The sequence below is a fragment of the Chelon labrosus genome, assembly GCF_963514085.1.
Source record: "Chelon labrosus genome assembly, chromosome: 15".
Classification (NCBI taxonomy): Eukaryota; Metazoa; Chordata; class Actinopteri; order Mugiliformes; family Mugilidae; genus Chelon; species Chelon labrosus.
Window position 1 is genome coordinate 25,806,908 of NC_140348.1, and position 72,089 is coordinate 25,878,996.

Sequence of the window (72,089 nt, forward strand, 5' to 3'; positions counted from 1 at the left end):
TCTTTTAGGTGAGGATGCAAAGACCTTTGTTTTACTGCGCTGTCTGTTCTTGAGGGTACAGATAATTATATGCTGCTTGCGCTCATCCACACTTGCACACATACACACCAATGCACCCGTACGCATTTACAGCACGCGCGCAACATTGATACTCTATTAAAAGCCAAGGAAACCCAGTCATAAGGGTTTAAAAGGCGTTGCCTTGTGAAACTAATCGGCTATTTAACAACCTATGAGGCAAGATAAACTAGGATGCTATTATAAAGAAGCATCGAGCGCGCGCACACACACAAAGATACAGTATGTGGTGCAGCGCAAATGTACTTGCCGAGGGCTATATCAAATCATTCCAGGAAATTTGACAGCATGTCTCATAATAACAAACATAAATAGGGAAAGTAGGGGGGAAAAAATCATAGAAAATACATGAATAGCATATCATTCTTGTTGTGTGGAAAACTTTATCTCGGTATGTAAATGCTCTCTATCTGCTGGAAGCGTGTTTTCCTATTCAAGATTTATAGGAATGGAAAAAAAATAAAGTAATTCCATCACTGGCCTTGTGTATTTTTGCCATCCTGCCTTTGCTCAACATACAGATGAGCATGTAGAGCTTTGAATCGAGTATTATTTTTCTTTTTTTTTTTCTGTGTCAGCAGCTTTAAAGACGAAATGAAAAGTTTATTGGCGTCGTCGCCGTCAACTGAAAGGTATTTTGTTGCTGATACAGCTTCGGTGAAATCGATAACCATTTAGTGAATTATGTGTTCATGCCAAATTTGATGAGGCTCTCGCAGACTTAAATTAGCTAGATCCAACCACCGCCCACGCCGAGGAGCCTGCCTTCCCCGGCACAGTGCCAATTAATAATTGCTATGTAATAATGTATATTGCGGTATGCGAGTATGCTTTCTATTCAGATACTGTCATTAAATTGTATTCACTTTGACTATCTGTTGGAGGCAGATGCTGAGTCTGTATTTGATAGATTCATATTTTACTCAGACTAATTAAGCACCATTTGTAGTTGATTAGATTGACTTGCTATTATGAATAAAAAATCATTTACAATTTATACTTTTTTTTGTTTTTTCTTTGAACGGTTGCTTGTTTCAGCATGTCTTCTACCAATGCAACTATAAGCTTTCAATAAAACATTGAATAAAAAATGTTCTGTTGAGAACGTGCAACAATCCATCAATACAACAGAGTTGTCTCTTGCTCACCAGTCTACTGTTGCAAGGAATCCTGTTTTCACCCACTAATTTGTTCCATTAGGTTCAACTTTGTCTTAATCTACTGTCAATGAAATTTAAGATTTTTAACATTTAAAACCTCCAAGAGAAGTGGATTATGTCTCTCGAGTCACTTGAAGGCTTTCAAAGACAATCCTTCATGAACATGGAGGGAATAGTTTGGGTTTAAGAAGTGGATCTGGAAACAGGGATGTATAAATATCATCAAATATATTTGTGTTTTGTAGTGGAGAGTTGGTCTGGAGTCTCAACGAGTTGATGCACACGACACTGACACTTTAGTTTGTAATCTGCTTATGAGTCAAAACCACCAAAGCAAACAAATACACAGTTGCTGTTAGAGAATAAAATGACCATAAAACCAAACCAGAGAATGGTTACACCAATCAGCCACAACATTATGACCATTGACAGGAGAAGTAAATAACACTGACCGTCTTGTGACAGTTCAATGTTCTGCTAAGAAACTTCTGGACCTGGCATTCATTTGTGTGGATGTTACTTAGACATGTAGCACCCACCTAGACCAGACCAGGCACCCCCACCCCATAGCAATGACACTCCTTGATGGCAGCAGCCATCCCCAGCAGGATGCAGCCTGACACAGACACACACACAAAAACACTTTAGGAACAACTAAAAAAAAAAAAAAACATGAAGAACAGCACAAGGTGTTGACCTGGCCTCCAAATTTACTAGATCCCAAACTGATCAAGTATCTGTGGGATGATCCACAGAGGCCCCTCCCCTCAAAGCCACCCCCCATTAACAACATTGTGTTCCCAGACACCACAGGACACCCTCAGAAGGCCCATGTCCATTCTCTGATGAGTCACCACAAGGGAGACCTACACAATATTAGGAAGGTGGTCATAATGTTATGCCTGATCGGTGTATATCTTTGATAGTCCCTTTTTGTACTTGTGCAACCAAAGGCTCGACATTTTGGGCTTTTGATTCCATGACTCCTTGACCTTTCATCTCTGTGGCTTATGATGAAATAAGCGAAAACCTAATGACACACTTCATGTGCCTCTGATACAATATGCGTTTAGTGGTAATTAGCAAATGTGGAGACCTACACAATATTAGACGGGTGGTCATAATGTTATGTCTGATATCTTTAACCGATCTTTTTCTTGTAATAGATGGTGAGAGTGCCCGTTGTTCTTCCATTACTCACGACATACGACGGCGCCCTCACACTTTGCATCGAACATGTGATATCAGTCTGAATTATGGCTTTTTAACGGCCGCTTCCAAACCCTACCTGTGACCTGGGTGAGCTGCAGCATTAGCCCGGCGGGACCATCGCTCGCCTACTTTATTGCTCGGTTCTTCCCTTTTTTTTTTTTTTTCGAGGCATTTGGCCGGCGATCCTGTGGAAGCGACCCAAAATACGCATGCAGTCTTGATTGTGTGGGCGCCACCTCGGTGATTGCCTATTTAGTGAGTAATTATCCCTGTCTTTCTCACTCTCAGCCAACACAAGCACTGATTGAGTTCCTCTCATTGTGGGTAATGTCTTATTTATCATAAGAGCCCAGTGTGAGTTTTGCAGAGGAGAAAAAAAAAAAAAGACGGAGCCGACGTGAAGTGTAGTCATCTGCAGCTATGGAAGATAAGAGCCGCGAAACAAACGGAAAACAGCAGGTCAGTGTACGTCTGGAATGGCTTGGCGTCGGGAAATGAGACTTGCAACTCTTTGCTAACTCCCAAAAACTACTCGCTGCCTTGTTGATTTTGTTGATAATGCAAGAAAACAATCAAGAAACCTTAAAAACTGACGCAAACTCAGATGATTTCCCATTAGACGTGAAGACAGTTTATTCCTGTTCAAGGCGCACAAAAGCCTCCCTCTTTGTCAGTGTTATTTTTAGTGTCACGACACTTTAAATTAGACTACTTTCAACTAAAATCAGATAGGTTTCAGTGAGTGCTGAGGCCTCAGATGGTATTTTTCCTATTCAAGAAACGGTTAAGCTCGCCCGACGCTGCCTCAGCTCTGCAGCTAATCTGTTTCTTTGTGTTTATTAGTAAATCAAAGGTCTAATCAGCTCTAAAGCTGCAGAGGAGAGGAGGAGGAGGAGTAGAAGAGAAGAGAGGAGGAGGAGGAGGAGGAGGAGGAGGTATAGGCTATTTTTCAATCTAATGGCCAATTAAGATGAGGCTAAACGAGGAGGCAGGAGAGCATTGTCTTGTGCAGACCTCATTGAGACTCTAATAAAATGTCAGAATACCACCCCTCTCCCTCTCTCTCTCTCTCTCTTTCTCACGCACACACACTTTCTCAATCTCCTTCATTCAATTTGTTTTTGCCTTTCATGCCCCCTGTCTAATTTCTTGCCTCCCCTTTCTCTTTGTCCTTCTCGGCAAAATACACAAACATCCACAGTCTCGCATGAAAAAGAAGAAGAAGAAGAAAAAAATCCCTCCTTTTTGTTGCTACTCCTCTTGCTGTCGTTCCTCAACTCCCACACACACTGGCTTTCCTCTCATCTCTCTCTCTTTTTTTTTTTATTTAGAAGGGCAAAGACAGAGAGAGAAGGAGGAGAAAAAAAATGGAGCTATAGATTTGAGCTGCATACTGTATCAATTTTGCCCAGTCTAAATGACCTAAATAAGGAATTCAATACTGTGGGGTCTGAATAGGAGAGCTTAGTCCACATATTTATTGAATCCAGCCTTTTTGTCCAGTGCCAGCGCACTCTGTGGTTTTAGACTCCACTCCAATGATCCAATGTGGAATGGAAATCCGATCTCTCCCTCTCTCACCCTCTCTTTTTCTCACTCTTTCATTTTTCTGTTTTTCTTCTTCCACCGAGCTCACGCCTGGCAGCGCGGAGATGGAAGGAGGAGGACAGCGGTGAACAAAACAGAGAAAGAAGAAGTCAAACAAGAAAGAAGTTTATAAGGTTATCTACACAGGTGACGCCACGAGTGCAAGTGTATACGGGGTGGTTTGTGTGTGGGGGGTTTACTACGCAGCGCTCTACTGTAACATGCAATAAATTGACATTGGCTCGTATTGATTTTTATGAAACGTTCTCACTTGTCTGTGTTGACTCAGTCTATGGCATTCATCTTTTACTCTTTCCACTGCAGAATGTGAGGACATCAGAGGAGGGGGAAGCGGTTCATCGTATTAGCATCACGTGATGTTACAGTTATGCACAGAAAGTAGACCTCCTTTACTCGGCCTACCATCGTCTACGCCGCATCTATGTTTTACCAGAAGAGCCTGGGATGCGATATAATGGCAGAAACCCAGACCAACCGGTTCAGAGTTGCTTTGCGAGAAAATAACAGGATCAAGAGAACCAACCTCGGTTAGCTGCATGGGGCGGACGAGGGCTTTTACTGTGTTCACCGCAGCTCATTTGTTGAAACACTTCAGACGACCTGTGTTTAGGTTCTCCTGACAGGGATCTGTTGTGGTTATGTAAATAATGATTGTTACTGACACGGCTGCTGACTTTCAGCGTTGCTTTCTTTTAGCAAAGTTACGGACCAGATCTGCATGGCTAACCGTTCTGTGCAGACGGAACCATCTGTCCATGCTGGAAAACAGAAAAGGGCATGCATTTCAACAGGTGATTAGACAAACCATCTGTCTTTCACCATCTACCAGCCTTCCCATGATCAGGTCAATATATGCTATCACTTAGTAGCATGAGAAAGGGGTTACGCAACGAGCCACAGTCTGAGGAACTTTTGAAGCTGTAGCTAGCTAGGTAGCTTGTAAGATTGCACGAAACACTTGCAAATAAAAGGTACACAACGTAGCATCTCGCTGTCATCACTAGACTGTTCTCACACCTGAAACCCACCCAGAGCTGCACAACGATTGAGCTCATTGAGTCTGGTCTGGCCACCAGCTCAGAGCTCGATGGAATCCTGTGTGATCTCTAAACCACAAAACATCATTCAGTGTCCTCTGCGTATTACTTCGTTTTTGGGTCGTCAATAAATTTGACAGAACTGAATCTCCAAATGCCACCTCACCAAACATCTCCATTGCATTATTTATACATTTCTGTCTGACTGACTTCATTTTCCAGAGTAAAGTACTTTCACACGGCAGATATGTTTAGCCACTTTATTTTTGGTTCTCCTTTTTGGCAGCTCTGGCGCTAGCCGACCGCCATTAAAAACCAAAGAGGAGGAGGCGGAGGAAGAAGATGTGTTCACACTACGGGGACGTGGTTATGGTTTATGGCTGACCTAAAATACATCAGCCCTGCTACCGATTGGGACATCCCCATTTGAAAAGGAACATAGAAGCCACGCAGTTCGTACCGAAAAGTTTGCAGCAAGTGATGTCTGGGCACTATTGCATGGCTTCCAACACTAGAGCCATTTCACTAACAGAGACCAAGCCTGAACTGATGCTAAGAAGTTCATTGGCAGACAGGATGTAAGGGAAATGGATGGAGGGATGAGAGAGGTCAGTGATGGTAGAGGAACCCAAGGAGGGAGACTCAAGGTGGTGAAACATCTCAGGAAGCCCCGACTCCTTGTCCCTTGGATCCTGTGATGAAAAGTGGAAGAGAAAGGAAAGAAAAGAGAGGGATGGGTTTGAGAACTGAGACAAACAGAGAGAGAGAAGGGGGGTTAGGACACACATTTATAGGTAAGTAAGAGACATAGAATGGGCGTGGTCTAGTTCCCAAACTTAAGTTATAATAACTTCCTGTAATATGCAGTCCCGTTTGCCTGCTAGCTGTTAGCAAAAATAAAAATAACTCAAAAAGAAAAAGATTGTCATATAAGCAAGGTTTCTAAATTTTGCTGGCACAAGAGTGCATTTTTTTAGTTGATCCAGTGGGTTTTAAAAGACTTTTCATTGCCCCAATGGGTCATAGATTTTTTTTAAAAAAAACCCATGGACAAGTCATCTAATCCTTAAATTGTAGTCAAATCAGCAAAAATTTGCGGTAGTGTTTTCCCATGGCAGGAGAAATTTTGAGATTTAAAGCAGCGAATTACAGGGAGTTCATGTTGGCCTTTGTAAGTGTATATTATGAGGACAATTTGAATAAACTGCTTGTTTTGGACGTAAGAGAAAACCTTGCAAAGCTACAAAAAATACTACCTGGATAACTGCACAAAGCTCCAGCTAAGCTCCACATGGAAGTGACAAAGGAGGTCATCTTGGCATGTCCTTTTCTTTATGTGGATGTGTGTGTGAGAGAGAGACCGTGTGTGTGTGTGTGTGTGTGTGACCTTTTCAAGATCCAGCCAAACGGCTAAACACACTCCCTCTGTGCCTGTCATTTACAGGTTGGCTATCGACATCTTACAGTCTGAGCTCAGGGGATCAACAGCCAGTCATGCCAGCGTCATACACATGTGGGCTCTGCATCGGGACGCACACATGTTCACGCGGGGCCGAGTCGCTCGAAGCCTAAAGACGAGGGAGAAGAATTTCCTCAGAATCGTTGATGTAAACGCTGTATTTGTGCCACAGCCCGCATGTGGAACCGTTTTCTGCAGTCGGAGATTAGGACGCTGGAATATCCTCCCATTGTGTCTGACGGACATGTGATCAAGAGGAAAGCTCTTTGCTGCATCCACACATCTGCTTTTGGTGATTTTACTTGAGGGAGGAGGTGTTTGGAAAGGCATGCATGCCGCTCAAATCAATGACTGGGTTCGCTTCATCAAACCCTCTTCAATATTATCTCCTGCTTAACTCGTGCAATCAAAAAGCATGCACACAGCTGATCCCTGCTTCGGCTACAGGCTACTACATGTCCCCGTGTATCAGGAAAAAAAACAATGGAAATCCCTGCTGTCATGTCCTCAGGCTTTGGCCTCTCCCCAGCTTTGACTTTTGGCCCAGGTTAACACCCCCTCCCTCTATTGGTCAGCATCTCTGCTTGCCAGCATCACCTCCGCGTGGCAAAGACCATGAGATGTACGCCCACATACGGCTGACTGTTAGAATAGCTTGAAGGGGTCATTTTGCTGGGGAAACCTCACATAAGTCCCTTATCACAACACATTAGGGAGAGATGGGGAGGGGAGAGCCAGTGTCAGCTGTCTGGCCCTGTTGGAGAAGGCGAGCCGGGCTGACTGTGACAGGTCAGTGAACAGCACTAGCCAAAGGCTTGGGAGGGCAAATGGAGGCATGGATGCTGTCTTTGAAATAAATCTGTAGAAATAACTAATAAATCCCACACTTTATGTGGGAGTTATTCCCACACTGAGAGTCTGGGGATGGAGGGCAGTGAGTGGTGTATTCTATGAAGATTACAAATTGTTTTTCCTTTATAAATACAATTGACTTGATCTGTGTACACATGACTTGACTTTTTGCAAAGAAGAGCTGATCAAGCTACTTCAGAAAGGGAACATGCAGTGACACACATTGATATACGCACAACTCTGTTTTTAAATGTACAAACCATAAAACCTAAAACGATATAATAGGGTTTGTACAGACTAGTTAGTCGTCACGTGACGATAACAACATGGACGCCTCCTAGAAGACAGGTGAAGAGCCCAGTGGGTCGTTGGTTCATCAAGTGTGTGGAAATACTTCACTAAAGATGAAGCCCATACTTCCATGATGTCAGTCCTGAAATACAACTAAAGTACTACTGCAATGCATCTGAAAAGGCTAATGCTAATGCTAGCAGAGGAATGGTCCAAATCCTCTGGACAGCAGTCAGTTAACAACTTCACCAAACGTCCTGTGGTAACAGAGAGAAGGAGGCTGCACATCAACTATTTGATAGTTATTATCAGTTGTTGCTATCAATAGTTGCTATTGATGCTATTAAATGCTACCGATGGTGCTGAGGTGCTACCTGTTTTTATACAGGCTATACAGTGGGTTGTTGCAGCAAACTAGCAGCGGTTCATCAAGTGTATGGAAATACTTCACTAATTATGAAGCCTGTTCTACGGTGACATGTCAGTCCTGAAATACAACTAACGTACTACTGCAATGCATCTGAAAAGGCTAACGCTAACGCTAGCAGAGGAACGGTCCAAATCCTCTGGACAGCAGTCAGTTAACAACTTCACCAAATGTCCTGTGGAAACAGAGAGAAAGCGGTTTTATCAAGTAGTTGCTATTGATGCTATTAAATGCTACTGATGGTGCTGAGGTGTAGCCTGTTTTTATACAGTCTATACATATCTGCAGCTCACAGTATGTAGCACATGAGCTGTCTGTTCTCATGTATTCAGGTCAAGAATATAGATTTCATTGTTACTAAGCATGACTTTCTACTGTGTTTCTATCGGTGACGTCATCAGAGACTACTCAGCCAATACTTTTTATAACTATTTAGTTAAAAATATAGATTAATGAACCTGCTTTCCCAAGTTGTGACTCTACTCCCCTTTTTTACAGAAGACATTTTGACTTGACTCCATATAGCTGCTTGAGTTTCATGGCGCGGTGATGTTATGCATATTGGCTCGGGGTCGCTCCGGCTTATTAGCAACACCTGGGCTTTGGGCTCTGCTATGGTGAAGGCATATCCAAACAATGATAGCAAGCAGAAATGTACTTGTTTTTATCACATGAACCACAATAAAATATTATCGGTTAAGTATATCTGATTTATTATCATCTTTAAGGAATTTAAGAATGGAAGCATATTCACAAGTGGGGTAAAATCAGCAGCCGAGCTCGCTGCTCTGTCAGGGCCATGCTTTGGCCTTTGACCCATATGCTAACATCTGCATGCTAATATGCTGAGATGATGAAATATTTACCAGGTTCACCATTTGGCTTGGCCTTGCAGCATGCCAACATTTGCTAATTACCACTAAACACAAACTGTATCTGAGGCACATGAGCATGTCGTTGGGTTTGCGATTATTTCATCATAAGCCACAGAATCAAACCGTAGCAATTTTGACGTAATGATGCTGGAGGTGAAAGGTTGAGGAGTCACGCGCCTAGAATACATGCATCATGTTTAATGGCGGGCCACTGCAGCTGTTGAATATTTTTACCAAAAGTCCAAAATGTCAAGCCCTCAGCAGCACAGGTAGAAAAGGGGACCATCAAAGATATGCACTGATCAGGCATAACCTTATGACCACCTTCCTAATACTGCGTAGGTCTCCAAAGCAGTTGTGACTCATCAGAGAATGGACATGGGCCTTCTGAGGGTGGCCTGTGGTGTCTGGCAACAGGATGTTGTTAGTGGGGGGGGTGGGGGGGGGGGGCTTTGAGGGGAATTAAGTGAACATCAATTTAAATGAAGCCTAACGTACAGCTGTGGTATCATAATATCATATCTAGGTTTCGTAGAAAAGTATTCAGAATTTAGTAGGTATCAAACTTCTTCCATAATCTCCAAATCACATTAGCAGCTGTTGTCAGATCAGCACTAACCTTTGCTTAACGTGAATGATGAATTTGTGTTTGAAAGACCAGAAATTCAGATTTTCACTTCCCCAGCCCCACTTTCAGCGTCATTAACGTGCTCTTAGCTCAGGCTTCTGAAACTTTTCAGTGCTTGGACGTACCAACCTGAACGAACTGTACGCAAATAAACGGGAGAGTTTACTGACAGAAAACAGACGAAGTGAAGATTGAGTTTCCACTGTGCTCTGTTGTGCTTGTGCGTCCACTGGCCCAGTGAAAACACAATAAAGACTTTCTGTCTCTTGTATCCTCGCATCGGCGTTTGGTAGATTTTGGTTGGACAGACATGCGGGGAATGGAAATCAATATCTGATCTTTTATTCTACCCAGGGCAGCCAGTTTCTTACTCATTCTGAAGAGTAAAATGTATCCCTGAAAAAGGCTCACTATGAGCAATAAGTGATTATATAGCCTTACATGTAACTGATATTGTGTATTATAGCCGTTATGTTTCCAGCCTATAATCACACCACAGTGTCACTTAACATTCTCCTAGAGGTGTTAATATAATTCCATTGTGAGAAACTCATTAATTAGGATTCAAGTATGATTTGCCTTCTCAAATTTGCTCCAGGATTACTGCAGTTCTTCCAGAATACTAGACAATCCTCAGCTCCTTCTTTGTCAATACTACGTGAAGCTAATTAACCGGAGTGCAACGGTGGGAATAATGATAAGATTGCAGGTTTTGGGTTAACAAGTCTTATTGTGTCTCCGTGTGCATGGAACTATGCAAATTGTGACTTTTCTTCGGGATGCAGAGCAACGTGCAGGCGGAATATCAGACCGAAAAGAACTGCCTCAGTGGATTTATGCCGTTTGACGTTCACATTCAAATGATTTGATTTCATTCATTCATTCATCTTGTGTAACTGCTTGTCCTGTGAAGGGTTGCAGGGGGGCTGGAGCCTATCCCAGCTGTCATCGGGCGAGAGGCGGGGTACACCCTGGACAGGTTGCCAGTCTATCGCAGGTGCTTCCACTTACTTTGTGCAAAAGTACAAAATGTGCTTCTTTTTAAAGTAGCAGTAGTAGAAGCAGCACTAGTAAAGGTATTGCTTCAAATGATCTCTTTTCCCAAAAAACAACATAACTTGGTCAATTGGAGTTTTTCAACATGATCCCTGCTTTCTACTGTTGCTAGTGTGCTAAGGGTCAAAGGTCAGTATGGAAGCTGGTTGTCACATCACTGCCGACAAAAAAGGCAAAAATAAATAAATAAATAACACACCTCACCTGAGCATTTCCACACACATACAACACCAAGAAGTAGGGTATGACTGTATATATGTATATATTCACTTGTGTGCGTGCCCTGTGTAACAGATATGGTAATATGAGATGAAGGAAAACTCCCTGGGCAAGGGTCCAAGATTACGCTGACATGATGTGGGCAGCATTTCAAGCTACAAGGCTGTGACTGAGTAAAGCTGCGTCCTCCTTGAACAACTGCAGCCAAGGTGCTCTTGAGCAAGACATTAATCGCTCGTTGTTTCATTGGAGGAGCAGCCAAGCACTACAGAGGATAGGTCTGTGTATAAAGGGTCAGTTCAGTCAAACTACAAAGGCAGATTTTGTCCCCGTCCTCTAGTGGACATGGAGTTTGGGTTTTATTCATTATTTTAAGTTATCCAAGATGTTAGTCTCCAGTCATGACAGTGGAAGTAAATGAAATTTCGCTGGTGGAACTCACAGCATTTAAAACATTCAGCAAATACAGTTATTTCCAAAATCAGAGCCTGAAACATTAAGTTAACCTTGGTTCATAGACAGGATGGTGCTTTAAGAGCAGTTTTTTATGCAAGGGCACCCCATGTGCGTAGGACAATAAAGTATGAGTTTTACAAAAATAAAAGAATATACAAACAGACTTCAGATTCCATTCATTCATTCATTATCTATTACCACTTATCATCCAGAGAAGGGGTGTCAAACATACGGCCCGCGTGCCAAAACGGGCCTGCCCTAGGATCCAATCTGGCCCATGGGATGAATTTGCAAAGTGTGAAAATGACATAGAAGACATTAGCTGCAATTGTTTGTTTGTTTTTTCAATAAAAGCAACTGCTAATACTAACTTGTCCACTAGGGGATGTACTGCTTCAGTAAGAGTTGTGGACATGACACTGAGACAAAGAACTAAAGAGCAGATGGCAGCAATGTGCCGAAACTGCACTTTTGCACAATTGCAAAAAAAAAAAAAAAAGATGTTGATAAAATGTTTTGCAAAAGTGTAGTTCATTAACTGAGAATGTTTTTAATGTTCTTGCTCTTATTTGCACTAAAACAAAGGTACTTTAGCCCGTCCCAGCTTTCATTGGGAAAAAGGCGGGTACACCCTGGATGGGTTTCAAATCTACAGGTGCATTTCATCTAGAACTCATTTAAAAAAAAAAAAAAAAAAAAAGATCAGCGAAAAGTGAGAATTTCAGATTAAATGTGACTTTCTTTTTGAAAAACAAAACAAAAAAACAAAAATAGGGTAAATCTGGACTTGCGCAATTGTTCAACCTTACCCAGAAGTTCATTTTCTACTGAATAGATGCAAGGCATACAGCGTTTTTCTTAAGCATACTACATAAATATATGAAAGAAGTCTCTTGTCATCAGCCTAAACTCGCAGTCATCAAGCTTCCACCTGTTATGAATCTCTGTAGCTGTTGCGCAGTGATTCATATCAGAGTCTAGCACACACAGGATCATGTGTACACAAAGTCTGGCTCTTGTTTTGGTTTTCTATTAAGTGCATTGAATATGTAAATTAGAAGGCCGCTAATTATCTGTCCATATACACGTGGTGCACGTGGATCTGTGTCAAATAAAAGGCAAAAACAAAATCATCTCACACCTCATCTGTAGTGTTGCGGGTGCATTTGAGTAAATTATGCGCCATTCATGTGCACTTTAGTTGCAAGTTTGAGTTGCTTTGCTCTTCAATTGCTTGCCACAAATAATGCATTTTATGTCCAGAACACAGAGGCTAATTGAGACGTAAGATTCACACCACAGAGCAGTGGATGGGAATGCATAATGAAACACGGAGCTGGATCGTATGCTAAATATAATGACAGAGGTGAGGCTGCAGATCACATTGAATATGAGGCAAGCATCGTCTTCATCCGCTCGCCTCCCACACACACACACACGCACACACACACACACACACACACCGAACACGGCATATATATACACACACATTCACACACACACAGACGCTGCTGACAGTTTTGCACACAGCGGAAGAGCGAGCGTGCACGGTGTGAACGCATGCAGGAGCAGGCGGAGATTTTCTGTTGCCGAGTTCAGTTGCACACACACGCAATCAAACACACACACACACACACACACACACAAGCGCAGGTCAGAGAGTCCCGGTGGCGTAGAAACTGGCAAGCATCCTTCCACTGTGCTCCAACAATCCAGCAGGCTTTTCTTTACCACACTGCCAACATGCTTTTCCCTTCTCTCTCTCTCTCTCTCTCAAACACACACACACTGAACATTGCTTTTCCTTTCTCCCCTCCAATCATCTATTATTCTGAGCCCTCACAGGCATTGCAGACAATGAGAAGTTGAATGGGAGAAAGTGAAGCTAATTTGTGGACATGTGCTTTGTTATTGTTTCAATAAAAATTCCCTATGAACATGACAATTACATAAGCACAACAAAGAGGCTTTTGGCGAAGCAGCCACCATGTCTCCTCTGTAACAGACGTCCCCTCAGATATTCTGTAATGGACCTAGAATTTCTCCAAATCAAAAAGGAAAAAGTTTCTTCGATTCTTTTTTTTTATCTGTGGCTGAAGAGGAAGAAAAATAATGTTCGAAAGTAAGTTGGCAGAAGTGGACGTGAGATACTGGATGAGGAAAAGCGTCTTTATGTGTTAGCCTAGTTGAGTTGACAGTTTCTAGACAAGAGACTTCGATATGTAGCTCAGTGTCCGGCCATTTCCACATTCACTTCCCCAGAGCTCTCAACATGCTAGTACACTGATCAGCCACATTAATAAAACCACCAACAGGAGAAGCAAATAACATTGACCATCTTGTGACAATTCAGTGTTCTGCTAGGAAACTTTTGGACCTGGTATTCATTCATTCATTGGTGTGGATGTTACTTAGACATGTAGCATCCACCTAGACCAGACCAGGCTCCTTGATGGCAGCAGCCATCCCCAGCAGGATGCAGCCTGACACAGACACACACACAAAAACACTTTAGGAACAACTAAAAAAAAAAACATGAAGAACAGCACAAGGTGTTGACCTAGCCTCCAAATTCACTAGATCCCAAACTGATCAAGTATCTGTGGGATGATCCACAGAGGCCCCTCCCCTCAAAGGCCCCCACTAACAACATTTTGTTGCCAGACACCACAGGACACCCTCAGAAGGCCCATGTCCATTCTCTGATGAGTCACCACAAGGTAGACATGCACAATATTAGTGTAAATGCCAAAGGGAAATTCAAGAAAAAACAACTGAGACTACAGTGATACTCTATAAATATATCAATATATCAGTTCAGTTAATATACACTGTCCAGATCTGTTGCCATAGCAAACTGTAGATCCGTCGTAAACATCCACAACAGTTTACAGCTTCCTGACTGATCTTTGACCTCGCATAATTACTGTAGCTTTCCCGTTCAGCGTGCAATTATTACCGACGCCTTGGGTGCAATTTCTTTCACTTTTCTCTCCAAATTAATCACACGGATTAACGGACCAGGGAATCACAGCGACTGCTGTTCGTCAGGTACGATGCGGCCACAGCTGTCAAATGTTGACAAAAAATAAAAAAAAACTAAGCCTTAACATTAGATCACCCTTTAACTGATAAGTTAGAAAACTAAAGTAACGAGGAAGCAGAAATAAAGTACAAAGTTTACACACATTTGACCCACATTTGCTTGGACTGGGTTGCTCTTCTTCACCCTCCCACTCCCACTCGACACACACACACACAGTGGCACTATTCTGGGCCGGGCAGCTCCTGGCTTCCACTTCAGGGTTTTGGCTTTGTCCCTTGCACTGTGACACACACACACTCTCTCTCTCTCTCTCTCTCTCTCTCTCTCTCTCTCTCTCTCTCTCTCTCTCTCTCTCCTCTCCCATGCTCTAAGATCCTGTTCATCGGCCTTTATTGTCCCAATCAAAGCCTTGCCTCCCTGACCGCCTTTAATATTCAACATTGCAAGATGGTACATGAGCTGTTTGTCTCAGTCTACATAGCCCGCTAAAGGAGGACGTTGTGTGTGTGTGTGTGTGTGTGTGTATAGTGTGTGTGTGTAGTGTGAGCATGCATGCTTCCACACAAAGTGGAGCTAGATAGCTGCAAGTTGCCCCTGACACCAAACTTAATTCTCCGAAGCGAGGCTGGGGATAAATATTTCAAGGTCATTCTGTTTGCTCTCTGTTGTCTTGTTCCGGGAGCGCTGACTATAATAGGAATATATGCATGCCTAACTAGGGGCTTTAGAACAGAATTACACCGCCTGCTGCTCACTCGCTGCCTATAGGCGCAGGCCAAGAGATGAAAGATGACTGACAAAGAAGAAGCTGCAGTGGACAAATGCAACCATGTGTCTTCATCTGTACAGTTTTTTGGGGGAACCACAGTACAGCCATGTATGTGGCTTCTATATTATAATACACTGCCTGGCCAAAAAAACAGATAGGTACAAGCCTCCTATTGGATAATTACTGCATGGGTGATAAACCCCAACTGATGCAATGAGTAGCTTCTCATTTCTTAAACAACCATGTCTAAAGACACATCCTGTGGTCATGGAAAAGATGTTAGTCTGTTTGAGAAGGGTCAAATCATTGGCATGCATCAAGCAGAGAAAACATCTAAGGAGACTGAAGAAACAACTAAAACTGGGTTAAGAACTGTCCAACGCATTATTAGAAACTGGAAGGATAGTGGAGAAGCATCAGGGTAAGAAGAGAGGCAGATGAAGTGATGCACCCATCATGCCTAGTGTCTACTGTACAAGCCTGTGGGGGCAGTGCTATGATCTGGGGTTGCTGCAGTTGCTCAGGTCTAGGTTCAGCAACATTATGTGTCCAAAGAATGAGGTCAGCTGACTACCTGAATATACTGAATGACCAGGTTATTCCATCAATGGATCATATTCCAAGATGACAATGCCAGGATTCATGGGGCTCAGATTGTGAAAGAGTGGTTCAGGGAGCATGAGACATCATTTTCACACATGGATTGGCCACCACAGAGTCCAGACCTTAACCCCATTGAGAATCTTTGGGATGTGCTGGAGAAGGCTATGTGCAGTGGTCAGACTCTCCCATCATCAATACAAGATCTTGGTGCAAAAAATAATGCAACACTGGATTGAAATAAATCTGGTGACACTGAAGAAGATTATTGAAACAATGACGCAGTGAATGTGTGCTGTAATCAAAGCTGAAGGAGGTCCAACGAAGTATTAGAATGTGTGACCTTTGTTTTTCTTTTGGCAAGGCAGTGTATATCAATACTAGTAAAGCTTCTTTTGGGAAAAGACATGCTTTGGTTTGCAGGTATAATTAATCTGGACCTTTAAAAATCTACCACTGTTGGAGTCCTGCATAGTGCCTGCTTTTGTTGGTCACCTAAACAGTTACACTTTAACTGTTTAGGTGACCAACAAAAGCAGGCACTTATGAATTGCATTGGAGCAAACAGGAGGAGGTTGGGGTGGATGGTGGGTCCACAAAGCAAACAAACTAGAGATTCCTGTATGTTGTTCAGGCTTTAAAAGTCATTCGAGTTAGGAAAGGATTGTGGTTTCATTTAAGTCCCTCTGGATTTTCTCTCTATTAAACCAATTTTTTTTTTAATCAAGTGATGTCAGTGCCTACGCAGAATCATAAATAAAAACAAAAATCATGTACTCCTAAGTATGACAGTTCAAAATTGTACTTAAGTAGTTGATAATAAGTTTAATACTATGCAGTCTTTTAGTCTTTATAAGTAGCTGTGTAATTCTCTTAATTTTAAAGGCCGTAGTGTGCTTTAAACCCAGCTTGCTGCATTGTATCTTGTAAATTTCTTTAAAACAGACAAGCCAACAATCGTATGCTCTTTGTGCAGCTACAGGCTCCTCATACAAGGTTGTAAAAGTGAGGGAAAGGTGAACTGCTCTTTCCAGCTTCTCTCTACACAACTATTTTGGTCAGATTTGCCACTAAGGCAGCATGTTTTAAAGAAAAGACAATCCAAATGTGCACGCTGTTATCCTTTTCATCAAGCCTAGACTCAAACGCAGAGAAAGGAGACTACGTAAAACCGTAAAAGCATGTGCTTCTTTGTTTTAACGAACGTCTACTGCAAAGCGACAAAAAATCGACTCTGATACGGAGCTGATTTACAGTTATTTGCAGGTATTGAGTCAGCTCCTCGTACTGAGCTGCGTGGGATCCGCATGGTTTGCTAAAGTACACCTGTACAGCCAAACATGTGCAGCGATGTACAGGCCGTGTGTTTTAGGTGGAGTATTAGCAGCACTCAGAGCTAAAAAGCAGTCAGTGACTCATTCTGAAACGCTGAATGAATAAACACGGCCTATTGCAGCGTCGTTTGGTAACAGCCCGGCCTATCCGCGCACTAAGTAGCCTCATTTGTTTGATTACAACTCCACCACCACCACCCCCACCTCCCACTTCCCCCTCAAACAAAATTATTTCATCAATACAAAAAAAAAAAAAAAATGTTTCGCACTTACTTTTGAGGTTAGGGAAAGGCAAAGGGGGCTGGAGACACTAACGAAGCGTGGTCAAAGTGCGAGCGGCAAGAGACTTTTCATCTTGGCGGGAGATGTAAAGTAATGAAGTTGACACCAGTGTCCACCCCATTAGGCTGGGCCTGCATGGACCATTACAGGCAGGGTGAGAGGACAGCCCAGAGCCAGAGGACCCCACGGAATACAAACACACACACACACAAAGAAGAAAACGAAGGTTTATACACATGAAAGTAATGAAAATGTTTGGTATGGCCACACTTGACATTGTTTCCTCAGGGGTTTGTCTGTACTTACACACAAAGCGCTGTGTGTGTTTGTGTTTGTGGATGTGTGAATTCATATCTGCACAGGAAACCAGAGACGGTTGCACAGAACATCCCAGCATATCCGTTTCCATAATATCTGCGTGCATGTATAATCCCTAAGTGTGTCTTGCATATGTACAGCTCTCCAGAGTTACTGTGTATAGCTGCAGTGCATTGCGTGTGTGGGTGTGTGTGCGTGTGTGTGTGTGTAATGGAACGATATGGTGGCAGCCTCCGTTCTCCCGCTCAGCCTGTCAGGGAAATATAATTTGCGCCTTCAGTGCTTTTCACCTGGCTCATATGCAGCATGCAAATTTATTTCTCTAATAATCCGAGTGCGCGACGGCCCTCCTCCAGGATTAATGACAGCATTCCCAGGGCCTCGCCTCCACCCCGGACCGCCGGAATATTACCACCATACACACCACCACACCCCCCTCCCTCATCCCCACACACACACACACACACACACACACACACCCAATGACATGGAAAAATTGTGTTAGTTCTACACAGAAAAACGCTGGGGTATTTGTCCTGCTAGACAATATAATGGGCTGGTGCATCATCAGATTGCAATGTCATTTCAAAAAACCTTGAATACAAATAATGGGGAGAAGGTGGGGGGGGGGGGGGGAGTTTGGGGGGGAGATGGGAGGGGAGGACTCGCAGGATAGATGGTGCATTTTCTAATCCGGTGGGCTAGTTATCCTTCATTTCAGGTAGAGTGGTGTCGCGATGACACACACACACACACACACACACACACGCGCGCGCAGAGAAGGAAAAACACACCGCTCCGTTATTCAAATGAAGTGTGCCGCATTGTGCAGAGCTTGCTGCTTTCCCGGGACACATCCCTTTTCTTCCCCTCTTCCACCGTTAATTAATCTTAGAGATCTTTTTTAGCATCCCTCCCTCCCTCTCGCTCTCTCTCAACCCTCCCCAGCCCCATCTCTCTGGCTTTTTCTAAGCAAACAGTATGAAATATGGATATGGGAGAAGTATTAATTATAACCCCATGTGTGGGTGTAGATCTGTGTGCATGTGTTAGGAAGAGGGAAAAAGAGAGAGGCGAGAGAGAGAGAGAGAGGAGGAAACAATGTGCCAGCGCCACCACCCACTGCCTGGATCTGTCACAAGAGGCTGGGAAAAGAAAGAGGAAGAAGCAGAGAGGAGGGAGAGATGTACGGAGACAGAGTGAAAGAGGAAGGAGAAGAGGAGTGTGTGTGTGTGTGTGTGTCCTTCTATTAGTGTGTTTAAGTGCCACCCCAGCTTGTGTAGCCCTTCACCTGCGAACAGAGAGCGCCTCCATCACAGGTGAGGCCACACAAAGCCTCGGTCGAGGCTGTCAGCCGCTGCCATCCAGCACAAAGCGGGTTAACTTCAGCTGTGGCTCTGCACTCTGACAGGCCGCGACTGCTGGTCACTTATCTTTTTAATTAGCTTTTCACTCGTCCTCAGACTCCCTGCGCTCACCCTTCTCTCCCTCTGCCTTCGCTCTTTCTCTCCCTGTCACTAATTCTGAGTGGACTTCATGAACATTTTTTTATTTATTTTTTTTTTTGCCTTTGCACACTCATGCTCACGGCGTAATGACACTCACCATCATTGGCTAACAATAAGGATACGCGTACAATGTATTTGCGATATTCTGATTGGATTACTGGACAGGCCTTCTAAACAAACTATGAGTTCAGTATCACTATTTTTAGTTCACCTATAACCATTGCCTCGATATAGTTCATATAACCAGATTTGGAATACTACTGGAAAAGTACTCTCCAAAGTACAGTTGGCTATCCAATTAAATGGAGTTTCAGTTCATGGTGGCCACCCCTGCACGGCAGTCATTGCTGCTGCCACATCCCTGCTCTTAAACGGGAAGACAGAAGGTGATAAGTTCAAACAGTCAGAAGAATTACAAGGCCCTTGTGCAGTCACAGGGACGCAGCCTCCCACTGGCATGTCAATAGGCTGAAGGACTTAATCCTGGGATTGAATGTGTGTCTTTACTAAACTGACCTGCAGCACTATTCAGGAGATTTCTACTTCATATGTACAGCAGAAGCTTCAAGTCCCAACTAATTTTAGAGTAGCAACAGATGCCCCCTACACTTTTGCACCCCAACACAATACCCATCCAGTATCAGCTGATCCAAGTCCTAATCCGATCTTAAATAAACTAAATTCCCTTCCCTGTAGCTTCCTAAAGTCTTTCCTTGTCTTCTCCTAGAGTCGACTGGATTCAGTCCAATAAATCTTTCTCTCTGTGTTAATGTGGTGTGGAGAGGGTAGCTGGTACCTTGTGTTCTCTACTCCAGAAATGTTCTGGTCATCCAACGCTGCCATAAACTCCCTAACCCTCTCTGGAAGATTTTGCTCCTTGTCTGGAAGAAACTTTTCTCTTCTTTTAAAGTCGCCGTTTGGTGCTTGTTGGGTTTTTGTTGCAGCCTTTTCACTGGTGCGAAAGAAGAAGTTGACTTGTTGTTGATTTATTGAACAAAGAAGAATAAGACGTTTTGATACTACTACAGGGATGTGGTTCTGGTTCATGGCAGACCTTAAACAAAGATTTGATCATTTTAAAAATGCCCGAATCTGCCCCGATACTGATCGTGACATTCCTACTTATAACAAAAAAATCCAAGCGGACTCAGTTTCACGTCCATTCTGTCGAGTACAGTGTTTTCTATTTGATTTTTTTGGTCCTCTCACATGTTTCAATAGAATTTTGAATGATTCATTTTGAAACAGGTATTGAAATCGTAAAGCTCTTTTCTCTACTTGCTCCTCAGATAAGTTGGGTTAACAACTGGCATCTATTCATGATATTTTCAGAGTGAAACCTTTAAAAACACCACACAGATCCTCCATTGTGTTTGCTAGTTTCAGAAGGTCCGTTCAAAGTCTTGCAGTCTCCAAAGACAGGATGAAGGTTTCATAGTTTTATTCAAATTCAGACTAATTTTGTCTATGTTCTTTGTTCTTGGAAATGTTTTTTTTTTTTCTTTTTTCTCGCTCTTTCTCTTTCTGAAGCCATTGTGGCTATGACCCACGGTTCTTATGTTGTACTACATTCAGTCCTTGCCACTGAATGAGGGTCTACAACACTACACAGCCAACTTTATTCACCACTAGGAAGTCTGTCCCTTTCAGAAAATGTGCATTTATGAGCATAAAGGCACACACACAGTGAATACAAAGAAGGCGGCATACAATGGGAGCACCTTCGATCAATTCTGCAAAATGAAAGAGGAGCGGGGGACGGCACATATACATGGCCTTGCAAGTTTATAGGGCCCAAATGTGAACTGGCTCGTCCAGAGTTTGGAGAGCCCTGCTGCATGAAATTGCAAACCACGCAGGAAAGCAAACCAGTATTTGTCATGTGAATCATAATTTTGCTGCCACCATTGAGGATTTGCAAAAACCTACATTTGATTTGTTACTATGATGTGTCATTCCTGGCACTCGGAGATTGTTTATATGTGTAATGGTCTTGAAAGAGTGATTGAAATTGCAGACAGACAGAAGGGATATTCACATTTAAGTGATCCAAAGCAAACAGAAAACACACAGGCAGGGAGACATTGCAGCTCGGACCAGACTAACTCTTATAATGATTTACTTATGCATTGAGCTGCTATTGGCTTTTCAATAAAAACAGGAAATCAAGCCGCCGTTGTTGTCTCCCTTTAAAGATCCAATAAAATGAGCACTTGAACTCCTCAGGGAACTGTTGCCTCGTGGAAAACTTGTTTAAGTCGGTGTCTCCTCTACCAGATCAAACTACCGTGCTCTCCACGTCTAAGATAGGTCTTAACTTGGTTTATGGTTAAGACTCGTCATCCCGTGCCCCGTTTGGGAAGCCAGTTTATGGGACCTATGACATTATAAGACGATTGTGGTCATTACGCCTGGACACTAATTGCAATGTCATGTGTGTTATAATAAAAATAGGACGTCTGTTCCAGAAGGTTCCTGCCTGCAACACGGTTTAATAAATGCATTTGAACAACAACTGCTTCATTTAGGTATTTTAATTTTTTTACTTCCTGACTTCACCAGAAGTAAGACTTTGTTTATTTAGACTGTAGAAAAAAACTGATGATGCATCTCCACTTCCTCCCATTGGCCAAACAAAAAAAAACACACAAAAAAAATGTGTTTGACGTGTATTTTAGTGTTTTAGTTTGGCCCAAGTCCCACCCACTAACATGGAGGGAGTGGGGCTTATGACCTATACTGCAGCCAGCCACCAGGGGGAGCTCCACATGCTTTGGCTACATTTTTGAGGCGCTGTCATGGTGTCCAGTTTTATACAGCCTATGCAGCAGCTTGACAAACAGTGTTCAATGCATAGATTACATTATTTAAACCAATACTTGGATAACGTGCATAAATCAGTTTCAGACCCATGAATTAGGTGCAGTCCTTGTTTGTGACAAAAGCAAATAATGTTAATTAGTGAGTTATAAATAACTTGCATCACGGTATTGACAAGTAAAACATGTTGTTTCATCTCAAGTTGGCTGCAACACACGGTTAGCTGGTTAAGTTAGTTGCAGGACGTAGAACACTCTAAGTAACACTGGGTCAAAGATAATATATTTTTTTTCAAATCTGATAAGCACACAGAGGATCACACCGCCAAATACAGAAAACAAAATGTACCTTATTCAACACAGGATATTGGTTGGGCTTACGTTAACATGCTTTGCTTGTATGCAGAAGGTTTGTTCCTGATTACCATTTACCAGCCAGTTACCAACCTAGCTATCTAGACACATAACTGAGTACTGTTAGGTATGGGCTAATAATGGGCTATGTTACTGCAATTCTTGTATAGTAAATGTAATTGTTAAATTGTAATGTTTGCATTCATTGCACATTATTAACTTCAGCGCTGCAGCTAAAATTAAATGTATGTGAGTCAGATTATTGCGAGGCAACCCATCTCTTCACGATCAATAACGGATGTCTAGTCATTGTAGTGAACTTATTACGGACATCAAGGACACCAATATTGCATAGTGTGTATTTAAGGAGAGCCATACGTGCTAGGTTGCCATCTAGTAGTTACTTATGACTTTGCTACTTCCGCTAAACAGCATATTTCAGGTACAACACAAAGCATTCAGAGTTATGTCTCTGTGTGTAACTCATGGAAATAAATCCAAGATTCTGTTTATTTTTTGGGTTTGGTTTTCCCTGACTGCATCTGCAAGTAGTTGTTCTGTCTGGAACAAAAAGGGAGTTGAGTGAGTGGGTGAGTGATTGTTTTAGAGACAACAAAACTGGTTTCCGTATCTGCAATCAAAACCCTTTTCCCTGTTTCCCTGGCTGGAGGAGTCAGGAAAACAAAAGGCTACGGGTCATTAATGGGGGGGGGCAACCTCTCCTGATCTCACACCTCTAATGTGTATTTATAAAGGTGAGGAGTTGAAATGGAAGTTCTCTGGAATTCCTCATGGAATCTGCACAGGTTCACAGGAACCGGACCATCCCATGGTCATCAGCATTCCTGGGAAGTGGGCAACTCACCGGTGACCAATTAGATAGGAGATTGCAGCAGGGCAGGGAGGCGAATAAAGGGCCGTGATTGGCTGTTGAGACCCCGTGTGTGTTTTGGCTTCTTGTTTTTGTTGATGAGAACCAATTTGAAGACACAGCGACGGAATTAAGAGGAAGGTGTGTCACGATGCTGGCCTTCCCAAAGCACACAAACACATAAAGTCAAGAACTAATAACCCACTGAAGACCTCATTCTGCGGTCACTGTAAACTGTTTTCCTGCAAATTACACTTCGGTCACAGCAGATGTTATTACTCCTCTGTCCAAATAGTAAGAAATGTTCATGTCAAGCTCCAAAATGCTATTGCATGATTGCATATATATTTGTTTTCACTACTCGAAGGCCTACCAGTCTCATTGATTGCTATTACATGCACTTAAATTACGATTAAATGTGATTTGATATTTTTTTTAGCTCCATTTAGGTTTGCACATTATTTTTCCTCCACCTCATCAATGGGCTTTGATATCTGCTCGTAAAGAACCACGATGTCACCTGTCACTGTCCAACTAAGCCACCAATGAAGACGTGCCAGTCTTTAGGGGACCAGAATACTATTAACGCCGCGTTTCATCCCAAATGGGCTTTTATTAAAATGAACGCCTAATTAAATTCCAAGATGAGGGGGCAGCGAACAATGCCAGACAGTGGCTACTTTGATTTTTTTTTTTTTTTCCCCTTGTTTTAAAGTAATTATGCGGGCCTGACATGAGTGAGCACACTGCCGGAGACCCCTCTAATGAGTTAAGCAAGAAAAATCGCCACAGTCGCCTTCCCTGGCAGCAGCTAATTGCCTGGCCACATCGGGCCACCACTAACACTGTCATTTAAAATGTGCTTTTCTTCTATTCCTGCAGTATTTTAAAGTGATTCGGTTAATTAACATTTCTGTAAGGCTAGACGGTAAATAGCAACGCGGTCGGCCCTCTTGTGCTTGCGAGATCGTGCTCCTGTTTTGAGAAGCGGCGAAAGGTGCGGGTGAAGGTCGGTCAACTTTTACTTTAAAAGCGCGAACTTTGCTCTCGAGATGTTTTAACGTGCAGCGTTATGGTAATGGCGGCGGTAAAAGCTATCAAAGCAGCTGCTTGCAACATAAGAGGCATCATGAGAGGCTGGGAAAAGTGTCCGAACGCATAATCACAGAGCCGCTGAACGTGTCCATGGAAGAAACCCCAAAAAAGAAATGGATGAGTAAAAGTACACATTAAAAAAAAAAAGCTTCAATACAATATAAAGACTCATACAGTAAATAAAATGTCTTCCAAGAAAACAGAAAGGAAACATGAAATAAATTGTAGCAATGCAAAAAAAACCCGGCTGTGATTCAGTTATGACATTTTAGTTTGCCTCCAGGCAGCAATGTCCAAATCTATATTAATCAGATGAAAAAAAAAACTATTATAATCGCACCAAAAATGTCACAGCAACCCTGTCAGTCATCCCATCTCTCACGCATGCAAGCCCACACACACACACACACACACACACACACACACACACAGAGATACTGCATGACTTTGCTGTTGCATCTACAAATGCATCTACATCTACAATGCCATCGCTAACATTTGCAAATGTTTCTGGACCTCCAAACAAGGGAATCAGTGAGACAGCACATAATTATTCATATGTTTCACTTAACCTTTAACATGCAGTCCCATACAGTGCCCCAGCCAGCGTCTGCATATTGGTACCAGATTATTACGAGGATGGCTAGGCATTTGTCCTTGTTTACGTGCCCTGTTGAAGCATCCTTGGCCGTGCTTGCCTACACTCCAGATGAATAGCATTCCCTGGCCCCCGGAGGCTCCCAACTTCTCCTGAGACCTTTAAGTGTTTGTTGACAGACTAACAGACTTTGGCTTGTTTAGCTTTCTCCACTCTCTAAAATCCAAAAGGTCACCCGCGATTCCTCCTCCAGCCGTACCCCTCTTCGAAAGAAGAAGAAGAAGGAGGAGGAGGAGGAGGAAAAAAAACAAGACCTCAGGAAAATGCCCTTACGAGCGGACCTCGAGAGCTCTCAGGGAAACAAATAGAATCCCTGCTGCCACGGTTACCAAGTTTACCAACATGTCTCTATGGCTACAAATTACAAAATAGCTAGAAATGCGCCCCCCTCTGCTGGAGAAGCAAACAAAGAGGAAGAGGAACTGAACTTGGTATCCTGTAGATCACCCAACAACAGCGGCATAAAGAAATAATTTCACTGGATACCTCCTTGGCTAAAAAAAAATAAAGGGCCTAAAGATGGAGATAACACGCTCCATATGGCATATTTGGGAGGTCACTGTCGGTATCGCAACATGGGGTAAAGCAGTACAATGGAATTATCCTGCATAACATGCATAATTCCCCTCGTTACAGCAAACGAGCAGTGTGCACCCCGTTATTTGGGGTCTCTATTGTTGCCGTGGCGCTGCTCATTATTATGGGGTGTCTGGTTCAGGCCATCAGAGAGGCTCTCGCCACTGAGGTCTCCGTGGAAATCGGCAAGCCCATCTCACTGCTTAGCAACCAAGCCCTGGGGCCTGTTTTGCACAGCTTAATTCAGATGAGAGTGCAACGCACAGGATTGGCCAAGCTCCACTGGCACGCTCCCCCCCCCCCCCCCCCCCCCACCACCACCCCACCACCCCTCTCTCTCTCTGAGATACACAAGTGCACACAGTCACTACCTCACCCTCCTTCGCGGCAGCCTTACCTCATGTATTTCTCCTGCATTCTGACTATCCTTTCCCATCTAAATCGTTCTCCACCTCAAGCTTACTCTCTTAAAGGGTTTGGTGACATAAGGAACTCAGTGGGGGGGTTCAGTAATGAATGAACCTCAAGAGTGTGTAATCGTTTTTATCAGGGATGCGCCGCCACCGATATTGGCATCAGTATCTGTCTGATACTGTGCATGTGTACTTGTACTCTTATGCAAGTACTTTGATGCAACAACACTCAATACTGATTTACGGCACTTCACGTCATGCTTCGGGGCAGCACCAAAAATATGATTAAAGCCACGAGTGATGCTGGATTCTCACACACATCCTCCAGTTGGCTTATAACGAAGACCTTTTGGCTCGGAAAAGCGTAGCCGATGCAGCTGCAGTCGGCGTAATACAGTTGGACATTTTAAACATTCGGCCTTGGCTTACTCCCGCCTGGAAGATGTTCAGGTGCAACTCAACCGGCCAATAAAAAGACTCCAACAGGACATGCCGAGATACTGGAATAGCACGTACCGCATGCTACAGTCTCTCAAAGAGTAGGAGAGGGCCCTGGGAATATTCTCAGGATCCCCGTCAATGTCACCGTTCACCAGTGGGCAGTTCTGAGTGTCCTGGCTCCATTCGAGGAATTAACCCAAAAATCAAGCTCTGCTGATGCACTGATGTCAGACGTCCTTCCTGCTGTGAGCATGCATCTGAGACTTCTGATCAAAGATGGCAATGCATTGTTTAAGAAAAACACCCACCTAGACCAGACCAGGCACCCCCACCCCATAGCAATGACACTCCTTGATGGCAGCAGCCATCCCCAGCAGGATGCAGCCTGACACAGACACACACACAAAAACACTTTAGGAACAACTAAAAAAAAACATGAAGAACAGCACAAGGTGTTGACCTGGCCTCCAAATTCACTAGATCCCAAACTGATCAAGTATCTGTGGGATGATCCACAGAGGACCCTCCCCTCAAAGACCCCCACTAACAACATTCTGTTGCCAGACACCACAGGACACCCTCAGAAGGCCCATGTCCATTCTCTGATGAGTCACCACAAGGGAGACCTACACAGTATGAGGAAGGTGGTCATAATGTTATGCCTGATTGGTGCAAACAATAATGTAAATTTTAGACTGAAACGATCTGCTATAAATGATTCAATCATGTGTGTCCTGTCGTTTCATTTTGTAATTCTATATAGTAAAATCAGTTCCCCACGTTCTTGCATGGATTAAAAAAATGCTGTGTTCTGAGTTTGCCTGGAACTTATTGCACTCACTTGTCATTTAATGTGTGTAATTTTTTAATATTCACTTGTTTCTGTAGGGGGCATTCTTTTCTTTGCCAGCTCAGTCATGACTTTAGCAGAATCATCATGACCACTTCCTGTGAGACTAACACATTTAGTGTAAAGATATGAAACACGGCCTGACAAGAAACCAACAGCATGAGTAGCGCTCTTTAAAGAACACCCTGTTTTTGGGAATTCACTTCTCTTTCCTTTTTCTTGCGTCTCCTCCTTTCTTTTTTCCCGCACTTGCTCTCCTCTTTTCACCTGTTTTCCTCTTCCTCTCTCTTGCAGTCCCTCCACCTTCGCTTCGTTAAGTGGGTGAGAGTGGGACCGGCGAAGGAAGAAGGAATCGACGACGGTGGCTGTGACTCAGGCAACCGGCTGCTGCAGTGTTGTGACGGTAATGAGGACAAGGTCAGCGGATATAGACAGACTGAAAGACAGAGGCACACATAGGAGGACGGAGAAGGGAAGAGAGGGAAAGAGAGAGAGGGAGAGAGATGCATGGAAGAAATAAAGCCGGGTTCATGCAGGGAGTGAAAAAGACAGACTTGCAAAGAGAGGAGTGGGGGGGGGGGAGAAGTCGACAGAAGTCAGCCGATAGGAGGACTCAGCAGTGATAGCCTCACAGTGAAAGAACTGAGCTAAGCAACTTTTTCTCTCCCACTGTGGCTTGAGTGAGAGGATGTGGAGTTGCAGGTTCGTGTGAGGACAGAAATAGATGGTATTCTGCTAAATTTCCATTAATGCTTTTAACAGGTTGCCACATATTAACCCTAGCCGCCTACTGTTTAACCCGCTGAACCCTTTGTTGTTTTTCACTTACCTCATCTACAGACATCCCATAGTGACCACGTGTCATGGTGTGTATTGGTGTTCAGTTTGGCTTTTTTATTATTTTCCATCATTTCAACAAATAAAAACAAACACATCACCAGATCAGTCACCTTGAAAAGTAAGTCCACCCCTACATGTATCACACAAGCCCATCAGATTAGAATCATGGGTTTGATCAGAGAATCACGCACCGATGAGTGGAATCTACTTTTTGGATACACCGACCTGGCATTCATTGGTGTGGATGTTACTTAGACATGTAGCACCCACCTAGACCAGACCAGGCACCCCCACCCCATAGCAATGACACTCCTTGATGGCAGCAGCAGCAGCACCACAGGACACCCTCAGACAACTGTTTTGGAGGCACAAGGGAGACTTACATAATATTAGGAAGGTGGTTTTAATGTTGTGGCTGATCAGTGTTTATGCACCATGAATCAACCAGTTTCTACCAGTTCAAATTTCAGTGCAACCTTAAACACGATCATTTCTACGCGGGTTGAGGTATCTACGGACGGCTTTTCTCTGAAAAACAGTTTTTCTGCATAATGAAATATGTTCTGATGTGACACACTGGCCTGGAAGCCAGACCGACTTCGCCCTGGCCACAATTTTCTTTTTTCCGGGGGAGTCTGGAGTCGCTCCAATGGGAACTGATCATGGTCCAGAAAAGATCTGCCAAGCCAGTCGAATCGCTTGGGTGGGCTCTGTGCCATGATGTGACGAAGTTATACATGTTACCTGAGCACGGTGGAGTTTAATCTGTTTACAACAAAATGTCTTTGATTGGTTGTGGGGATATCCAATTGTGTGCGGAGGTATTTTTTCTTTGTATTGGCTGAACATGCCCCATATTGAAATCCAAAGGGTATGTCACATATTCTGGTAAGAACTGAATCTGGCTATGTAAGCCTTGTGACGCACAGTAGTCATGAACTGGTTCGAATAAGTCTGGAGACAATGTGCCAATCATTCATTCATTCACTCACTTTCTGTAACCGCTTGTCCTTTTGAGAGGGTCGTCCTCTGGAGCCTATCCCAGCTGTCATTGGGGCAAGAGGCGGGGTACACCCTGGACAGGTCTCCAGTCTATCACAGGGCTAACACAGAGAGACAGACAACCATTCACACTCACACCTACGGTCAATTTAGAATCACCAATGAACCTAACCAGCATGTCTTTGGACGGTGGGAGGAAGCTGGAGTACCCTGTGCACCAATCAATGTATCCAAATATATTTTTTCAACAGGTAAAATTACTGATCTTGTAAAATTGTTAAAATCTTATTGCTATAGGTGTAGTTATACCAACAGAAAAGGTATACTGGTGAAACTGTGTCATTTGAGGCAGGGAAATGGAAGTAGTCCAATACTGCAGTTTAACTGCAATATACAAATATAAGCTCTTACATAAAATTAAATAAAAACAGATTTTAAGCGAGGGCACATCTACACACTGACAGACTGATTTATCTATTTTCATGATACATTCATTATTCTGCACATTGCAAATGTATAAAGGCAAACCTAGGAGTTAATGTTTTAGCTGAGAACTATAGATCAGAATTTTGAAGAGGCACATCTTCAGAACTATCTCACATCACAATAAGAGTGTTTTTAGTCCAGTTAATTGCAAAAAACAAACAAATAACCAAGCAGTGAATGCTTGTTGTCATTGTTCAAGAAAGAAGTAACGATCAGAATGCGTTGCATTGATTTCAAGTGTCTAACTGTGTTTCAGGGCAGAAAACAAATATCATTATTTTGCAGTTTATGATCTATTGCTGCTTTATTTTACAGAGAAAAAAAATAAGCAGCATTTCACACATTATGTTATGTGAGAAAAGGAGTGAAATGAAATGAGACAGTGGCGACACCGACTCTCACTATAGGCACAGTGTTTAACATCGTCACCCGTGGCAGCTCAATTACCTTAGTGTAATTGCAATAACTCCAATACCTCTGCAGTCATGCTTGACAGTTTCCAGACCAGGTCCTGTAATTGCAGGTTGATATATGCAACTGGAAATCAAAGGGGGCTAACGCGTTAGCGAGAGAACAGCTAGGCTATGACTTCCACGGTGGAGCAGAGAATCGCTAATGCAATAAAAGGCCGGAGTTATTAGCAGAGTTGTGAATGGCAAATTGGTGTGAATGCCAAATCGTCAGGGTGAGCGCTGAATAAGATGGAAAGTTAAAAAGGGAACTGGGAGGAAGTGGGGGATGAGACAATGGATGGTGTTTAGCTGTGGCAGAGAAGGCTCGCTTTCATTGTAATGCTGCTTAAATACCGTCAGCAATTATACCTCCGATCTACTTTACACTTTAAAAACTCCCTCCAGTCCACAGTAGAGTACCGGGTTAGTCCGGAGATCACAGTCATTTACCGTGAGCGCTTGATAGTCTGTGAGATTTAATTCAAAGAAATGTAGCAGGGCTTCAAGCTGAGAGGATGAACCGATGGATGAAACCTTCAGCTGCAGTCACCAGGATAGAGAATCTTGACCTGCAAGGTCTTGCAATGCTTAAAATTAAGTTGTTGAGAATATCTAATGGCGTGTCAAAGTGTCAGACCCAGAGAAAAGGCGTGTCTGACAAATTCTGGAACTATCCTTAACAGAAACATTTAGCATTTGAATCCCACCTTTTCCTGTGCACAGCTACCACATTTAGTTTAAGGAGAAAATGACAGAGTATTGGTTGCGGATGAAGATCTCTGTGTTTGCTTCTCTGCTCTTAGCCTGCCTGATGTGTTGTTTGCCTGCATGGACTTTTTCAGAAATCTCATAGGCACACATAATTGACTCTTTATTTTGCAAGCATTCTTTTAAGTAAACAGACAACACAACCTCCTGTGATTCACTACATTAAGCCAGTGTAGTGCAACGACAATTCTTTCAAATCACTGGAAAAAAAAAGAGTCTATTCCAGACTCACTTAATATCAGCACAAAGGCAATATTTTATTCTGGCATGAAAACTTTGTTTTTGCAAGGATTTTTTTTGGAAACCTGAAACTGAAAGTCATAATCTGCTTCACGTACAGTAGCTCCTTTTCCTGAGCGTCTAGCTGTAAGTCATGGCTCACTAGCAGCGTTGTAACGCTATAGAATTAGGATAGAATAGATCTGATAAATTAAAACATAGCCTAAGCTAGGTGTTCGCAGAAATATTTCATTTACTTTAATTTCATAAAAGGTACATACAGTACATGGTGCATCCTAAATACAAACTTGTCTCTGTAGGCAGGAGTCTGGAATCAACAACCTTGAGCTGCTGTGAATCTGACAACTCAAAAGACTTAAAGGCCCGGCTGCTAACAACTTGATGCCATATATACCATAGGGCACCTTCAGAGGTCATGCATAAGGGAGTCTGAACAGTTTTTTACGGCAAGCGGAGGAAATTACTGCTGCAGTTTTCTTGTAACAACCAAATATTTCAGCACCATCTGAGAATGACAAGTTTACGTCCCAATATTTCACCATCCACACCAAGCTGCATGGGGCTTATCGGTGATGTAGCGTAGTCTTATAGTATTTTCTTGGTTTCAGCCACAATTGGATAGTGTAGCTTGCACCATCTTTTAATATCAGCATAACCATTAGGTCTTGGTTGCTACCCAGCCTGTAGTTATTGTCTAAGATCATTTGCAGCAACAGCTGTATTTATAATTTCGTTTCTCATTGCTTTGGCACTTTTGGACCACTCTTGTTCAAGTTTGTTTTGGGACCAACGTTTGTGTGAAAAAATGTAGAACAAACACTGCCTTTGATTGATTGACGGCTAAGGAGTCATGAGCGACCAGACTGTATAAAAATCAACAAAAGTTCCATCAAAAAGACCACACTTAGTGCTACCGCTCCACTTTAATGTGGTCTCAAGGAAACCCGAGACGATGTGTGGTTGAGCCCGGCGAGCTAAAGGGCTTTGTGCGATTCCAGCATTCCTCCATATGTCTTTGGACGGTCCAAAACCACAGGCCCTGACACACGCAGTGGTTCCAGACTCAACTGCCAAAATCCACTGTGAGGAATATTCCTGTTCTTTATCCAAGAGCGCTCCATTAGGATTTATAGCAGGGGAACATAAAGTACTCATAGACGTTCTCTGTCCAGAAAAGGCCCTGAAGAGACAGACTTATGACAGCGGCAGTCCACCAAAAAAAGCACTGGGCCTGACCAAAATTAAACTTTGGTTACCAACTGTGTGTTTTCCAAAAGAGTTAGACCAAAGAGAAAAAAAAAAAAAGTTTTGGAAATGTCAAACATTTCATAAGTCAGTGGATCAAGTAATGTGGACAGTTGCCTATGATACAAGATAATCTAGTTGGATAAGGCGGTCAGAAGTCAGCCACAGACAGTGAGCATTATAAACACCACAGAAGCTCTGTCCAGAAAATGACTGAACAACAACATCAACCTTCCAGAAATCATCACAGCTGTGAGCTAATTGCAACAACCATAATTGTAGCTAACCACAAAAACACAAAACACACAAGTAGGCCTACCATGAAGGATCAGTGACACTGTAATCACATATCAGCTACTGGGACACAATTGCAGTTCAGCCTCATAGCGACAGTATCTTAAATTCCAACTTACACCCCCCCCCCCCCCCCCCCCCACACACAAAAAAAAAAACAATTATACTTCCTTAAACAGACTGCTAGGAGAGAGTGGGGGGTTGGGATGATGAAGAAATGTGGCGACACGCTAGGAATAACTGTTGGCCGAGGAGCTAATAGGCATGGAATGATGACAGATATCATGGAGTGGACGCCTTACAATGACTGGGAAGGAATTAATAAGCAGGAATGGGTTAATAGTGCATTAAGAGCCAGCAGGAGAACGGCAGGAGAGACGGGGGAGAAGCTTCTGAAGTCAGCTGTGAGTAATCAGCCCATGGCGAGCCTTCGACGATTACCATAACAGAGCAATTGGACGTGAAAAATGGATAATAGTATGGACATAGAAATGTGGGACTGTGTGTGTGCAGTGAAGGCTGTGGGGGAGGAGTAAAATGAGCAAATCCTACTGGCTCGCCAATTGTGAAAAGCAGAAGGTGGTGGTATTTTTTTATTTTTTTTTTCCAAACAAAAGCACTCATGTAACCATATTGCTAATTTTAGTAATTTTATCACAGCATTGTTTTTTTTTTGTTTTTTTGTTTTTTTTAGGGATTAGGCCAAAACTGTTGTCTGTAATCAGAGTGGTTGAAATGACCGAAGATCTGCAAGCATGAGAAAAATGCTGCGTTTGCTTTCAGCAGCATCAGGGAAAAACATCGGCATGAATGGATGTATTTGTTGCTTACTGTTGCCATAACTGACTTTGTTCATATGGGGGGGTTTGAGGGGCAATTCATTTTGAGACTATTGCCTGTGGTGTTGGCACAAAAAAAATAAAAAATCCTAATGTGTGGAAATTACTTTTTGCCAATGTTTTTGTAAGGAAAAACTTCATAGGTGTGTGTCCATGACGTTTACAACTCAAAGTCGAGCAATTCAATTCAATTTCAATTCAATTTTATTTATATAGCGTCAATAACAATACAAATCGTCTCAAGACGCTTTACAAAAACCCGGCCTGAAACCCCCAGAGCAAGCCTGAAGGCAACGGTGGCAAGGAAAAACTCCCTTTTAACAGGAAGAAACCTCGAGCAGAACCCAGCTCATATGGAGGGACCCATCTGCCTAAGGCCAGCCGGGTACAGACAGAAGAAAGAGAGAAGAGAACAGCAAAGAGAGAAGAGAAGAGAACAGCAAGATAAACATACATCTGTCATAGATACACATATCTGACTAAAGTGTACATGTGGAATCTTATGATACAAACTGATGATGTTACATGACAGTTTGAAAATGTAAGAGGAATCATAGGCAGGTTGGAGAATTGTTCATTCAGCATGATACAAATCTGGACTCGCAGACGCTGCATTGATGATTGATTACTTTACTAAGCCAGAGAGCTATCCTTGATTAGTAGTTATGTTGAACCCACCATTATCCATATTGCATCTAAACTTTTTTTTAAGGTCGACTAATCTCTGATGACGTCACTAATAAAAACCCAGTAGAAAGTAATGAAATCTATATTCTTGACCTGAATACATACGCTGAGAACAGACAGCTCATGTGCTACATACTGTGAGCTGCAGATATGTATAGCCTGTATAAAAACATGCAGCACCTCAGTACCATCAGTAGCATTTAATAGTACTCCACAGCGTGTTGTTAGATGGGATAGTGTAGCAGGTATTTCTTTGAAGCCTTCTCCGTGTACTGCAGTTAAAGGTCTAATAACTTTCAACATAGAAGTTGACAAACTGACTAGTTGACTGTTCTGTACAACCCCTAGTGTGCAGACTGTTGTCAGACAGCGAATGGTACATATTTTTAATAAACTGTGTTAAAGTAATTTTCCGTCAGCTGTCACCAAGCTACAAGAACTTTGACTAACTCACTCAGAATGTTCCCTTGGTACTGTAGATGGCTACAGAGCCTAGCTACACCTCCATGTACCTGTTGCTAAAGTCAAAGATTAATTATACTCTGCCACATTCAGGCAGGACCAGCATTTCATACATATAATACTCTAAGAACAGTTAGTTGTTAGTTTGTTAGTAGTTGTGGTAGGATTTAGAGTCTCATAGTAGGTCTTCTCTAACTGTACCTTAACTTAAATTTCTTTACATAAAGTATGTAAAGATTTCATTTGTAAGACCACAAGGCCAACCACCGACAATTTCACAGTAACTTTTGAAATTCATCAATTTTAACAAGGCCATAAGTGCTTCTTCTGTTTCATTCCGTCTGGCATGTTTCCAGTGTCCAGTGTGCACGGTATAAGAAAACTTTTCACGGCTATGAAGAAAGAAAAAAAATATATAGAATAGGGATATGATATTGCTGAAAATCAATATGCCCTTGGCATTACACCATTCGCTTTCCAGTGTGTGTCAGAGAAGCATGAGACGTTTCATTCTGCGCTCTGATTCCTTTGGTCGGGCTATTATCCTCCTGATAGGTCCACATACCTCCTCTAATCAAACGGACATTTATCCCTGAGAGAAGAGAATATCCAGTCACTAGAATGTTCAGTCATTATGTGATAGCTCAATCATAACGTTAATTTTATGGGGGTATTATTGTAGGCAGATGACTGTAACCGAAGCTGACGAGAAAAGAGGAGCTCCTATTTCCTTTCACGTTAAAGTGATTTGGCTGGCGTTTGTCTGTGTGTAAAAAGTGTGTGCGTGATGCAGTGTACAATATGTGTATAACAAGACACGTATGTGGCCGTTTAGAAGGACCCATTGAGGCAAACTTTACACCTAATGGTAGGTAGAGTAAGGAGGGGTGGTGACCAGCAACAGACGGGAAATGTTGAGTTTGTCTGTGAAGGTTCTCAGTCATCCAGGCCATGGTTTATCCAAAAATGCTAGAAAGAGGCAGCTGGACTTGTAGAGTTCCTCGAAAATGTTTTGTTAGAACTAAAGAAGATACCCGGATGAGTGGCAAAACGTCTTCAAGAAACTCTACAAGACCAGTTGCCTTTCGTAGTGTTTTTGGATAATTTGAGTTAGAGATTTTGATTTGTCGCAAGTTTGCCCCCTGGTGGTCACAGATCACTTTGACAGCTTTAAATAACTGTTGCGAATCAATGTTTATACCAACAGAGTGACCAGGATTCATGTCACATCTAGCTTCTGATACTTGATTCTCAAAAGTTATTGGAATAAAAGTTTAGCAAAATATGTAATATTTGATCATACAACACTGTATGAATAATTTAAACATTTCTATGGATGTCCACCATTTCGGAAACGTATCGAATGGTATTCCCCTTTTGGGTTAGATACACGGAAACGCAGATTGTTGAAGTCTAAAAGATCATAAGTAACCATCTGTGAGCATCTAAGACTGCAAATAGCCTGGTACAGAACAAGTGCAGCAAGGGAAAAGACAAGTCTTAATAGTTATACAACCTTCCACCCTGTTGTCTGGTGCCAAACCAACTCTTACCGTACACAAAATTCTGCACTGGCTGCCAACACCCCAGAAACAAACTCCAAAGCATTACTTTTAAGTAACAAAGAGAAGGAAAACTACAGTAACAGAAAGCCATGGAGTGGAGCAAAAGAAGTGCTTGCAGATACCAACTAAAGAAATCACACTTGCCTCTACAGCTCATTAACCACATCGCCTTACATAAAGGCCTCATTTTCAATTATTTCTATGTATTTTTTTTTTATTTTTATTTTTTTCCTGAAGCCCGATGAGTCATTTGCTGTTCTGTTCTCAGTCTGTCCGGTGCCACCCACGCAGTCGCATTAAGACCCCGACTCCAAACACCAAACAGGTGGCGGAGAACATTAGGTGGCTGTGGATCACATAGCTGAACAAATAGCAGAGCGCATTTAAATTACATAAGAATATGGACAATGAAGCGACAGAACGTAGGGCAGCAGAGTTAGAGGGTGAAGTAGTCTTTGTCTGCCTCTGTGTGTGTATATGTGTGTAAAGATTTGTGAACATGTGCAAAGGTGTATCTGTTTCAGAAACCTCTGTCTGCGTTCTCATTGTTACACTTTGCTTCAGTTAGTGCGTGCTTTTTTTGTTTGTGTGCACTTGGAGGCTGGGTAGTTGATTGGGTCATACTGTATGTGTGTGTCTGTGTCCATGCATGGGGCTGTAAATAGCCAGGGTAGCTGTAATCCCACTATAATGCTATGAGTTCCTTGAGGGTTCAGATATCCAGATGGCCAACGCTTTACTGCCAACACATAAAGCAATATTAAACACACACACACACACACACAAGCCAGTGGGACAAAACCTCTAAAGGCCTTATTTCAGGCCCGGGCCACGGGTACCGCATCAGCCCGCTGGCAGTGCCCGTCTTCTGGGTAAAAGTCCAGGCCCAGACAGCCTGGATGTCAGCAGCTGCTGGGTCTTACGCATGCCAGCTGAAGACTGCTGGGAGGCTGGCTGTGTGCGTGTCTGTCTGTGTGTGTGTGTGTGTGTGTGTGTCTGTGTGTTGGTATGTTTGCCCTCAGCTCATGTGAGAACTCTCCTACCTTTGGGCACCGAATGCTCTGATCAGCACTTGTGAGAGTTTGGGAGATTTGTACCAAGTTGCAAAGTTGTCTACTTGAAACATATTGCAGCTGGCTCAAACAAAAGCTTGTTGTTAGCCAAGAACAAAAAAAAAAAAGAAGTTCAAAGAGTGTGTATGTGTGTCTGCGTTTGTGTGTGAGTGTGTTTGCGTCGACAGATGTCGAGTACACGCTGGTCCCTTGTGTAAGAGGCTGTGAGATTCTGTCTTACCTGAGGCTGCCGTGCAGCTGTCCTGAGCTGATCGCTGTCCCTTCCACAGACACCGAGTGTGTGTGGACGGGTGTGTGTGTGTGTGTGTGTGTGTGTGTGGGCCAAGCACTCAGTACTCTGCTCTGTTCTAACTGTAATAAGGAGCTGGTGTGGAGATGATGCTTTTCATTGTCTTAAACCACGTCCGTTCTTTTTTTTTATCAGTAAAATCTGCTTTTATTCAACTTTGGTTTTATTTGCACAGTTTTTGATATTAAAATTAAGATTCAAGGCCACACAGTTATCCAGTAAAGACACCTGTGCATTGACCTGAGAATGCATATTAATAAAGTTTATCCACCAACAGAAATGGTACAGAAATATGACTAGGATGTTCCCATCTTGGTCACATTTCCATTCTCTTCAATGAAAAATCATTGAAAATCCACAATTAATTAGAATGATTTTATTCAGTTCAGTTATTTGTGATTTTTTTTTTCTGATTGTGCTAATGTGCTTAGTATAAACTTTGAGTTTACCCATTAAGAGGTACCTTTTTTATCTTTTTCAAGCCTTTATTTAACCAGGTTTGTCACACTGAGATCAAAAAATCTCTTTTACGAGGGAGACCCGGCCAAGAATGGCAGCAACACAGTTTCATCAAGAATTAGCATAAAATCGCAGAGTTGCAAAACGCAGAAATGCCTCAGGTAAAACATTTGCACACAGCCAAACTGGACTCAACTGATTTCACCATCTTTTTAAAGTTGTTCAGGGATACTGAGTTTTAAAGTTGGAGGTTGGACTGTAGGTTGTTCCAGAAAACCTAAAAGCTGTCTTTCCCAGTTCAGTTCGTACCTCAGGGAACCGCGAATTGCTGTATATCCTTAGAAGGGAGTCTGTATTTTCAACATTTCAAGCTTAAAAGAGAGGATAAATGTGCAGGAATCACGCCAAGAATGGATTTGTAAATAAAAACATACCAACTGACTAAGGCGACGTGGACATAGGAAGGGATAATGACGGTACCAGCCTTATTAGAGAGGGAGAAAGGTACAATCAAGTCAGACTGAAGGAAAGAAAAAAGAATACATAAGAGGGTTGGTGTCGTCTCGAGCTCTACCTCGACACCTTCCTGCAAAAAAAAAAAAAAAACAGCATGATAATATTTTTTCTTTTTTTTTTTTTAAAAGGGGCTAAAAAGCTACATGCCTTTGGATTTACAGCCGAGCTATCAGTAGCCACGAGCTCCAGCGCGAGACGCCGTGACAGGTGTACGTTTCAGCAACTTAAACAGGGCGGATTAAGCCACTAGTGGCTCCTCTTCATATGCATTCCTTATGGGAGTTAAGGCCATTTGAAATGCAGGGCCAAAGGCAAGATTACCGGCTCATAGGCCCATGGAGAGAGGTGTGCTGCAACTAAAAGCCTGGATTTGAATAATTGTGGCAGGGCTTAGTGCCCGGAATCAGCACAGAACAGAACCAATGGATTATTACACACACCGACACACACACACACACACCGACACACACCAACTTTGGAAGGCTTTGACTTGTCTGACTCAATAACTCACAGTATCGCCGTGTGTGTGTGTTTGTGTGTGTGTAAATGTGTTGTTGTTAAGGGGTTGGTTTGTGTCATATCTGTCTCCATGCCATAATGTAAACACATGTGACTGATGTTCTGCTCCTCTGCTGTTTATTATCCACATCCAGCGTGTAGGGGTGTGTGTGTGTGTGCGCATGTGTGTGTGTGTGCGTTTGACAGATCGTACTCGTACAAGCCTGAACTTGCGTTTGCATGTGTGCGTCTGCGGTGTGAGTGCAGATGTGTGTATAAACAAGTGTGCACTCATAGAGGGAATGGCTGTATTTGTGCACATTTGCTCCTGCAAGTGTGTGCGCGAATGTGTGTTTATATATGTGTGTGTGTGTGTGAACGCCGCCACCTAAACACAGCAGAGTCACTGTTCCAGCTCCGTGCATTTTGACACTGGTTGAAGGCTTAGCGGCGCTCGAGGTGCCAGACAGACCGACAGACGAACAGAGGGAGGGAGAAGCCGAGGAGCTGCAAGGAAAAGAAACAAGAAAAAAAAAGGGGTGGCAAGAATGGATAATGAAGGGAATGATGAGAGGTGGTCCCATATGAGTTTTGGAGGGGAGTGAGTGAGGGGAGAGGTTCAATGTATTCAACCTGTTATAAAAGGGAGAGGGAGAGGGAGCTGGGCGACAGGTAGCTATGAAAGGGTGGGTTTCACTTCTGGGATGTGGAAGGGAGGGGCAGAGGGAAACAGAGTTACACTGATTTGGCACATACCTTTGTCCAAAGTGTCTTTTTTTTATTTTTTTACACTATGTAAACAATGGCCAGTATCTTCAAGTGTGTGGTTATTTTTCCCTGAGTATGCACCGTGCATTGCAAACACATAACTAACAATAACAGAATATATATTTTAAGATATCTGCGGACACTTCCACCGCTGTGGGTTGATTTAGTTCACATTTTCACTGTTTCATCTTGCACACGGCCATCTGTAAGTTCTCATGGAGCGACAGCCTCCTAAAACCCAAATTAGTCATCACGAGTGATCGCTAATCCCGGTTAACGCGCTTGTGGCTGCTGCAGAGTTTAGCGAGCACCACTCGGCTGTTTTGCAGTTAAGCGCTGATGGACAGATGAGGGATCGCCGGCATTTTTTTCTGACATTTAGAGAGAGCCTCCGTCAGCTTTCAGAAATCGTGACAGCCAGGGCCCCAGCAGCTGAAGGGCCCGGTGTTTCCGGGAGAGTGCACCTCCCAGCTTGGACGCGTGGCCTGAAAAACTACTTCTGCATTTGTAGGAGCCAGGTAGAGACGGTATCTCCTCAACATCTCTAACATCTATTGCGTTTTGAGTCTCATGCCGTGAAGCTGACATTCTCTAATTCTGCGTGACACTTTACCTCGGCTAAATCTTTATTTGCAGAGCGTGTGTCCTTGGAACCCTTCAGTATATGCCCTAATATTCAATTAGGGTTAAGAGGCAGATATTTTGGCATGCTATAGGGGAGAGGTCTAACTCATCACATTAAACTGCGTTGCATTCGGGTGATCTTTGCAATTCTACGGCCCACGCTGTCCTACCGCCGTGACTTATTGGTGCTCTTAAAGGAACTGAGGCTTCATTAAAGATATTTGTTTCAATGAACCATATGTCCCAATTGTAAAGTATTCCCTCAGTTACTATTTGACGAATAATGCATCACCTTAATTGGTGATTGCTGTAATGGCTATTGCTGCCTCCATTAGACAGCAACGGTGAAGAAATGGCAGAGAACAAGGAGGAAAATAATGAAACAAAGACACAGCAGTTAGCGTTTGCCCTCTTAACCCGTGAGCCAAAGGTTAGGGCTGTTAAAACACAACAATTTTATTATACATCACTTTATTTCGCTTTTAATAGTAATAAAATTAACAGCCAGGCAATGTCCTGTCTTCACCTACTGTCTGTACTGATAGCGATGGTGCACTGATCCTATATGATATAAGCTAATATCTTTTACAAATGTATTACTGAAAGAAATTTAAATTCAAATCATCTGTTAGTCAATCCCAATAAACTTCAGCTTTCAACATCTCACCAACCTCCTCTCTAAACTCATAGTTCACCATATTTTTGTCAACACATATTATTTTTAAATTGTTTATATTGCTAATTGCAGTGCAGGTTTCTGTATCAGTATAAGTTTACACCCCGCGCTGGGCATAACAAGGAAAATACTGTATGAAAACTGCACGCACCCGATTTCCAGACACTTAATATGGAAGGACCTGGATAGCGATGAAAGAAAGAAACACTCATACCTTGGACTCCTCGGGCCCCTCAGGCCCCTGGGCCTGTGCCAAGACAAACCTTTTTATAGTCCATTCATGACCATAAAGACTCAAAAGATTTGTTTTCTGACAAAATACTAGAATAACGCATTTACTCTGAAAAATGACGACATCAAACTTCACATTAAATCTGTTTTGATCTGAACTTTCAGATAATTTAGGTCTTTAATTTGACAAAATCATCGGTTATAACTGCATCTCAAGTTTCATATCAGTAGCTGTATTTATTTTATTCCGTCTGCAGGAATGTTGGCCCTACTTAACCGATCTAGACCATTCTTGAATCTGAATCTGAAGTCAGATGTGACAGAGGTGACATACTAGGAGCAGAAAGCAATACAATAACTATTGCAAATAATCCATTTAAGATGGAAACGTGAACACGTGTACTAGGGGGCAAAGAAAAAAAGGGCAAGAGAAACTGTTAGGAAGTCAATTTAATGTGTCAATGATCAAATCCCACCCAGGCGGACCCGAGTGCACTGAGACCCCAGAACCCCAACATATGCAGAACAGCAGAGTGTGTCCTCACTTTTTAAATGGTGTGAGCGACACTTTGAATAGAGGCAGCATCAACACCTGCTGCCGCAACCCGACCGAGGAGAGTTGGAGAGGCAAGAGGGCAAACACCAATCGTAACACCCCGCAGCTGTTCTGACACACCTCTGTCTGTACATGTACACACACAGACACAGAGACATGCAAATAAAGCAACAAAATATGTATTTTAGCTGATCCAAAATTTTGCATAACATAAATCTGTTGCAGTCGTAACAGGCCTGTAACACAGACACCGCCAATGGGTAATGGGTATTTTTGTTCAATCGATTCATCCTAAACTTTCAACATCACATTTTTTACTCAAAAATGTTTTCTACAAGCCTCTTTACAAGGGCAGTCCTTGTCCAATTCTAAAGTCTATGGATAAAGGTTATTGTACCCAGAAGGCGCTTCTAGGTACACTCCCTAAATGTGGTTGTTTGTCTCTTTAATTTAACCTGTATTATTTTATAGTGATGTAATAGATCCACTCATCCATACCATGCAGTTGGCTCTACCTGTTTTTCCTCCATAGTGTTGTGCTGAAATCAAAGTAGCAGAGGCTGAATTGCTGGATCTCACATTTCTCCTAATGCAAGAGTTAGGGTTAGGGTTAGGGTTTTACCGTTTTCATAACTGTAATACGTGTTTTGTTTTTATATGAGTGGCTAGTTATTATTTAGGTAATGCTACTAACTTCTTGCCTTCTTACGTCACAGTTTATGGTTTTAACTCATGTTAATTTCCTCCTCATCAATGGACCCATCTCATCTTCATCATGTCTGCTCTGTATGTCAGACTGCATAAACTTTTGCAAGATGGCTTGATGTCTTTATTTTCATCAGATCTATAACACAAATCTGCAGAATTGCCTTCGATTGCTGGTGATTCTATTGTGGAAAGACGGTCTGAGCAGCATGTACACCTGATGTAAATAGAGGCGGCTGAAGAATCAAGTGTGTATCCTATATTCTTTTATTTGGACAAGGGTCAAAGGTAGCTAAACTCACGTCTGTCCGAGTTGACGGCAGCCCCGAGCCCCCCTACTATCTACAACAGTACAATAATAGCATCACAAATAGTCACAGCTATTGGCTATGTGCCGCCTTTCTCTGACACCCTCTGAGTCACTGAAGACAATGCATTACAGTCAGGTAAATTCATAAAAGCCGGAATAATACCGAACAGCAATAAGTGAAAGAAAGTGACATGGTTTGAGATTGAAATGAGATGAGGAAGATGGGCAAAATCATTCATTTCCTACCCTGGCAGATGAGCTCGAGGGGATCTTTGATGAGAAGGGCTATTTCAATTCTACAATGGGAGACATGGAGACTTGCGCCTATTGTGTGAAGTATGAGGAGCGCCGTCCGCCCTCCAAAAAGGGACATCTTTTATTAAGGTGTGACTGTGCCGTCCCTCTTCTTATTTTGGAGAGGATGATGGCGCGGTCCTCTTTCTCATCTTTCCACTGGACCCTGTCTTTTTCACAGGTCCCCAGACGGAGTCATGTAAATCTATCAAGTCATCTGAGAGAAGCACAGGCTTTGGGTGTGATAATGACTTACAGAAGACTACCAATGGGGAGAGGATGTGCCCGACACACACATGCACGCACATGAACACACACTGATATGGCATCCACACCTCTCTACTCCAAGCTGGCTGAGCAATCTCCACACTCATCTTGTCCCTAACCCCCCACATACTGTGCCAGCTGCAGATTGAGGTGGCAGCGCCCGTCATAATGTGGTAGAAGAGGGAGGGGGGGCTGTTGGAGGGCATTGCCAGTCCTGCTGCAAGTCCGGGTACCCAGCCTGAGCTCCAGGTCTCAGTGGGTAGCTACAGGGAATGGGCCAGCCAGGGTGGTAATAGAGTAAATAACTCAAATGAGGCAGAGTGTGAATTACTTCTCTGATGGGCTGGAGGGGTCCCCGCTGTGAATCTGACCAGGGGGTCCAGCTCGGATGAGCCTCAAAAATGTGGGGAAATGGGTCCAGGATGTGGCAAGGTAGCAGGGGGTGGTATGTCAGCAGGGATGGGGTGTGTGAGAATGTTTAATACAGGTGATGATGGAGGGGAAAAATTGCTCGAGGCAACTGTGCCGCTGCAGGTTTGGACGAACCTCAGCAGCCCAAGGGATGGACAGTTGGGGAAAAAAAGAAAAAGAAAAGAAAGAACTACTCCGATGGAGTCTGTCCTAAATATTAACTTGTTGGAGTTTGTCGGCTTATTCCGAGCGCTCATTTGTATTTAATGCTTATTCAAATAAACTCACTTTCCTTGGACATGCAGTCTGCTAAAAGATACCTTATAGAACATGGACCGTATGTAGATATTTTGAGCAGAACTTGTAGCCCCGTGGAGCCCAGATACCGAGCACAAAAGAAACTTCAATGCCAAGGGATGATTGAAAACCGCTTCAAAAATGAACCTGCAACCTTGGGCTTCAAAGGGAAGCATATTGCGCGAACTAATACAACCAGGAAAATATATGAATACATTTTCCTTCATTAGGTGACCTCGAACTAGGTTACTTGGTCATTTCTATTCTGTGCCGACCCTCAAGTTCACAGACGCCTCAGAGCCACTGACGGGCAAACAAAGACTTCAATGGCAGTCCCTCAGTGTAGGAAGACTCTACTTATCATTTCAAAGGGACAGCCCCTTTCACCCTACCAACTGTATACCAATGGACAGGGTGCACTTGCAGAACAAAAAAGGTCCAGTTGGAAACTCAGGTCCCGCCGTTTGAAACATGGAACATATGTCATCTGTTTGCATTGTTTTTCGGCGTGAGGAGTGTCACAAGTTTAGTGGGCAGTGGTTTACCTGCTTGTGATCTTGTCCTGACCTTCAGGATTATCCATAATGCATTGCAGCCGGTTTGTAAAAATGTATGAAAGTTAAATCAGGCTAAAGTTGTTGGCCTGTCTGGCGGTAGCGGCGGCGGCGGAAGCGGCAGCAGCAGCAGCAGCAGCACACCTTTGACGGGCAAATCTGGAAATATTACGAAAAGAAAGTCTGCATGTGAGTTTAGGGATGACGGAGGCGACAGCATTTAGAAAGAAATATTGCTCTGATCTTGCAGAAAACAACTTGCCAGACACTGCAGGCTGACCTTACCCTTCATCTTTCATTCTGACTTTCCTCCCAATAGTGGACCCCTCTGACGCAGTGCACAGAAGTTTTGTCTACAGCAGAAACTTTCCCCTCACAGTAGAATAGAGACCCAGGGGAGGAAGGGAAAAAAAAGATTACGTGGTGTTTTAGCGGGACAGATGTATGCGGATTCAGTTGTTAAAGTTCTAACAGTGAAGGCTTCCCTGCCTAGCTGTTAGATCCGTTTCCTCCAGGTCCCAAATTGAATGTAGGCTACGATATTGGAAGTTTGCTTAAATAGAGCTCAGCTGGTGGTTGCAAAGCCTCCAGTAAGAGAGCGTTCTACTGAGGGAATATATTTCTTTGTTTGGTTGGATTTCAGGTGGATAGGCGCTAAGCCATGTAGTGTGCAGGTATATCCGGAAGATATGAGATTCATAAAGTCCCAGTTGATGTGGGCTGCCGTGTCAGGTTTTCCTCTGTGCGGATGTGTGCGTGTGTATCGGTGTGAGCGCGCGCGAGTACAACTGCGTGTTGAATTTGAATGGGGCGAGCGGAGTAGTATCATGCTAATTCTCTCTTGTACACAAACAAGAAGGAGGACATGTTCGTGCAAGGTGTGATTTGTGGGCGTTGGGGGCTTGGGAAGAGATGAAGAGGGAGGTGAAATGAAAATTACTCCATTGGACAAACTGCATTCATTTCATCTGCAACACTTTTATCAAGACTACAATTTTCAGAAAGTAAGAAAGAAAGTGGCAAGGTGGACCTAAAGAAAACAATGACTCCTTGGATAGTATGAGGCCATGAATGTTGTCATAGTTTCTATGCGATCCTTGGACACTATCCAAGTTGCAAGTTCAAAGTTATTTTTGCAGCTCCTACTAACAGGTATTGAGCTATTGAATTAAAACACTTTAGGAACAACTCAACAAAACAGGAAGAACAGCACAAGGTGTTGACCTGTCCTCCAAATTCACTAGATCCCAAACTGATCAAGTATATCAGTTGATATACACACACACACTAACAACATTCTGTTGCCAGACACCACAGGACACCCTCAGAAGGCCCATGTCCATTCTCTGATGAGTCACCACAAGGGAGACCTACACAATATTAGGTCATAATGTTATGCCTGATCGGTGTATATTAAGCATACTTTACCTACATTTATGTCACTCATTTGAGTGACCCGGCCCTTTGTATATGTTTCCATATGTGATACCCCTGTCCTACATTTACTAGGTCCACTTAAAAACACAGATTATTGGACGTATTTATGGTCTCTGCTTTTTTATTTGTATTCATGCTCACTACAATCCAGCAATGCAGAGCAAATACTTAGAGTTTTGTTCAAGTTCTGCAGTTACATAGCATCTTTTGTTGTTGTTAATGTCTGTGTGGATGTATAGACGTTTATACCTGACGGTAGGTTCAGAAGTGAAATGAAATAAACCGACGGACCAAGCTGAGGGGAAAGAAACCTTCTTTATTCTTGCAGTGGGGTCTTTGTCAGAGTAAAAAGTGGTGAAGAAGTGCAAAGTTCTTCCAGCTGACAGGACTGATGTGAAAAAAAAGGACATTCGACAAGGACACCGGTAAACAATCAGCCTCAGTGTTTTTTTTTTTTGATAGATCAAGGGGTCAGGTGTGGACTGTATTTACCTTCCTGCACACCCAGGAAATGGCTGCCGCTCTAATGTAATTACAGTTGTTTGTCTGACGTTGTATCTGTGAATGTTTGTTTGTCACCTGTGCTTCTTTCCATCCAAGCCAACGGCAAATACCCTCTGCTTAATGGTGATTGAAATATGGGTGCTGCCTGTCTCGGAAACCACTTAATGTCAACATGTCAGAGGTATCAGGGGGGAACTAAGTCCAAAACTACTGGACTGTCAAATCATAAACGCCATGGGGAACAGATTTCTCAGGGATCTGCAAGCGATGAAAAGAATCAGCAGAGGTTTTGACAGGGATTTCATTTGGCATCGCTCATGTCTCCAAATTAATCCCGCCACAAAATTATGGTTTCCTTTCATCCCCAAAGTCCCATTTCCATGGCTACAGTGTAGGGGAATCTTGGGGAGGGTGGGGATGTGTGTGTGGGGAGGGGGGTCGGAAGTAAAAAGAGGGGCAAGAGAAAGGAGAGGCGCGTTGTTCGTCTTTGATTTGATTCAACGTTTCAACTTAGACAAGAAAAAAAAGGCGGCGGTATCTAATCTGAACAAAGAGAAAATTACATTTTTAACAGAGGTTTTATTGTTTTATGCAGGAGGGGGGAACAGGGAGAGAAGAGTTACTCTGACAAAGAGATTCATTGGCTGTCTCGTAATTAAGCTACAAGTAAAGACATTTTAATTACTTCTGTTTTTTTTTCTGTCTCTTTCTGCCTCTGATGAAGATGGTGCAGCACTGCGCAGGGAAACGGACCATTAACTATCTGGAAAAGCAGACAGAGGCTGAGTAAAGCACATTTTCACTCACCCCTTAGCAACTGTGCATATATTCTAAATATTCTGAGGACGCTTTTGAAAGCATAAACCATTGTGTTTCACCTTTATTTGTTTTAAAGGTTGTCAGCATCCGGTGTTTTAGAGCAAATCTCGTCAAAAGAGTCACAACGGCGGTCGGTAGGACAAAAATCCCTTTTTCTGAACACGCTGGTAGACGTCCAAAAAACCTTCCCAAGAATCCGCGGTTCACTTTGTCGCCATAATGAGGTCACAAAACCAACAATGGTTTGTCAGAGAGCACTAGAGCGACTGCTGCTGCTGGAGACAGTTGACTCAAACTGACCAGAGAGAGGGAAGCCAAACGATTATTTACCGGATGGAGCTGAGAACCAAAAAGCTGGACCAGATCATAGACAAGATTCTGGCCACTGGACAACTGTACTGAAAAATTATTATACAAGCTCGTGATGTGTTTCCTATTAGCAGCTCCGTGATAATCTTTGCAGGCGTCAAGACCAAGAGATGTACAAATCTGCTGAAACTGACGGAGAGGTAGACTGTAGTATATTTCCTGTAATTGTGCAAGCTGTTGTTATTTTCAGTCGGGCGTCTCTTTGGGTCACTCAGGTGCAGTGTTGGGTTCCTACTAACCCTTAACCGCCTAAACCCTAATCCAAACTGTGATTGACCTCACAGGAGCTAAGCGTCAACACAGCTAGGACATCCATTGCCTTCTGGCACCTGCGTAACATCATCAGAATTTGGGACATCCTGTCTCAGAGCGATGCTGAAAAACTAGTTCATGCATTTGTGTCTTCGTTATTGTATTTCATGACTCTCTGGCTGTCCAAATTGCTCTTAGGCTCCAAGTTTCTCAAGCTTACTACCTGTTAAGAGTATTTCCTTCCCATCATCTCCTTAGTGCTTGCTCTAGGGTTTATTTTGGGTTCTGTAAAGCGTCTTGAGAAAGTTTGTATTGTTATTGATGCTATTTAAATTAAATGGATTTTGAGAATGAGTTTGAATACACCTTCTGGAGCTACTTGGACACTTCATCAGTGACGACCCCGAGGTCATAGGATATTTAATCTTTAATCTTCATATACTTTCGCGCTGGGCGACCCAGCTTGGGATGATCAGTCCCCGGGATGGTGTCCAAGTGGCTTGTTGCTCTACGGATCCCCCTTACGGATCCACAGCCACCGCAAGACCCTCTCCACGATCTCCAGGATGTTTTTCTGATGGCTCTCTTCAACTGCAGTCCTTTCACTCCAAGGTGTTTGAGGGTTTGGAAGAGTGAATGGCCAGCGAAGCCTCGGCACCCGACTGGCCCTCCAGCCGTTGTTGTGGCACCCCGTTCTGAGCTCTGGCCCTCTTACTCTCGTGGACCTTCAATCCGGTCTTCCCAGGGGACAGTCGGTTCCAGGATAACCACTTGTTTGGTGGACTCCGATGTTAATACCACGCCTGGGCGGAGAGAAGTCGTTGTGATGTTGGCTGGGAACTTGAACTTTCTTCCGAGGTCAACTTGCAGCTGCCGGTCACTTCCAAACGAAATATTTATGTCTTTTCCAGTTTGTATTATTGATGTGCGTTCCCGTCTCTGGGCTCATTAATGGGACGCTGAAAGACTGATTTAATCCATAGTTTCTGTCACCCCTGCTCTCTGTCTCTCTCTCTATTAATCCTCACTAAAGTACTTCTATCCTTCACTACCAGATGTGTGGACAAAGTGATGATCTCACTCCACTTTCTCTTTTTTTGTCTGCCCCAGTCTCTCTGTTTTGTAACAGCATGTCATATTGCCATCACCATGATAGTGACTTCAAATGCAGCATTATTCAATTGCTGAAGAGTTATTTTTTTCTCTCCTGGTTTCTGCCATGCTGCAGAGGCCCTGCCAAAGAAGACAAATGAAAACCGGAAGGAATCAGTGAAGGAGACTGTGATGCATACTAATGACACCATTCAACACACTCTTGACATGTTGACTGCCCAGCTAGCTTCCTTTTGACACCAAACCAGTGCCCCGCTCCGACCTCTGCCATCCCTCCATGCCTCCATCTCTCCATCCGCTTTGATTTTATTATTTCCACCATCTTTCCTTCTTATTCCCTTTAACTCTTCTGCTAAACACAATTAGACTAATTTTGGTTGTGCATTATTTACCCCAAATCCCAAGCTCCGCCGGCGATGAGTTTGCTCGTGCTGTGTCTCACCGCACGGGAGAGTGTGTGTGCATGTGTGCGTGCACGTGTGTGCAAGTGTGTGCACGTGCATATGAGTGGGTGGCGCTCCCCTCAGTGTAGCCGCTCTTTTTCCCTGGCATTGAACTTGACCCCGTGCGACCCCTCTATAATGAGTGAACTGAAAACATCTCCCCTCGGAATGCCGTGCGTGGAGTGAGGAGGCCTTCGCTGCCTCTGCTCTGTGTGTGTGTGTGTGTGTGTGTGTGGGTGTGTGTGTGTGTGTGTGTGTGTGTGTTTGTGTTCTCTCTGAACAAATAAAGAGCCAGCGTCCACCTTCTTCATCCTACCTGTAAATACTGAGCACACATCTCCTGACAAAAGCGCGTGTTTGCACAGGCACAACAAACAGGAAAACGACAGCTAGTTCCCACTATTGTAGACAAAAAATAAATAAATAATAGAATTTTTTTCTTTTTAACTTTTAACTGTAGTGTATGAAATGGTATATGTTAGAGGGTATTTGTTTAGGGTATTTTCCTTATTTTCACCATTACCGTATATTTATCTGACAGCTACTGCTGACCTTAAACATGATGCATTATTATTTTTATTTTATGTAAAAATTGAAGCCTCAAATCATCAGTAAATGTTTAATTTATTAATAACAAATAGGAAAATAAAAATTCATTTGCATTTGTACAGACAATGAATATACAGGTACTGTATCTGAGCCTAAATATGACTGTATTTAATTTTTATTTTTTATATTATTAAATTTGGAATTTGGAATTGTATTTGAATACATGTGGTAATGCGTAAGTTAATTTATATCATACTAAATGGTTTCATTTCATAGAAAAAAAAATGTTGTTAATGTTTGTCTTGCCTAAAAAAGTTATAGACAATTATTATAATATTTTTTGAGATATACATGAGCCTTATATTTCCAGTGACATCTACATTAAACCTAAGAGAAACTACGTGGAAAAATGAAACTTTAGCTTTCAGCGTGAGGCCAAATATCATATTTGTTGCTATAGCAGGGCTGAATTTGGTCCATGGTCATCATTTGTTCTCACCGGCTGAACAATCGCTGGCGTTACTTCCACAAGGACAAAAGTTCTTCCCACAATCATCTGTAATAATAAAAAAAAAAAGATGCAGTTTGCCCATACAGTTGATGCAGTTTCTGTTTCTGTTTCTTTTTAACATTGCCTTTATTTTACAGTTTATACTTTATATTGTGTGGCATTCATTGAGGACAGTGAACGGAGAATTTCATTGGACAGGGAAACATGTTGCCTTACTCTGCATATGACAAATAAAACTTTGAATCTTGACTAATTTTCACAGGTAGTTTAACATATAAACATATAAACCACATGCCACTTCTTGGACATTTAACTCGTCTGCGTTACAGTGCTCTGTCAACTCTAAACCTTTTAGTGCATCAGGACTATGGCCAGGTGCACGCTGGTCTGCTCTGTGTCTGCTGTTATCACTAATTAATTCAGTAATTATGTTAAAATTATATTGTATGTTGTGAAAAGAAACTATTTATGTTTGCATTTAGAATGCATCCGTCTAATAAGGCTTCCAGGTGGAGTGCACTCGTGTCCGATTAACTGATCTCGAGTTGACTTGCAGATATGATTTTTTATTAGTTGAAGAGCTGCAGAGTCCCTACAGAGGACATTACCTTAGGTCCCTAAGTATATTCCTCTGTACTTTTACATTTTGTTAACAATTTAAATGCAGGACTGTTATGGTATACTAGTGCATTGTAGAGGAGTTGCTGTTTATTATAGCAGTGGCTTTTTATTTGGGGGGGTGGGTATAGAGGAAGATGCTTCTTTTGATCACACACTACTATACGCACATATGGACCTAAATGTAGAGGTTGTTTGTGCGTGTGTGTGTGTGTGTGTGAGAGAGAGAGATGGCGGCCAGTGAACTTGACGGAGTGTGACGTTGAGCTGTGTTTGATCTTAATCTTGATCTCCCATCCGTTGATGCTGTCACCATCCATCACACACACCACACACACACACACACATACATGCAAACTCACATGTCAGGGGGAGGGGCTAGTGACAGCATGCTGAGGGGAGGGGAGGGGGGGGCTCATGAATAATAAAAAAGAAATAGAGAGAGGTCCAGGTAGGGTGGCGCGCACACACACACACACACCCATACGCACATCCCCCATATAACCTCGCCCCCGTGCTGCCCTCGCCCTCCTCCCCCCTGCAGCCTCCATGTTTATGCATGGCACCCTGTTTCATATGTATCGGCCGCATCATTCCCCCTGTTGTCACGGGAACTGATGACACAGGCTGCATTAAGAATGATGACCCGCCTACAGATTACTGCGCTGTTGTTACACACAAACACACATTCTGGCAGGCAGAGACAAAAAAAATACAGAAACACACCAGATACAAGCGCACACACACACACACACACACACATACACACTCAGTGACTGAAGCTGAAAACATTTCCCAGTGGGACCTGATAGCACCAGCACGCCATCAAAAATGTAGCAAATAAATATATATATATATATATATATATATATATATACTAAAGACAGTGGCCAGTCACACGAACACACACACACAACCCTGCACTGACCTCAACCAGAGAAACGTGAGAAAACCCTAGGCTTACTGACAGATGCAAAATAAAGATACATTTATAGTGGCTGAAGTGTGCAATGAAGCTAAGATCACTTGTGATCCTGCTCCGGTTCTGCCTTCACTTCAAAGAACTGCACATGGGAGCAAGAAATATGAAATAAATATATGAAAAAACAAATGATTTTGGTGGATGTTCAGTCAATCCAGTGATCCAATTCTGCAAGAATAAATTCAAGTCAGTATCAGTACAGTCTAAAGTAAGACCCTCACTCTGGAGCCTATCCCAGCTGTCATTGGGGTGAAGGGCAGGTCCACAGGTCCCATATGGTCTAGCGGTTAGGATTCCTGGTTTTCACCCAGGCGGCCCGGGTTCGATTCCCGGTATGGGAACAACTGTTTTAAACAATTTCCTTGAAGGATTAATAAAGTATTCTGATTCTGATTTACCCTGGACAGGTCTCCAGTCTATCACAGGGCTAACACAGAGAGACAGACAACCATTCACATTCACACCTACAGACAATTTAGAATCACCAGTGAACCTAACCAGCATGTCTTTGGACGGTGGGAGGAAGCTGGAGAACCTGGAGAGAACCCACGCAGACACAGGGAGAACAGTGGATTCGACACCACCGCTACCGCCGCACAACGTAGAAAGTTACTGACTGAAATAGAAAATACTGAGGAGGAGGAGCAGGGAGCAGGGAAACGTGTTCCAAAAACTATTTTATTTTGAAAAGCAACATTTAACAAAGTGGCTTTAAAAGCTGCAAAATTGGATTTCGGAGTAACTAACCGCCAATTAAATGTGTAGAACGACGGCACCGCGGACGGTCGCCTCGGTACTGTGCTCTCTAGTACTTGTTGCTGTTTTACATATATCTGCTCTTATCCTTTATGTTTCGATTTGTTTTTATTTTACGTGTACAGATTGAGTTTTATTTATTTTTTACGCTTATTCAAGTTCTGCGTGTTTTTGTACAGGAGAGCAAAAGTTACCGGAGTTAGATTCCTTGTATGTGCACACAGACTTGGCCAATAAAGCCGATTCTTATTATTTTCAAATCAAACGTAGCAGAAAAGTAGTGCAGGTGTCACAAAAGATTAAAAAAGTATGGAAAAGTTTCCCATAATCTTTTGTTTAGACTTGAACGTGCTGATTTAATTTTGACTTTAGCAAAGGAAAGGTTGTATTGAATGTTAATGAATAAAAGGCACAAAGCTGGTAGTTTAAATGAGTGGTCTGTGAAAGGTGTTAAAATACTCTGAGACCAATGACACTAGTGATGAACATGGTGATGAAGGCATTAACTTCCTGTTTCGGCTCTTACAGCGCTGTAGCAGCAGCACGAATGGGACGGTGAATAAAAATGACAGTTGATAGTCGGTGGCAGTGTTTATAAGATATGAGGCCTGTGTGTGTGCTGCGTACGGCATGGTCCACAGAGACGGCTTCTTTGTTTTTCAGCGAGAGACGTGAAACTGAAATGGGATGTAGAAAAAAAAAGAAAGGTCCTCATTCTGTGTGTCTCTCTTGTCACTCGTCCATATAATGAAGTTTTTCTCCCCTCTTTCACTCTTTTGTAGTCAAAGTGAGAAACGCCAACTGATCCTTCCTCTTTTCTTTTTTTTTACCTCTTTTTTTCTTCCCATTTCAAAAGACGTGTCTGTCGGAAGAAGAGAATACATAATGTATATTACAGACAAGCAGAAATAAAAAAAAAAACAAGACAAGATGAATAATTAATAAGCCGCGATGCATATGTATAAACATTTCCATATCAAATAAATATCATATCTAGTCTTATGACTTCGGTATTTTATGCTTTGAATACTCAATTACTCGTAGGATTGTCTGATCATTTGGAGCGGGACGGTCTCTTATGTGTGATTAAATGACAGTGGGTTTAAAGCAGGAAGGGGGGGGGGGGGTTACAGAGAGGAAAAACAACACTTGGAATGAAAATAATCATTTGAGAGTTCACACCAGATGTTTTACTGGTTCAAGACAAAGTAAGGTACAGTCACACTGCTAAGAACATGGAGCTACCTTTAGTTGAGGTACATTATCATTCAACTTTCACTTCATAGGGGAACGGGCCGTATGAATACAATCCCAAGACTTGAACCTTTAACATCTACGCCTCATAATGCCCTGCTTTATTTCGTGTTCAGTTTAAAGTTTTTACCTTCTGTCTTCGTTCTTCTCCCACCTCTGTGATTCCACTCACCTGTCTTGCTTCGTGTCCTTCGTCTACGTGCTCCTCCCCTCATTGGTCTCACCTGTCTCTCGTTACTCCATCAGGACTTGTGTGTGTGTGTGTGTGTGTGTGAGTGAGTGAGTGTGTATATAACCCTTCCTTTCCCTTTGTACCGTTCAGTTCCTTGTGCTTCCTCATGTTTTGTGTGTTCCTAAGCTCTTGTCTTGGTTTTGGCCTTCGGGTCTTTGGGGGGAGCTGTGCAGCTTGGGACCCAAATTCACCCCTCGCCGTGTCCATGGCTGAGGTGCCCTGAGCAAGCATCTAACCCCCAAATTGCTCCCTGGGCGCAGTCCTTAGAGGCTGCAGCCCACTGCTCCAACTGTACACACTACTATGAGGACTAATGGATGGGTCAAACAGCAGGAACTGAAATTTCTCCACTGCAGGACAATTAAGGGTTATTATTATTTCACCTGTTTGCTTCCTGGTTCTGCCTCCCTCTGTGTCCTGCATTTGGGTCCTGTCTCACCAGAACCTAACAACCGTAGTGGCTGTAAAGCACAACGCCTCAGCTTTCAGAGACCACTGGAATTGCACAAAGTGTGATGTAATTACGGTAATCCAAAGTGTGCCTGCACAAACGTGCCGCCGCCGACACATTTGGTTTTGAATATGCAACATAAAATAGTCAGTTGTGTGGTCACTGGAATTAAAGCAGAGGTGCCTGTCAGGGTTTCACAAATTATAACCTGGAATATTACACAGAAAAAAACCCACACTCAAACTTATAACCACAAAGACAGCAAGCAAGGAAAGCTCTGCAGCAATTTAGATGTTCTCCTCAATCTAGCAACAGACAGCGCAGCATTCAGTGTTCTTTGTCTCCATGTACAAGAAGTTCTCTGCTTGGCTGCAACTGTCTGGGTTTCCCCTGTCACTCCAGTCAGTCAAAGTAAAAGCTTTGTAATATGTTTTGTGTCTGAAAGTCCTCCAGTCCAGTAGAGGGAGTCACCTCTACTGAACTATACCAGAACTAAGACAGACTGTTAGCCCAACGCCAGGATGGCAGACCACGCTGTCGACGGTCTGTCCACTTCCTTGCATGTTGCATGTCTGTCATGTTCCTTTTAAAGCCCATGAGTTAGGAGTGTGAGTGCATGCTACGTAGGGGAGTCGTGAAAAGTGTCTTCCACATCGTAGCCGCTCGTGCGTCCTCGACCGCGAACCCATCTAACACACAACGCGTGAAAAAGCGCACAGTGTTATCTGACCTGAGCTTCTGGGAGTTAGCAGGAAGTGGAAATGTAATCACCGGGCGAGTTATCTGGAGTCCAGAATCCCATCGCTCGGACTCTCCCGACTGCTGGAAGCCAGAGATGTGACTTCCAGACCTTTTCAGCATTTGGCTCCCATTACAGCTAGACAGGTGGGCGCTGGGGGAGGCTTTTCTGTACGCAACCCCCCTCAACCCCACCCCACCCCACTCCTACACTTTTTTTTTCTCTCCACACACATACAAATACTACTGCTCTGTTTTGTCTCTTTTGTCTGATACTGTCTCAGACTCTTTCCAGGCTCTGTCTCACACACAGATCCTGTCTTTTGGACTTTTCTTTTTCACTTCTCTTTTACTTTCTCTCATCACTCTCATCTCGTACACACTCCAGCCTCTCTCTCTCCTGCTAAGTTTAGCCTCGATTGACTCCTTTTTTTTATCTCTAGTTGGCAATTTTTGTTAAAATGTAAAAACTGACCCTCTAAACAACCTTATTCACCTTTGTGCCTTTTTAAAGCTTTTGTCTTTTTGTTTACCTCTGAAACTTCTACACCTATCCCCATTTGGCTTTCTATCAAGGCACACACACACACACACAAAGAAACACACATTGGCGCGATGCCCATACACACATTTGGACCTGGCTGCATGCTTCTCAGTGTCTGGGGCCTTATTGCATGTGTGTGTGTGTGTGTGTGTGTGTTTCTAAGACGGAGTTAAAAATGCAGGATTTGGCAGAACTGAAACTTCATGCTCCACTCTGCTCAACCCCCTGGACCTGCATGAAGACAAGGTTATCATGTTCCCCCATCAGTGCCAGACACACACACCACACCACACACACTCATTCAACTTTCCGTTCCTCTGCCTTCCTCTCGCGCACATACACTTAGGAGTCTTGTGAGTTTGCTGGGTTGTGTATGTGAGCTTTGTGTAGAAGGGGTCAGAATGGGTCGGGGGTGTATGGGGGCGGGGGGGTGTTGGAGACAAAGGATGCTGCAACCCTGCTGCCTTCTGCTGGCTGGCGAGCAGGTCACACACACATGCTTATAATAAGCCATTGGGCCGGTGGGGAAAATTGTGGTACTGGAGCTTATATTCTGTTTAAATGCTGTTATTATCGTCTTATCGTGGCTTCATATGTAACCCAAAAATGGATTAAAACTAAAGGCATGACCATCTATCTATTCCTGCTACTTTGTGGACGAGTCTGACACTATTATTTACGTTTGAACTCAAAACCATCATGAACAAGATGCCTGGAGCGTTTCCCGAAATGCACTGGGTAAGGCGTTAGGGATAAGGGTTACGAGACAAACATCCACGCATTAAGTTCACTTTTGAGTTTTCACATGACCAAACATTCATGCCTTTTGGTTGCAAACAGATGCTAGTGGTTTATTTTTATTATCTGTTTCATTTGAATACTGTAACTGAATCATAAATCCTTTTAGTGTCGCCGTTGTTTTCGCGCCAAATTGGATTTTGCAGCAGCAGCAATGACAAAGACAAATTGTTAATGTTAGAATTTCATAAAGTGCTTTAGTCCTTGTGTAGTGTCAAGTGAGGCCCTCTGTTTACCCCTGAGTATACACAAAGAGAAATAAATACTTCATAATGCGTCCAATAGTATGTATCCACAAGCCAATATTTCCACAGAAAAGAATCAATAATTCTGACACACACTCAACAAAAAGGCGTCATGGACTGAAGTTCGTAGTTCACCCTTTGAGCTCGGAAAGTAGCGTTTGAAAAAACAATCCTTGATGAGGTCCATTTAGTAGATCATATCGCCCTCATTGTTTGGCCTAGCCGTCAATTGCATTAGTTGCTTGATGTTCAAGTTTTCACTTTGCAGAGAGATTGTTTTCTTAACTGAGGTCAAGAATGAACTTTGCACCTCCGCGTTCAAGCCAACTTGGACAAAGAGTTCTCAGCAGAAAGGCCTTGTAGGCTCACTTCAGCTTCAGAAAGGACATGCGAAAAAAGAACATTTGAAGAAAGTGTCAAACTGGCAGCTTGTGAACATTACTGGAGAAAGAAAGACACACAGTTACAGAAACTGCTGCAAAGCTGCAGTGTTCTCAAAACTAGAATGCACTAAGAATTTGCAGAGAGCATCAACAATACCTGCAGGAAAAACTGAAGTGCTCATGAAAATGGTCTCAATTAGATGAAAAGATCTAAGGTGGTATTGGTTTCTCAGCTAGTTCTTGTAAAATGCATGAAACTGCCACTTCTTTCACTATTGTCGGTTAGGAATAGGTACATGGAGTACATGTTGGTGTATGACAGTTGTGATTGTGTCAACAAAGACTGAATAAGCCACCTAAGCCAGTTGTTGGTCTTTAGCAGTCAGAATATAACCATGAACCTAACAGCAGACTTAATAACACTGATCCACAGGTCAGTAACCATTGGAGCTGAAATCAACCAGAAGAACATGATAAAACAAAAGAATACATATATAAAGGAAATAAAAAGCTCAGTTTGGCTGAGATACTTGAAGGAGAGGCTTGTCAGACCTCTAGTCATGGAACACTTCTCTGTCTATGGATTTACTGGAATCAAACAGCATATCCATCTGGAACATCGGAGCGAACCCAACTGGCTGAATTTCTTCATCTGGTTCCCAACAGACGAGATACAACCAGGTTCAGGAGACAAAAACAGTAATACTGTAGTTCTATTGTCTCACTGGTGGCTGGTCTGGGATCTGGGATGTGAACTCAGCTGGACACTGTGTTCTGATCCTTACATTTATTTGACCACTGGATAACCCTAGTTCTCCCTTCTTTCCAAAATGTCCATCCAACACAGCCCGGAGGATCCAGTCAATGAAAGATCACCTTACCTGTCAGAAGTTTATTAGGAATACAGAAAGGCTATGAACTGTGTAGCTCCTTTAGCATAACCCTTTAATGGTGTATACCATTTTTAAGATAACTATAGCAGTATATATACTAGCTATACTGAATTGATCACTAAAGTGTTTCTAGACTAAAATGGGGTCATCAAAGTAATAGAAACAGGTCTGTATAGTACAATACAATTCAATAGTACAAACCACAACCTCCAAATTAAAAACTCTTAGCTTTTTCAGTAATTTTAAGCAAATGCTGAATACCAGGACCTTCACAAAGCTAACATTTAGAGCAGGACTGTTATGTTGTTGTGCATTTGTTTTCTCTTGTGTACCTAATGAACTGGCAAGTCAGCGTGTATGGGCATAAACTGTGAAAACAGTGATTATTGGATTCCATTCAGCAACATGTTCAAAAAACTGGTGTAGAGGTTTAATAGACATAGTGATGGATTAATAATGTAGGATTAATAGCTACATATCCTGGTTTAAGGGTTTGTAAAATCTTAGTTTATATAAAGCATGATTCATTTTAGTGTGTTCCTACTTCACAGTTTACAGTCTTTAGAAGCTGCGGTACATCATTCATCATAAAAGTGAGCTGGACTGTGCGTATATATTTCCAATTACGTCAAATTAATACTCAGATTAATTCAGAATCACGATAAGAACAGTTTTTATAAATTCCAGAGGGGAAATTGTTGTGCAGCCGGCGTACATTTTAAGTCTTCCTCTGTATCTGCAGCTCCTTGTAGATCTTTTCTACGTGTTCCCACATTGTTTCTGTATGTTTTTTTTTTTGGTTTTTTTGAATACATGTGGTGTGATCTTACAACTATAAGATTGTATTTTATTCACACACACACTCTGAGCCACGGTGTAACTGTGGTCTGTGTGTAATGCAGGTGGGTGAGGGGGAGGTAATTAACAATGACATCTCCTGTGCCAGGTCTAATCAGTGCTCTCTTCTCCTCATATGCTATATTTATCTCTCCTCTCCGTCCCTTCTATCATAGTTATTATCACTTCATCTCTGTCCTTATTTACCTCATCTACTCTCTCTTCTACATTCCCTTTACTTCTTTTTTTCCTCCCGTATTCTCTGGAAAGATGTGATTAGGAAGAGATAATGGATCAACAAAGGCTACAGATGTTTTCATTCACAATAGCGTGCTTAGAAATCCAGTTATTCTCTTCTTTAATTCCTTTGAGAGGTGAAGATTGATGGTTTAATCGGGCTTTAGAAAGATTTTTTAATTGGAAAATTATGTTATAACACTAATTTGACAGTTAAGGGTTATATACTTTATTGTATATGGTGCGTGTGTGAGCGCTCTGGGTTAATTACAATATTCCTTTAATTTTGCATTAGCGTAAAGATTGAGTTTTCATTAAGCATCACGGATAGACATGTAGCTGTGTACGTCTATGTTTAAAAGCCAGATACTCCGATCAGCCACAACATTAAAACCACTGACAGGAAAAGTAAATAACTTTTGGCCATCATGTGACATCCAACAAAGGTTCAAATAAGGCAACTGGACTTGTAGAGTTTGGGGAAACCAAACAACCCATCCATAAACGCATGTACCAGCACAGGAGAGCCAGCTCATCAGGAAACGATTCAGCGGTCCACCTCCACCCGAAGGACAAAGGACACTCCTTTGAAGATAACAATGTCCAAATCTTAGCCAGAGAAGACCGATGGTTTGAAAGAGGAGTAAAGGAGAGCCATCTATGTCAGACTGGAAAAAACATCACAAAACAGAGGAGGTGGACTGAGACTGTCCACAAGACTGAGACTGTTTCAATCTTATTCACACCTTGATACTGGAGCCTCTGACGGACAAGGGTTGTTAGAGAACCATTCATAGGAAAGAGGAGGGGGACAAAACAGTCCCCCCTCAACAACAGGTAAGTACCCAGTCGTTAATGGAAATTAGCTGCACCAGTTTCTGGTTGTTAGCATAACAAGCAAGTTTTTTCAGGATGAGTTCCTATTTAAACCTCAGACTTCCCACCAGTCCCCTAGAACTGAGGAAGCTACTCGGATGAGTTGTGAAACGTCTTCTCAAAAAAACTCTACATGTCCAGTTTCCTTTTTTGAACCTTTGTTGGATATACCATGACCTGGATGACTGAGAACCTTCACAGACATCATGTGACAATTCAGTGTTCTGCTGGGAAACTTCTGGACCTGGCATTCATTGGTGTGGATGTTACTTAGACATGCAGCACCCACCTAGACCAGACCTGGCACCCCCACCCCATAGCAATGACACTCCTTGATGGCAGCAGCTGCTTGAAAATGGTTTAGAAACAACTAAAGCAAACAGCACAAGGTGTTGACCTGGACTCCAACTGATCAAGTATCTGTGGGTCACAGTGATCCACAGAGGCCCTTCCCCTCAACCCATAGGACCAAAAGGCCCCCTCACTAGCAACATCCTGTTACCAGACACCACAGGACTCCCTCTGAAGGCCCATGTCCGTTCTCTGATGAGTCACAACTGTTTTGGAGGTGCAAGGGAGACCTAAACAATATTTGGAAGGTGGTTTTAATGTTATGCCTGATCGGTGTATTTGTGGAAGACATCCTTTCCAGTTCCACTGCTGGTACGAAAGGCTGGTAGTATTGGTCTCATGCATAAAGGAAGGCTTTTGAAAGATTGGTTGTGGATTCCCTCTTGCCCGTCGTCAACCCTTCCTTGGACCCATCCAAATGTATAAGGGCCCATGATGCATATCCATCCATACACCTGCTCCACTGTGTCCACCTACACCTGGACACCTGATTGACAGAATCATATTCCTTGATTTCATTTTTTCCTGAACACTGTCAGGTGTCTTGCTGTTAGATTACTATAGATTGGATGGACATCAGGAGAACACAGATTTAGAAATATCCAATCATAGGACTTAAAATTAGGTTACACTGGCTGCTACTGGCTAACATAAACTAAAGTTGACTCAGTTGGATCCAGCAGTAGGTTTTGGTGGGAGTATGTTGAATGTTTTTATTAGTATTTTGGGGGCGCCCTTATAAACCCTTATTGCCTAAGATGTTAAATTCCTGGACTGAAACACTGCACAGGAAACATAAAAAAAAAAAAAGATCTAGATTGTTTCCCTAATTCCAGCCACTTCACCACACTGCACAATTCATAGCCTGTTAGCCACATTAGCCGGCACCAACAGACAGCCCAAAGAAACCCAGCAGAGTCTCAGACCTTTCTCAAGCTGTGAATGGAATAGCTTTGCAATTTGTCCTTGCAGAAAACAGCATTTTGATCTTAATGAATGGCAAATGGCTACCATTACAAGTGAGAGGGATTACTGTGTGTGTGTGTGTGTGTGTGGTGGGGAGGGTTATGGCATATGCCTGTGTGTGTGTGTTTGGCATCTTAGAAGGGTCTGCTCTGATCCTTCATTAACAGGCTCACTGCAGGACCTCTTCATGGGACCCTCAAAGAGATGGGCCATGTTTAGAAGTCATTTTAATCAATGACATACAACACACACACATACACGCACACACACACACACACAAATTCGCACAGAATCATTGCTGCCTCGTGCGTGAGCGTCCTTTCTTTATGTGGCATCAGCTGAACCGAACAAAGCAAACACAAGTACCCATCAGGTGGCGCCTTGCCCATCCTCGTGTGTGTGTTTGTGTGTGTGTGTGTGTGTGCGCATAGGCCCGTGCGCGTGCTAATGACCAGCACGTGCTAATTATTGTCACTATAGGTAGAATGTGTTTCTCTGTGCTCTCGTTCTTCTGGCCCAATCACAGCACAGTATTGACATTTCCCTTAATTGCATTAAACGAAGCTTAGCTTAGATTGGCTGCAACTGGAGAGCCAAACAAAACACACATTCACCGACAGCTGGCCAGCCTGCTAATGGCCCTTATGTGTGTGTTATACTACCACTACTATTACTAGTGCTAATCCTGCTGCAATCAGGGGCCAATGGACTGCTGTACTGAGGACCTTTGCTGATATGAACAAAGCCAGTGCAGTTGGCAGTCAGCTGGCAGACTGCTGCTTCTCAACAGGCAGCAGTGCTTTATACCATCGGTACCCAATATGTTGATTGTGATCAACTGGTAGACCGCAAAGGTAGTACAGGCAGATTGTGTGCCATTCAAAAAAAATAAATAAAATGTTGTAGATGATGGTTTGACAAGCGGCCAGTTTGAGATCTCCTGATGCATGCACAGTCAAATGCACAAGCTGCTGCAAACCTCTGTCAAGCTAAGTAGTTATCCTTCCAATTTAAATCAACTAAGACTGACCTGAGGATGGGAGTCAGCGTTGGCAACTTAGTGACTTTGTCGCTGTATTAAGCGAATATTCAGACCCCTCTAGTGGCACTTTTTCAAAAAAGTGCCAAATCTAGTGACCTTTTCTGGTGTTTTTGGAGACTCTAATGTCAAAGCACGTATTGTTCTTACTCTTCTCAATGAGCAGGGGGGGCTGCCATCCGAAATAGGTGGCATCAGGTTACTCCCAGCATCAGTCAAAGTGGGAATTGTTCACCCCGAGGAAGTGCAACCCTGGCTGCTTTATACCAATGGTCCCCAAAGCTGGGTATGAGCGCCACGGTGATCAATATTAAAAAGAAAACAGAACATTTGGAAACAGGACTTTATTGTCATGGATTTCTTTTCACATTAGTGTTCTTCCACCTCCTGATTTGTGTGTAGTGTGTGGACGTGGCTCAATTTTAATTGTGTGGGATCAAAAGCAATGGAAAATTCTGCTTTGGATCAAAACCACGTAACTCATCGTGTTCCCGCTTTGATTTTCTGACAACACAGCTTTCAGATGAATGCATCAAACAGTCTAACTCTACAAACTGTCAAAAACACCGCTTCTTGTTATCTACATTTAGATCCATGTCTGAGCTACAATACACGTTGCATAAGTGCTCTCTATTGTCAGTGTCTCCTCTCATAACTTGCAGCCTAAATGCATTAATTTCCAGTCCATTCAGTGAGTTGGTAATCTGTAGTGGCTCACTGTAACTGCAGTCAGTTTGATTTCTTTTATATATATATTTAATTTAACCACTCAACCTCCTTTAGGGGTTGTGCACAAATGTTCTATTGTGACAGCAGACTGGGGGGTGGGGGTGGGGGGTACATCTTATGCAGAAATTATGTATTTTACACATTATCCTGTTTGTGTGGGAAAAGGTCTTTAAATTGCATTCTGACAAAAAAAAAAAAAAACAGAGATAAAAATAAAACAAACAAGCAGAAGAGTCAAATTTGAAAATGCACAGTGTAGCAGGAACATTGTCTATCATCCAACCCCAGGACATTTCCTGCCATATCAAAAGGTTTGCTGCGAGCTAGGATTTAGACAAATGTCTCATCACTTTCTCTTTTTATAACAGAATGAAATGAGCGTCGATGAAAGGCAGCCATTTTGTCGTTTGCATTGGAACGTGTTCTCCTTCCCAGACTTCTTCTGGACTCCACTGTGGCCGGAAGCGGCATCCATCTGATTTGTTGTCGCATTTTTTTTCTTCTTCTTCTTCCATCCTTTGTCTTTCCTCCTTCTCCTTGTCATCTTCCCACAGCAGCACGGTGTGTCACTGCTGTTTGATGTGCAGGGATGAATAAAGCAGTCTTTAATAGCTCCATGAGATCCTATATGGGCAGATGCCAACACAGAATATAAAGCGGCCTATATGCTGCATGGCAAATCAATGCTAGTTGTGAACATGTACATATATAATGTCGTGCATAAACAACTCACAATGAGAAGGACTGGCTGGGTTGTCAGCCATGCTGCCTGTACCATCGTAAAAAATTAGTATTTTAATGAATTAATACACAGATCCCTGCGCGTTCTTGGACTACCTTATGTTTTAAAGTTATGTCTCTTTTTCTCTTTACTAGTTGTTTTCAAGAGTGTTTTTTTACGTGCAACTAAACTACTGTGACCAAGCAAATTCCCTTGTGGATCAATAAAGTCTATCTAAGTCTAAGCCTATCTAATTACATAGCTTAAACTCGATTGCAGTACAGTTTGCGTGTCGTCCCTCTGCACAAAACCTCCTCTGAATTTCTTTGTTTGTTTCAATTTTGAAACCTGCTAGTGGGGTCAGAGCCGCAATAAAATATTAGTTTATTTGTATGGCTGTAACTGGCCTTTCAGCCACAACATGGGCATTTTAAAGATCTCAATGGCAACAGAATACCGGATAAAACCCTACTCCCTTCCCTCAGTTTATTCTGAACGAGACTGTATGGTATTTGTCTTGGTTACACCACAGGAAGGTGCAAGGGTTGCTGAATCAGTGTCAATAGCAACTCCCATTGACATGTTTTACAAAGTGGCTGTTGTCCTAAACTGCCACTTGGTTCGCAAGTTTCATTATCTTGAAACTAAGAACAGTTGGGACAAAGTCCACAGACATACCTCATGTCCAAACCTGAGCCCAGATTTCACAGATGTCAGATTTAAGTTTTTAATTTTTTTTTTTTAATTTTTTTTTTTTTATAAACTAACATTGTTTGTAAAAAAGACCTGATGACAGCTGGGATAGGCTCCAGAACCCCTACAACCCTTCACAGGACAAGCGAATACCTTGATGCCTACAATACCCACAATGCAAAAGAGAGTTTGGACTCCGCAAAACCTGGCACCACATTTTGACGTGTGAAACCCGTGGAGAAACGACACCACATATCCTTCTCACTAGTATTGTCAATGGTCTCTGTGGCTTTTGCACTCATTTGTCAAACCTGAACGAAATCTAGGTCACAGGCCATCAGCTCTTTGTCAGTTAGAAGCAGTTAATGATTTATAAAACGTCTCCCTGTGATGTTTGGCTGGAAGTTTGCTCATTTAAAAGGCAGAGATATTTAGGGTCACAAACCAAAAAAGCAATTACTGTGCCTCCCTTCTTATGTGCATCTGCAGCTGACTGAGGGGATTGATAAGTCTTGCAACTAAGCGCCACAACAAAGCTCTACCCACAATGCATCTGCTTGCCCAAAACCCAAAAATGGTTTGTGTGTATATTGTTAGAAATTTTTTTAGGGAAAAATAAAATGCAGATGCTCTTAGGCTTTTTAAAACCTGATGGATTCATTACGCAAATCTGAGTTAATAATGACGTGGGATATATGAGCACAAACACCTAACAAGCTTTGGCTACTTCCCAAACCGTTACATGAAACTGTGCCCCCTATTGCTGACTGACAAGCTTGGTAGAGTGTTGTCTCATCTCGGTTTCGGAGCAGGTTACCCTCTTATAGAATCTGCTCCTGGCTGGCCGTTACTTTCCCAAAACTCCCTGCACCACCCAGAGAGGGGATGGAGGCAGCGGTGTATGTGGTGTCTGAGGGGTAGTTGGGGGAAATCAGAGGCTACAGCCGGGAGATCCGAGGGGAAATTAGCCGGCTTAGCTGCATACATGCTCACCAGGCCCGGGCTAGGAGACAGAGCCTCAGATCCGAGCATGGACGACATGAAAGAGGCACCAGCACTGTTGCCGAAAGGGAGGAGATTCTCCCTCACCCTCCCTCTGTCTCTCCCTCTCTCTCTCTTGCAATCTGCCTTTCTCTCTCGCTCTTAATCGTGCTTGCATTCGCTCTCGGTCCTCATCTTTCATTCACTCGTCTTCCCTCTATCTCTGTCTCCTCTCTAAGGAGGTTTTCCAGCATGCATGTGTGTGTCCGCAAATGCCCCCGTCCTATTTCTATGTGTTTGTCTAAAGCTTGTGTGTGTGTGTGATGTGTTGGTCTTCCTTTTTTTTTTTTTTTTTTTTTTTTTGTCAAACAAAATTTCCAACAGACATCAAACGTGGGGTGGAATGGGAGATGTTTGGGGGGGTTAAAGAAGAAAAACACACTACATGGTGAACAGGCTCTTCAAAGGGTCCACATCGCAGTCCTTTGACTAACGTCCCGGGGACATAGCTTTGCTCCAACACATGCACACTCACACTCATAGGTCCCATCTGAGTCAGGGGTCACTGCAGTTACAAGTCAGTTGGTGAACAGTGGCATCAAAACAATCCTCCTGCAGCAACAACAACAAAGATAATGAATGGATGATTTTAAAGACAAATCACTGAGTTCCATGTTAAAGTACTAGCACCGTCATGTTATTCCACTTGAGAAATGCCACTACAATAAGTTTATTTTAATTTTAATTGACTTCAGAGTGAGTCATGCTTTTGGGGGGCTGTGGCGTAGTGGTTAGAGGTGCAGCTTGGGACCGAGGGGTTGCCTCCTGCTGTGTCCATGGCTCAGGTGCCCTGAGCAAGCATCTAACCCCCAAATTGCTCCCCCGGCGTGGTCCTTAGAGGCTGCTGCCCTCTGCTTCAACTGTACACGCTACTGTGTGAACAAATGGACGGATCAAACAGCAAGAACTGCAATTTCCCCATTGCGGGACAATTAAAGGTTAAAGGTTGGACGTGATTAAACAACTTCTGGGTGTCCAAAAAGTAGATTTCTTACGAATCTGGAAAGCATCATCACACCTGTCACGGCTCAGAGTAGTTCTGTGTTTAATCTGCTCTAAGTCAATGGGCCTGGGCAACATCGGCTTCTCTTTTCCTCCACCTTCACCTCCATCCATTTCTTGGGTGAAGCCAGTCTGAATGCTGTCTCCATCAGAAGAGCTGATATATATTAACTGCCCATCATTGGCTGCCTGGTCATTTTCCAATTGATTTAAAACATTTATCCTCAACTCTTACGGCCCTGTATGGCATGGAATCAACTTAAGCTACCTGTCGATCTTCCTATAGCTTCAGGTAATAATATAACACTGTGTTAGTTATCCTCTAGTTAAGGCTGAAGACCAGTGGTAACATGACGTTTGCTGTAAGACCACCAACCCTACACTGTTCACGTTGAAGCTCCAAGAGTTTGAGTTATAACTCGAGCTTTAAAACAACTAACGTCAGGGTGGAGGTAAACTGTTTCTGCTGCTTTGATGACTTCCTGATTGCCCAAACTACCGGCCTAGCTGAGGTCATCGTAACAGAACGCGCTTGGGTTAATTGCGTGTTAAAAACAAATAGTTGTGTTAAAAGGTATTTGCCCTCGTGAATATATACTGCTTTGCTATTTGAAGCTGATCCAACTTAAATGTCCTAGTTTTTAATTTAGATCTCGTTACGTTAAGTTTACAGTTAAACATCATCAGGACTTCCCAGCATGCAAGACTCTCCAGAGACTCTCTGATTCAAAGTTTGAAGAAAGTATTCATTCAGACCTGGTCGACTCTTCTACGGCCGAGGCATCTGTTCAGCATGAATAAACAGAACTCCATCTAATATAAACCTATTAAGTTAGCCTGTGTTATGAGCTTAACGTTAATCAAACTGAACTCATTTGGTTGAACGATGAAATGACTTTGAAGTAATCCTTCAAGCTCAGTTCAGACAACTTGAATTTTGAGTCAGCGAGGGTATCCACATGTTTCTGTGCTCGGCATCTTGAAGTAATTTTCAATGCACAGAATAATTGAGCACTTGAAGCCGCATAGAAAGGTTATTTTAAAGGAGTGTTACATAATCAAAGGAAGACATTATCCATTTACTGTAGTTTCTGCGTATTAACCATGAAACTGGCTGAAAGACGTGCACCTCTTGGTTTGCATTTTCAGCTTGTCTCATGTTTGTGACACCCCTCCTCTCCTCTCGCTTTCTCTCTCCTCCTTCCTCCCCCCCTTACTCACCCTCCCTCCCTCCCTCCCTCCCTCTCTCTGCGTGCCTGCAGCCCAGCAGTAATTCTGTGTTTATCAACTCTTTATTATGGCCCCTCGCATCATCATTTACAATGGTAGCATCTGCTCATTGCCTAGCCCGAGCATGGGGCAAATTGCTTTTATAGGGGAAAAAAAAAAAAGAAACACACACTCGCACGCTCACAAATACACACAGAGCAGCGGCTGCGCACAAATCAAGACACCGAGCCCTGGCCTATTTACGGCGGCTCTTAACTCTCCTGGCAGAATCACACACAAACACACAACCACTTCACTTCTTCTAACAGGATCAAATGATTAGCTGGCCACCATCGGCGAATCAGAATGAGTTCCAAACCCAAAGAGGGAGCAGTTTTGATTTTCTGTTTATATATTTTTTTCCCCCTTACATCTATCTACCTGACGCCGCAGTGTGAGGGGAGAAAAAAACAAAACAAATATCACATCTGGCCTCGGAGCTCTAATTTCTGCGTTCGGCTCGGTCTAATTTAGCAGCTACAGCAACGCGGGGAAACAGTGGGGAGGCACAAAATGGCAAGACATCCTGTCTTTGTTGCTTGCATTTAACACATTAGCGCTGCCTAAATGGCAGGGATGAGGAGACGGCGAGGTGAATGTGCACAGGAACGTAGTGGCGGGGAAGAGAAGAGAAATTAACGCGCCGCTTGTTAAGGGCTATCCTTTCCATTACCAAAAGCATCATCCCGCGGGGATGTGGAATAGGAAGGCAGCAGTTTGGGTTTGAACATATGTTTATGTATAATTGGAACTACAAAAGAATGTGAACTGGGTTGAAGAAAATAGGATGGAAACACACTAGCAGACCAATGAGGAGGTATTCCTGGAGCTGTGACTGTTGAAGGAATGCTTTCATGAACATTTCACGAGCAGCAACAACCACTCAAGCTTTTCAGAGCTTTGAAGTTGTTTATCAGTTGACATTATAGTGATTGCTTGGAATGAATAGTGGAAAAAAATGATGGTTCAGACTGTTGGTTTGTTACACACTTACAGTGAAGATAGATGGATGGACAGATACTGTGGGGAACCAACTGTGGTCATTGCTGATGTTGCTGTATATGTTCTACAAAGTAAAGCTACTGGACGCTGAATTTCCCATCGGACAAATAAAGTATCTATCCATCCATCCTGTGGGAAAGTTGGTATCCAGTAACACCATTACATAAACACAAAATTGTACTCTGAAAAATGTATACCAATCAGGCATAACATTATGACCACCTTCCTCATACTGTGTAGGTCTCCCTTGTGGTGACTCATCAGAGAATGGACATGGGCCTTCTGAGGGTGTCCTGTGGTGTCTGGTAACAGAATGTTGTTAGTGGAGGGGTCTTTGAGGGGAGGGGCCTCTGTGGATCATCCCACAGATACTTGATCAGTTTGGGTTCTAGTGAATTTGGAGGCCAGGTCAACACCTTGTGCTGTTCTTCATGTTGTTCATAAAGTGTTTTTGTGTGTGTGTCTGTGTCAGGCTGCATCCTGCTGGGGATGGCTGCTGCCATCAAGGAGTGTCATTGCTATGGGGTGGGGGGTGCCTGGTCTGGTCTAGGTGGGTGCTACATGTCCCGCAGAACACTGAATTGTCACAAGATTGTCAATGTTTTTACTTCTGCTGTTAGTGGTTTTAATGTTGTGGCTGATTGGTTTAGTTTATCCACCCCTAGTACCTGTACACTGCTGCTACAACACTGAAATTTCCCAGTTTGGGATTAGGAAAGTACGAACGTACCCAACCAACCAACCAACCAACCAACCAACCACCCAACCAACCACTGTTTGAGCCACAGAATCATTGATAAGGTACTTTGCAAGAGTGAATGTAGACTGTAGTTATACCAGCCACAGTGGTTGCAGAGATGCTAAGACTGAAACTGGTCTCAACATGAAGAACCTCCTTTGAGAGCATGACAAGAATATACAGTAGAGGCCAGGAACTGAAACCAACCTAGCGATTAGCAGACTGTACTGACACGGGTGCATGGGTGCAAAGTTATCATTGTGGTAATGCTGCTACTTTCTTTGAAATTGCCGCTATTTGAGGACATCTTAGACCATTCAATAAGAATTAAGAGCACACACTCTAATTCCATCTGTGTGTCATTTCAATACGGGCTTATGCCGTATGTGTGTACATTTGTTTTTATATCGCTTCTTGTGCACATGAGCTTGATCTGTCAAAGCGGATTGTTGCGCTCATGGCTGTCACTCAGCATGACACCCTGACATTCTTCTTTCCTGGTGTATACGAGTGAGTCTGTGCGCGTACTAATGGTGGGTGGCAGTGGGGGTGGTGGGGTCCCGATGAAAGATCTTTGACATTCATGGTTGCACGAGCGGGCACAGACACACACACACACATGCCCAGCAGCTATGCCGATGCCGTCACTCGTCGGGTTTTTAGTGAACACATGCGTGCACACACAGTCGTCAGAAGGCTTTTTGGGTTACAGATAGTGTTATATGACGTTTACGATAGATGCTGCATATACCATGCATACACAGTAGGTTTAGATTTACCTCCCAAACATAACCATATCTCAGACACCATCTTCTGTTCCACCATATAACATGTTACAAGTTTAAAGTCCAGATATAGTGCCCAAATAAACCGGCAGTAGATTTACACCGTAACAGTAAAGTGCTATGATCGGATATAGAGCTGGGATAACTTACGGCCGGCCCTGTATCATATTCATAAAAAGCAATGATTGAAGAGTGTACATTTTCATATGGAGGCTCACCTTTACAGCAGGAGGCCCGGTGTTGGGGATATTAGGTTTGGGAGTCCCCCCTGTTGTAAGACATGCCTCTTCTGGGACCCAGAAGCTCATCCCGTGCTACGCTGCTACAATAAAACAGAGAAACATGAAAGTTATGTCCAACAATGAAGGGTGGTGTTAAATTACAGGATACCATGCTCGGTCTTAAAAAATATAAAATAAGATCGTGTGAGTGTCCAACACGTAAAATCATCTGACATCAAAACCTGAAATGCAACCTCTTCCCGTCTTCTGGTGATATGAGTCCAATTTCTTATTTGCGTATGAACCTTTCCCCTTTGCAAAATTGCAAACTCCACACAGCAAGGCCCCAGCTGGCCGTCCCGAACCCAGAACCTTCTTGCTGTGAGGCGTCAGTGCTAACCGCTACACCACTGTGTCGACCTAATTATTTAATTTAAGCACTAATTGAATCATATTTTAATATATATATATATATATATATACCCTGTAATTAATTGTAAATCATCCTGTATGATGACAAAAATGGCAAAAGGCTTTGTTTTGGATAACTTTGTGTGCATGTGTGTGTTTGTCTTATCAGTAATACAGTGCCAGTCATTGTCAGGATCTGGTTGCATCTGCTAGGGTTTTGCCTCCTGGTCCCATCATGCAACCTTCACATACACTAAACACACACACACAAAAAAAAGGTGGGGGAAGCTCTGTCCTCACACCATCACACACTAAGACACAAACCTTGTTTTCTCTAACTTGTGTGTGTGTGTGTGTGTGTGTGTGTGTGGATGTGCTTGTAAAGCTGACAGTGTGTCCCTTGTGGGGTGCAGACAACAAACAAGGTCCCTGGTGGTTTTTACTAGTAGAGAGGGTACAGCACCGTCACACACACACACACACACACACACTCAGAGAACCCTTAGATGTTAGCTGCTTCATGCCAGCCACGGCCATCTGGTTTATGTAACCGACTCCAGCATTGTACGTTTGACCTGC